Source organism: Neolamprologus brichardi, chromosome 9 (assembly GCF_056152115.1).
Source record: "Neolamprologus brichardi isolate AB-2024 chromosome 9, ASM5615211v1, whole genome shotgun sequence".
In the NCBI taxonomy this organism is placed as follows: domain Eukaryota; kingdom Metazoa; phylum Chordata; class Actinopteri; order Cichliformes; family Cichlidae; genus Neolamprologus; species Neolamprologus brichardi.
This window is the reverse complement of record NC_142112.1, coordinates 6,831,034-6,903,122: the sequence shown is the minus strand read 5'-3', so window position 1 is coordinate 6,903,122 and position 72,089 is coordinate 6,831,034. Positions and strand designations below refer to the sequence as shown.

The following is a 72,089-nucleotide window of genomic DNA, read 5'->3' as shown; positions in this document are numbered from 1 at the left end:
GACCGAGCTTCAGGCCCAGAGGCCAGAGGCCAGAGGGCACCCCACCCCCCGGAAGGGGCCCAGCCGGGCCACAGGCGCCAGGCCCCGCCAATCAGCCACCAGGAGTGAGCCGGTACATACATGAGCGCCCAGCCCCAGTCGACAAGAACCACCAACACACCAACGTCTGAGGGCATCAGCCACCGGCAGGGAGTGTGGTGAGGAAAGATAGGCCTCCGTACTTTGGAGGGCCTGAGATGTACCCAGAGAGGTTGAGTCTAAGACTCAACCTGACATATAGACACAGACGAACAGGCGCACACGGACACAAACGTGCATTCCCACCCCCATATACACAACCAAATACTCGGCACTCACCCAACGTGCAGACCAGGGGTCCCCAATCCCAGTCCACGAGGGCCGGTGTCCCTGCAGGTTTTAGATCTCATCCTGGGTCAACACACCTGAATCACACGATTAGTTCATTACCAGGCCTCTGGAGAACTTCAAGACATGTTGAGAAGGTAATTTATCCATTTAAATCAGCTGTGATGGATCAAGGACACATCTAAAAGCTGCAGGGACACCGGCCCTCGTGGACTGGGATTGGGGACCCCTGGTGTAGACAGACACAAATAGACACTATATCCCAGGTCCAGGTACCCCCGCCCCCAGAGGGGCAAGCCGCACCTAGACCCAGGAGATGTAACCCTTCTCTCTGGGGTGGAGGCAAGCGGACCACCTCCTTATCTGCAGTAGCAGGGAGGCCCCGCAACCCAGACCCCAATCTGACGGCCAGCACCTCCTCCCAGCCCCCCAACCCTGACGGCTAACAGAACCGGGGTGAGTGAAGACCCCAAACCTCCCTACGCCCGCTCATATGTAGTGTTGCTGTGTGCTGTTCTAAAGTGCATTTAAAACACAGGAGAGCATGGTTCCTGCTTCCTATCAGAGAGCAGCACGGCTCCTCCTGAAAACCCTTAGTGTCTATATGCATTTAAAATTGAGAGTAGGGCACCAGCGCCAGAAGTGGGTTGGAATACACCGACCATCCTCTGGATGCTGTAAAACGTGCCCACCCCCAAGGCCCTATATGTATGTGTTATGTGAGAGTGTGAGTAATGTGGATGTCTAGGTTGCAGAATAAAATTGAGGCACAGGCGGCCAGAAGGGGACAGAGGGGGAGTGCCTCCCCTGCACCCTGGTGACATACCTGCACCCCAAGCCCTGCGTGTGTGGGTGGGTGTGAGCGGGAATAGGGAGGCAGCTGAGGATGGGGAGGGAAGAAAGAAGGGGCAAGCGGCCCCTCCCTGGGGTCAGCGGGGGAGCTGGCCCCAGTAGGTACCCCCACACTCTGGAACCCAACATAACTTAAATTCTTAAAATACACCACTTCATTGGCTCAGTTAGCTGTCTTACAACTACTTTTTCAAGAATAACTGAACTTAATTAAAGTTTGTAGATTTGCTTATAATTAGCTAAAACAACTGGGTCAAGTGAAGTTTTTGAGTAATGGTATATTTACTGCCATCTTAAAAGCACGTGGTTCATAGTCCACTAATACAGACACATAAGTGCTTCAGGAAACATGAAGGCATCAACACCCTATAAATGGTCTTGCAACTAAAGTTTGCTCTCTCCTTATTGTGATACTCCATTTGATAAATGTAAAAAATCAAATAGTGGTAGTGGGGAGTGGTTTGGGGTTAGGTGCAGGGGAGGGGTGGAGCAGTGGGTTCAGGGATGGTCCCAGGGGAGGCTATCTGGCACAGCTGCCAGCCATCATTTAATTATGCTGCTTCTGTTTCACACAGTAGCAAGCAGGGACTGGTATGTTTGTCTCTGAAAAAGACTGAAACTGCCAGCTGGAAGCCTGTAGCATGTGTGATCGAGAAGGCCATGCAACATTTGTGTGAATCACAGGAAACAGTGTAAAGCTGTCAAACAGAATAAAAACCAAGAAGAAAACTGTAATAACTGTGTGGGCTGTCCAAGTGTTGGGGAACCCTTGGATGACTTGCTAAACTGGCACCCAGCTCTTCCCAACGTGTGTAGCATGACGGCCCACTGCCTATACAACCGTGCGAATGTTGATGCAGGTAACGGTGGAATTGGCTCGAGCAGCTAAAGCAACTGCGGCAGGCTCAAGTAGAAGCTCAGTGTTGGAAACCCTGGTTCCTCGGTCTAAGTCTCTGCTAACTCACTGACTTTGTCCATCACATTGCACAAAATGGGGGAAGCTTGAGATCGAGACATTTAAATGGATGGAGGCTGAATGGGCAGTGTGTCTGCTTCCCCTGCTATCTTGGGAGACTCCAACAGTAGCATTGCAGGGCTTTGTGCGTGTCTGCCAAGCTGTGTTAGATCATATAGAACCATGAGAACAGCCATCACTGCTTATGGGGTTCTTTTCCGGAGGCACGCACTGACCATTTGACTATCCCCAGAAACTAAAAAAAAAAAAAAAGGGGGGGGGGGGGGGGCAAGTAATTGTAGCTAGGATCGTTAAAGGGAGACATCCACAATGCTGAAGCTGGTGGTCCTTGTACAAATAACTGGAAGCCAAAGGAAAGCCATCCAGTCCAAGCATTAAAGAAAAGGCATCTCACTCCCAAGGAGATACACACTGGGTTATGGTGGAGTTGAGCTGTACATAGGCCCTGGTCTGTGATATTCTGGTTCAACGTGAGGTATTGTTGGAGGCAGAATGACTGGAGATTAGGTGTGTACATTTTGATGTTTACGAATGTCGAAGTGATGTCAGATAAAATTGAACATAAAGGTAAAACACATCGAGTTAGCTTCCACCTTGCACACCCCTTAATTTGGGGGATAGATAGGTCCTTGATTCACTTTGCAGAAGATTTTCAACTGGAGCAGTCTCACTGTGACACCAGACTCAGCCTTGTGATAAAAGTAGATGGTCAAATTATGCCCCAACACAGTGCAGTCAAACCCCAATTTTGATAGTTAGGGACAAATTATTTGTAGTGAGACATGACAATCGCACTGGAGACAAACACCTATTTCTTGGTGCCCAAAAGCCATCTGGAATTAAGCTTCTAGCCAGCTCATTATAACCCAATGGCTGGTCACATGGGGTATTCTAAAAATCTGGATTGAATTATGGGCCGATTTTAATGGCCAAGCATCCTGGGGGATGTTTGCTGGTGGTGTGCATATTGCGCAGAGTTCCAATTAGTGTACCAGTTCCCATTTCAAATGCACCTTTGTGCCCATTAACATTAATAGAGATCCTGTGCAAGTGCAGTAGTGTGGACCTCATTGGACCATTTCCCCAGAGTGCACAGGGATATCATCTTATTAGATTCTGCAACATGATTTCCCAAAGTAGTGCTGCTGCGCAGAATTTCCAAAAAGAGTGCGGGGCATAGACACTGTTTCAGGTAACGTCCCGAGTTAGTGTCACAAAAGAGACAGTGACTGACCAGAGTGCCTCACACTTTAGAAGAGTTGTATCAATTGCTGAACAGGTGTATACCACCCTGAGACTGATGGGCCGGTGAAATGCCTGAATAAGACTTTGCAGTCCATGATTCATCAATTTATTCATGAGGATGAACACAAATGCTATCACTGATTAGACCTTCTGTTGTCTGCAATCCAGGAAATGGCCCAGGCCACTGGATTTTTTTTCCCTTTGAGCTTTTGTTTGGCTTATGTAAATATTGGACCAACATAAGGAAAACTGGGAGGAGGGTCCAAGTCCGAGTAAAAACAAAACTCAGTATGTCCTGGACTTCATACACTGGAAAGGTTATCGTGGGAAAATTGCTCCAGGAATGTCAACACTGCCTGTACAACACAGGAACTAGAATCAATTAGGCAATTTACACTGGGAGATAAAATATTTGCTTTCTTCACCAAGCTCAAAGTTAGTAAAAGTAACTGGTAAGTAGTGAGTGGGAGATATTGATTATAGAGATATTGATTATATGATATTGAAGTGGTGGGTTCAGACAAGGGTGGAGCCACATTACCTTAACCTCCTTTACGATGGTAAAGGACAGAGATAAGCTGGGGCATGATGCGCCACATTCAACCATTCCTATCTCACTCCTTTGTAATCACGATCACATGCCAGACAGTGGCAAATGTTGCTACACTGCAACAGCAGTTTGCAGATGTGTTCTCAAATTGTTCACAAATTGTTCAGAATGGATTGGCTGTGATGCAGAAGGTGGGAGTAATAGATGAACGGTGCATGGTGTAGCACTATAGTTCCTATGGTGAAGAAAGATGGGTCTATACGGTTCTGTGTAGACTACCACAAGGTGAATAAGGTGTCATTTTGATGCTTTAATGTATAATATGTTTAAACTGCAGTATATCTCAGTTCAGCCATACAGCTCTGAGAAGAGGCAGAACAACTCTGCATGGATTATTTGGGTGCAAGGGCAGAATTTAGAAGGAATGCACTGCATCAGATGGAAGTACTGTATTCCCTCGTTTATCACGGGTGTTACGTTCTAAATATAACCCACAATTTTTTACAAATATTATAGATGTTTTAAGGCTGTAAAACCCCTCATTACACACTTTATACACTTTTCTCGGACAGGCATCAACATTTTCACACGTTTCCCTCTTGTTTAAACACTCTCAAAGTTCAAACCTTCATAGAAAAATAAGTCCAGTATTATAGAATCAAACCAAAGCTCAAACCCTGTTTTCAGGTCCAGAACATGGGAATAGAGCAGCTGCGAGAGAATTCAGCATTAATGAATCAATGGTAGGGAAGTAGAGGAAGCAAGAAGAATGAGTTGAGCAAAGTTTGACTGTTTGGTTTTACTTAATGTGCCTTATAATCCTTTGACGTCGACACTGTTGTGTTGGTTTTATTCTGCTAGCTCCTTGTAATCAGAAGGTTGCCGGTTCGAGCCCCGGCTTGGACAGTCTCGGTTGTTGTGTCCTTGGGCAAGACACTTCACCTACCGCCTACTGGTGTTGGCCAGAAGGGCCGATGGCGCGATATGGCAGCCTCGCTTCTGTCAGTCTGCCCCAGGGCAGCTGTGGCTACAACTGTAGCTTGCCTCCACCAGTGTGTGAATGTGTGTGTGAATGGGTGGATGACTGGGTGTGTAAAGCGCTTTGGGGTCCCTAGGGGGGACTAGTAAAAGCGCTATACAAATACAGGCCATTTACCATTTAATGTTATTTTACTAATATGTTAATATAGGACAAGGTTCAGTTAGCTCTGCACAGAAACAGCTGGTAAAAAATGTCCTCCAAAGAGCTCATTTTTACTTTCGTACTTTGTGTACATTTCAGCACCTGTACCTTTTTACTTTTACTTGAGTAAAGAAGTTGAATTAGTACTTCAACTTTTCCCAGTGTATCTGTACTTGCTCTTAGCTTAAGAATGTCTGTACTTTCTAAAAGAACCCAACATTAATATTGATAGTAGGGTTAGTAGTCAAGAGCATTTGAGTTAAGGTGCACAAGTGTGAGCAGTTTTAGGTCTGACTAGATGAGATGACAGTGCCAGCACTGTCATCTCACTGGAAGGCCACTCTAGTGTTAAAGTAAAAACAAACAAACAGACAAATAATACTCCAGCTGATTAATATCAGAATCTCAGGTGCTTACTTGTCCCTGGCTACAGCCAGCCTGCAAACAAAACTACTACAAAAGGCTCTCTCTTTCCACACTCTGGGAACCAGTGGAGGTTTTAGTGCCCAAAACAGTAACTTGTATACGAGCAGCATTGTATAAGGAGCAGAAGGACCTCCATTACTTCTTTTTCCATCATATTTCCCACCAGTAACTATACAGAAATTCCCCTTATATGGGCCCAAAGATGAGTGCAAAAGAAATAAACAAACCCTGATTTGTTTCTCATAGAGTAAGTCCAACTAAATGTGTCAAATGGGACAAGTAACGCAGTTTCTCTTTCTCTCTCTCACATGCACAAACATATACACACAGTGACCAGATGGAGGGCATAGGAAAGCATGTTAGCCATGAGATAAGCCTCCTTTGTTAGCTGGTTGACACTTAGACGCCATTAATTAGACTGGGCCCAAGGAAACAGGCCATTGACTTAACTAATAGCTGGTTCTTTTGTATCTCTTTGTGTGTTTGTGTGGTACAATCTCCTATTTCTCTAAATAACTCCAACTTGTAATTTTACTTTAGACATGGCATTGTCTTCTTATCAGCTCTATCATCTATATATTTAACAGATATAGTGCTTTATTCCTTAAAATACATTAACAATTGGCATGTTACACTAATCAAACTTTATCCTTTAAGCTAGTTTTTTCCCCACTGGAAAAACCTCCCAGTCCAGTCAATAACAATTTCAAACCTATAAAACCAAAATTAACAAGACTGTGCGTAAAACATGTTAGTAAATGTAGTAACATACACTACCGGTCAAAAGTTTTAGAACAATTATTCCATTTATTTATTGCAATTCAAGTCATTCAGATCCAATGAATAGCCTGAAATGGTACAAAGGTAAGTGGTAAACTGCCACAGGTTAAAAAAAAAGGTAGGGTTACCCAAAACTGAAAAATCATGAAAAAGGTCTTTTTCATGGAACACAACATAGGTTAGACTAAGGAGCTTGGAAAGAAAAGTGTCTGGGCTTCTTTGAGTTGCTTGAAGATGTTTCACCTCTCATCCGAGAAGCTTCTTCAGTTCTAAGGGTCAATTGGTGGGGAGTCCCAGATTTAAACCCAGTGGGAGTTTCCCCCCAAGGAGGGACAAAGGACCCCCTGATGATCCTCTACCTAATCACATGAGCCAAGGAGTGAAAGCAGGTGGGGGTCCTAATCAGCCAGGGTTTCGGGTGAGCTCATTGTGAAACCTGGCCCCACCCTATCATGTGATTTCCTGAGGTCGGATGGCCCAGGATGTGAGTGGGCATTAAGGCGTCTGGGAAGGGATCTCAAAACTGGATTATAGATGGCAGACAGTTGGTGTCGTAAACCACCGCCTCTGTTCAAAGATGGTCGCTCACAGTGGACGTAAATGGCTTCTTTCACTCCTCTTTCAAACCATCTGTCCTCTCTGTCCAAAATGTGAACGTTGGCGTCCTCAAAAGAGTGTCCTTTATCCTTAAGATGCAGATGGACAGCTGAGTCTTGTCCTGTGGAGGTGGCTCTTCTATGTTGTGCCATGCGCTTGTGAAAGTGGCTGTTTGGTCTCTCCGATGTACAGGTCTGGGCATTCCTCGCTGCCCATATACAGCATACACCACATTGTTAAGTTTGTGTTTAGGAGTTTTGTCTTTCGGGTGAACCAGTTTCTGTCTGAGTATGTTGCTGGGTCTGAAGTACACTGGGATGTTGTGCTTGGAGAAAACTCTCCTGAGTTTCTCTGATACACCGGCTACATAGGGGATGACAATGTTGTTGCGTCTGTCTTTCTTATCCTCCCTCGCTGGTGTCTGATCTTCTTTTCTGTGCATCTTTGCTGACTTTAAGAATGCCCATTTAGGATAGCCGCACATTTTGAGTGCTTCCTTTACATGTGTGTGTTCCTTCTTTTTCCCTTCAGGCTTAGAGGGAACATGTTCTGCCCGGTGGTGAAATCCTTCACTGCGCACATTAACGCCGTGGATAAAAACATCAAGTTCACCAGGGAACTGGAGAACTTGATGTTTTTGTCAAGTTCTCCAAAAATTGGGGTGTTCTAAAACTTTTGATTGGTAGTCTACATCCCAAGATACTAACTATTATGTTTGGAATTTTATATAAAATATTCAAATCCTTTGAAGAGTCATCCTACAAAGTCTGTCTATGATCAATCCAAGAAAATTACATAAACTTCTTCAAAATGACATTGCAGTCGTGGTGAAATTTGGGCTGGTTCCAGGCACTGAGCAAGAACTGGAAGACACAAGAACATCATTGATGAAGAAGTAATTGTTGTTGACAGACTCATTTTGTTACTTATGAAAGGTGAGGGATTGGGCAGATGCTGGCCGATATGTAGAAATAACTCAGTTGTTTGGTGGTGGCTGTGGCGGAGCTACCATAAAGGCCAGCAGGTGGATGAGGGAAAGGGGAGGCAGGAGGAGGAGAGACCCGAGGTGGCTGCCGGTCCAAGTACCAGGTGAACTGAACTGAAGTTATGACCTGCAGTCTATCTGGGTCAGATATAAACCAAGTTTAGGTGTAGTTTATTTTCGTTGTGCTGACTTTTTACCGTCAGTTACAATAACTCATACTGCGTACTAGCTAGCATGACGGAGTTTCTATACAGCTGGGTGGGTGCTATGATGTTACTATTAGTGAACTTTATTTTATTCATAAGGTTAGTTAGTAGAGTTGCCAACTGTCCCGTAAAAAATGGAATTGTCCCGTATTTAGAGAAAATATTACACATTTCGCATTGAGGTGAAAAGGAACACAGTTTGTTCCGTACTTCAGCTAGAATGGTAAAAGATACAAAGGTGGAGTTATTCTGCGTCTTTACGCTGTCAGCTGCCTCTTCTTCTCTCATTCTCTCCCCTCCCTCTCCTGTTGCTACTTCAATCATGAAACTGATCAATGATCAGCTGATCGGCTTTTCTGATGCAAGTCCCGTCTCTCTTGTTTGTTTATCGCCCACTTTGCGCTAGAAAGAGGAAACCAGCGGATGTCATGCTAAACAACAGCAGCACATTTAAGATTGAGAAGTTGTTGTTAGAATTTATTTAATATTAATTTGTAGTATCAGTTGATGTTTGCTGGAGCCACAGCCGTAAAGCTGCTGGTCATGATATCGGTTTGGATATATGGTGAGAGGGAAACATGAAGATGAAACCAGGAGATGTCCTTACTGAATCATCAGAGCTGAACAGGTGATGGAGAAACAGGTTTACCTTTTAGGTCACATGAATGAGTTGAAGGGAAGTTATGAACTGTTTCTGAGAGACAAATAACAACAGGATCCTTTTCTAAGTAGCTGACAGCTGGTAACTGTGCAGGGGCGGGTCTAGGAAAGTTTTGCCAGGGGGGCAGGTAGGGTATTAACAGGGAAAGGGGGGCACAAAGAAATACTTTTCTTTTCATATTCTCATTTAAAATGTCTCGCTTTTAATAAATAATTATCTGAATCTTACAACCAAAGTTTTTAGTATGATGTAAAATGTATAGAAATCTTACATATGAGGTAAGACATATGAGGTACATATACATATGAGGTATGTACAAGACAGTGTACATCACTGTCACCACAGCATTTGTTTGCATTCAAAGGCTTTATGGCTTTAATACCTGGTGGGCTGGTCTCTAGTCAAAATGCCTGGGCCGATTTTTTTGTCCCAGTCCAGCTCTGGGCACGACACGCAGGGAATTAATCTGAGAAGGTGCATTAAAAAATAAAAGACCGGGCCAGCGGTGCACATCGCAAATTAGCTCGCATAGACACATTCGTTGTGCCGCTTCTTAATGACAGTATCTTCAAATACCGTCAAAGTTTGCAGAACTACAAACGTAGCTGGAATCCATAGCTGTGCGTGTTCATGGAGCTTGCATTTTCACCTGCTGGACATCACTACTTAACACTTAACACTACAATTAACTGTCTTCAGAACATTGCAAAGGTCTTATTGACAGTATTTGGCTCTGCATATCTGTGTGAGCAGATTTTCTCTTACATGAAGAGTGTCCTCATTAACATGTGTATCTCTGTATTAACAAACATGCCATATTGGCCCAGTTTATTTGTCTTATCATTGTTGTGAGGAGACCATAAATAGCATTTGCATTTACTGTTGTACAGTTCATTTGCTGTTATGGATAAAAAGTGTCTTTTTTTTGTTTCAAAATAGCTGATAACTATTCGCTGATAGCTGCCCACATCTGCAAACAAATATAATTGTATAAAGTTGTTCTATATAGTGTGTAACTGTTAATATAGAGCGTTATTAAATTTATTGCTAATGCAATCATATGGCACATTGACTTCTGAGGAAATTTTAGATGTCACACATCATCAGAAAGTTTGCCGACCCTTGGGTTAGACACTGATGTTGGACGAGAAAGTGTGGCTTGCAGTCTCCACTTTAATTGATTCCAAAGTTGTTCTGTCAGGTGGAGTTCAGGACTGTGCAGTCAAGTTCTTCCACACTAAACTCTCGTCCATGTCTTTATGAACTTTGCTCTGTACATTGGTGTGCATCCATGATAGAACAGGAAGTGCCATCCCCAAAATGTTCCCACAAAGTTGGGAGCATAAAATTGTTCAAAATGTGTTGCTATGCTGAAGCATTTAGAGTTCCTTTTACTGGACTTAAGGGACTGAGTCCAACTCCTGAAAAACAATCCCACATCTTAATCCCCCCACCACCAAACATTACAATTTGCACAGTGCAATTAGACAGGTCCCATTCTCCTGACAACTACTGTCAGAGTTTTACCCCTGATACTGCTGGAAAAACAGAAACTCACTCAGGAACGAGGTCACACAGAGCTCAAGTTTTCACTCGTGAGAGGGAAGCAGTTGTCTCCAACCCACTTCAACTTGCTTTCCCCCTGCAGGTTGTTTTTATTGGTTACACACATGAATATTCATAAAGTTTGTTGCTGTATTACCTATGAGAAATTACTATATCTGGTTACAAAGTGTAATGGTGCAAGCATGGTTATACAATATGTGGTTACATGATGGGAGTGCAGTTCTCCCAGGATGTTGTCGGTATCTCGTCCCAGCCAGGTGGCTTCCTTCATTGAGTAGAATCTGTTCTTCTCAGGGCTGCTTGTTCCCCTTATCGAGGTCGTGCACGTACTCATATGCGTGGGTTACATAGAGAGCAAACAGAAGCATTCTAGCTTTTTAAATGGAAACCTACAACACATACATTAAACCTAACAACTACCACACCCAGACTCATCCATTGGATAACCAGACAAGGAAGCGTGATCCATCACTACACTGCTCTAGAGTACGGTGTTGCCATGCTTCACGCCATGCAGCCGATGCTTTGCATTTTATTGGGTAAGAATTAGATGCAGCTTCATGGCCATGGAAACCCATTCCATGAAGTTTTCAGTGCACTGTTCTATAACTAATCTGAAGGCCATATAAAGTTTGGAGGTCTGTTATGATTTGCTGTAAGAAAATTAGCCAGCACCTTAGCATCCCGCTCTGTGATTTTAACAAACCTACCACTTCATGGCTGAGTTCCTGTTGTTCGCAGTTGCTTCCAGTTTGCTATAATACCACTAACAATTGACTGAAATGTTTTGTAGCAAAGAAGTTTTACGACTGGACTTATGTTGCTGGTGGCATCTTATCACGAAACAACTCATGAATTCACTGAGCTCCTGAGAGCGATCCATTCTTTCAAAGATGATTGTAGAAGCAGTCTACATGCCTAGGTGCTTGATTTTATGCACCTGTGGCCATGTAAGTGATTAGAACATCTGAATTCAATGATTTGTATGGGTGAGGAATAGTGATGTGTTGGTCTCGAACAAAATGGCTCTTAGAGCCGGATCTTTGACGTGAACGACGCGAGCCGGCTCCTTATTGGGAGCCGTGGGGTGTTTTTTCTTTCTCTCGCCCTCTCTCTCGGACTTTTGTTCCGCTTCACTCCATACGCAATCCCTGTGCTTTGCGCTGGGAAGAGGGGGGAGGGGCGGTAGTTACACTCAGTAGCACAGGAACAGAGAAAGAGCCAGGGACAACAACGTCACATTAGAAAGGTATAGTAATCATCCACAACTATTTTCAGTTGCGGATGATAAAGGATTCAGAAAGTTTATTCATGCAGGCCCGTATGACAGAGAATGTGCATCTTCTTTTTGTTTTCATATTTTATATTTCATTGTGTTGTGGTTTGCAGTGTTTTGTGTTGTTTCACTTTAAATTTGTAAAAGGAAAAAGCTGAAAATTTAAATAGTTAAAATTTGAAATGTGAATAGTTGGTTTTTGTATTATATGATTTCTTTATTACATTTTATGTGGAGTGAATAAATAAAAGTATATTTATGATGGCCCCTAGAGGCAGAGTACATACAAACTCCAAAACACGTACCAACTCGGAAGCACGTACAAACCCCGAAGCACGTACAAAACACAACAGAAGTCCTCCAGGATGCTAGGGGCAGTGTTGAGCTTTTGTTACCTAGTGGCTACACAAGCCAGGAAGTACCAACGACTGGATTTGGTGTGTAGTAATAACAGGTAAATGAACATTTGTTTTTAATTATTTGAATATATATGAGTGCTTGTGTATAAATACACAAACAATACACATATGCTTTCAATTGTGTAATTTAAGTGATTTAGGTAGCTCTGTTTTGGAAGTTCAGTTAAGGCTAGAAATTTGTTTTGGAGTTTGTACGTGCTTTTTGGAGTTTGCATGTGCTTTGTCTCTAGGGGCCACCGCATATATTTATATATAAACATATATAAATAAAACCACTTTTTTTACATTAGTAATTCCTTTTGTGCATAATGTATTTATAAATTTATATTATTGTTAATAATAAATTAATTGAAGCAACAAAACAACCTGAAGAGCCGGTTCAGAGCCGAAAGAGCCGGTTCTTTTCAGTGAGCCGAGCTGAAAGAGCCGGTTCTCTAAAAAGAGCCGAAAATCCCATCACTAGTGAGGAAATACTTTTGGCAATATAGTGTACTTGCAGTCCTCCAAACGAGGCCCCATTTTCTCTCACATAATGGGCAGTTGACCCTTTCCTGCTCTTGGACATGAAGGTGCTAGTTCCCATCTCAGACACTTTGCACTCTGCTGCAAACCTCCCCAGTGCAAGCTGGCGGTCATAGCTCAGTGATGCCATTAGGACCGCATTATCCATGAAAACCAGACTTAAATGTGTGTATCTTTAGCAATATTATGTCTGGATAAACAAATGTAGTCAAGTCATCAGGGAAACATTTGCTATTATGATGCTGTTTGTTCCATTATGAGACTTGTAGGGTAGACAAGAGAAACTTGTTTGAATAGCTCCAGGCACTCACAGATATTCTGGCTTCCTATTTTAAAACCTTTACCACAGTTAGAGAAGAAGTTATCCATATGCTGTTTTCTCTCCCCGTGTCTTTCGAGCCCTCAGTAAAATAAACAGTAAATCCTTGGCTTACTATTGACCTCCTGGTGAAGCAGTTAGTAGTGCAGTGTTACACATATGCACACAGTACATCCAAACATTAAGAGCTCAGACCCCCCACATAGAGTAGATCACGGTTGTATGCACTGACAACCAATCTCTCTTTCCCTCTGAGTGTGTGTATTCATCCTCATCAGTGTTTGTGTGTGTTCCCTAATTGGAATGCTATGCTCTTTTTTCATGTAATCACAGACGCCTGTGGAATTTGAGCTGATATGAAAGTAATTGTTTCACTTTGGCTGGGTCAGAAATTGTAACAAACTGTTTTGTTTTTTTCCCACAGTCAGAAATGGAACATTATATGCTCCTGTGTTTTTACTGTGACTCTTAGAAGCTGCTGGAAGGAATAAGTTGTAAGAATCAGTTTTTTTCTGACCTAGATGCACTACACTTTAACTTGCAGCTAAAGTTTTTGTTTGTGTCAGCCACAGTCTCTATTATTGCAGGACAAGTGTGTTATCTGTACATGGAACTGTTTATGTGTGTTTGTGGCTGGAGCCGTAAATCCTAATTGGCTCTTCAATGTAAACATCCTTCACTAACTCGTCAACAGATTAATACTAGGCAGAGCAGTCAAGGAGATTTTTATTTGTGCTATCTAAAACCTACTTTGAGTCTTGAAAACATCTTAAATCATAAACCATTGAAACTATATAATAAGTCTGAAATTTTCCTCTGAAATGTCTTGTGCTTATCTGAAAAGATGTTTTCAACATTAATGTGACAAAAATTCACATTAATGTCATGTTCATATTATTGTGAATGTCACATTAATATCACATTCTTACACAAGAGACAGATGTTGAAATGTTGCAAATAAAAAAAAAAAAGTCTGCCTCATTAGTCTAATGTCTTTAAAGTCTGGAATGTAAATGTAGGGTAGGGTACATTATTTCCATTGTGACATTTACTCTACCCAGAATGTTTTTTTGTTTGTCTTTTTAAAACCTTAGAATACTTCGATATACTAGATTTTTACCTAACAAAACAAACAAACAAAATAAAATGTTTCAGTCTAGTCACCATCAACCTATACAAGTCTTTGTTACGTGCAGGCTGTGTGCAGGCAGGAGTGGTAGCAGGAGGACCCGATGTGCAGACATTCGGAGGCGAAACGTGAACTCAAAAGGGCAACAAAACTAGGAATACAAAATACACTTACGCAGACAGAACACACAGCTAGACCAGGGTAGATCACGACACCGACAAACTGAAACACAGGGCTTAAATACATAGCGGGAGCAATCAGGGAATGAGTAACAGGAGGAAAACACAGCTGGGGCAAATCAGGCCTAACGAAACAGGGGAAGCAAAACCAGATACATTAACATCAGACATGGACCTTCAAAATAAAACAGGAAACAACACAGACTGAACTAAAGACACAGATTCACACGCAAGCACTGCAACAGAAGGAACCGAGACGTAAACCATAAGACAGAACACAGACAAAGAAACCAAAGACTAGAAATGATAAATAATATAATAAACTCAAACCTCTGGGTCAACGACCCAGGTATCCTAACAGTCTTAACATCAAGATGAGTTTTTGAACCAGAAGATTTGAACTACACTTTTTAGCAATCTGTGAACACCATAGTCAGCCTGTCAGTCAGCCTGTCAGTCAGCCTGTCAGTCAGCCTGTCAGTCAGCCTGTCAGTCAGCCTGTCAGTCAGCCTGTCAGTCAGCCTGTCAGTCAGCCTGTCAGTCAGCCTGTCAGTCAGCCTGTCAGTCAGCCTGTCAGTCAGCCTGTCAGTCAGTGACTGGTTCCCAGAAGATTCATTTTGATAGGTTTTGTTTTGTTACTAATCCTCTTACTCAGTTGGTAGAAAGAGTCACCATGTAACAACAGAGTTGATTGTGCAAGTCAAAATATGGATGCAACCACTCTGATGTTACCTGCTGGTTTTTCGACTTGTGTTATGACCATGACTTTTGTAAAAGTATTCTGGAGCCAGAAGTGATATTATTTGAATGGGAAGGCAGAGTGCTAAGTTTTCAGCTACGCAGGCAAGCTTGGTTAAGAGGACTCTTTCATAAATTGTATAAGTGCAACACAAAGACACATGCTAAAATGTGCTAATAATAATAAGTTCTTTAACTTCACTTACAATAACTGAAGCATGTCTAGACCTCCATACTAAATAATGCCACTAAAAACGGTATGAAGATACAGACAGATTATGGACACAAATCAGGAAAGATGTTGCATGCTGTATGAGTGCATATAGGTATGGGGCTGTGCAAAAGTCTCAACACGTACCTTATTTATTTATATTTTTATTCAGTTCAGTTTACTCAGAAAGTAGAGTAAACTGAACTGAAGTACAAAAATGGTGAGAAAAAGGCAATTAACAGTGGAAGAGAGACAGACCATCATAACACTTATAAATGTTAGTCTGTTCTACAGAGAAATTACAAAGAAAGTCAAGGTGTCAGTGTGTACAATGTTCTTCACCATCAAAAGGCACTCAGAAACAAACTCTGACAGGAAGAGGTCTGCAAGACTCAAAACCACAACTGAATCAGAGGACAAGTTTCTGAGAGTTAACGGCTTTGTGTGATTGGCGGCTCACAGGACAACAGCTTCAAGCACAGCTTAATAGTGGTCGTAGTAAGCAAGTCTCAGTTTCAACTGTGAAGAGAAGACTTCAAGCTGCAGGAAGGATGAGTTGCAGCAAGAATGCCATTGCGAAGGCATCAGAATAAGACAAAAAGGCTGGTCTGGGCCATGACACACCACCATCGGACTACTGAAGACTGGAAGAAGGTATTATGGACTGATTAATCAAAATTTGAAATCTTCGGTTCATCATGCAGGATCTTTGTACGCTGTCGAGTAGGTGAAAGGATGGTTCCACAGTGTGTGGCATCAACTGTCAAACATGCAGGAGGAAGTGTGATGGTGTGGGGCTGTTTTGCTGGATCCATGTTTGGTGACTTGGACAGAGTGAGGCACCCTGAACCAAATAGCTACCACAGCATTCTGCAGCACCATGCAGTACCCTCTGGTATGTGTCTAGTTGGCCAGGGGTTCATCATACAGATATGGGAAGAGGCTTCTGAAAAATATTTGATTTCTATTGTAAAAAGAATGTCACAAGTGTGTTCAGCTATTACAGTGGCTTGCAAAAGTATTCAGCCCCCTTGAACCTTTCCACATTTTGTCACATTACAGCCACAAACATGAATCAATTTTATTGGAATTCCACGTGAAAGACCAACACAAAGTGGTGAACACGTGAGAAGTGGAATGAAAATCATACATGATTCCAAACATTTTTTACAAATAAATAACTGAAAAGTGGGGTGTGCATATGTCACGGTCCTGGGTCAGTGACCCAGTGTTTTGAGTTTCTTGTGTCTCTGAGTTTTTGTATTATGACCTTAGTTCTCTTTGTTGCCCCAGTTTATTCTATAGTCTAGCGTCTTAGTTTGGCTTTCTTGTATTCTGTTTAGTTTTCTGAGTATTTAGTAGCTGCCCTCTGTGTCTCTTTGTTGTTGTTCTGTGTTTCTTAGCTGCTCTGTCTCCCCTAGTCAAGTCTGCGTCTGTGCTACTTCCTGTTTTACCTTAAAGATCTGTGTCTCATGTGAGTGTTTCCCCCAGCTGTGCTCTCCTTCTGCGTCTCATTCCCCTCGTTATTTCCCAGTGTATTTAAGCCCTGTGTTTCTCTGTGTCAGTGTCGTGATCTCCCTCATGCTGTGTGTTTCTCCCTGTGTGTGTTTTGTTAGAGTCTTCTCAGTTTAGGTTTTGTAGACGTCCTTTGTTCAGCAATAAAAGCTGCCATTTTGAGTTCAATCCCATTTCTAGTGAGTTTGCGTTTGGGTCCAATTCCTGCCTGCACACAGCCGAAACATGACAGCATAATTATTCAGCCCCCTGAGTCAATACTTTGTAGAACCACCTTTTGCTGCAACTACAGCTGCCAGTCTATTAGGGTCTGTCTCTAACAGCTTTGCACATCTAGAGACTGAAATCTTTGCCCACTCTTTGCAAAACAGCTCCAGCTCACTCAGATTAGATGGACAGTGTTTGTAAACAGCAGTTTTCAAATCTTGCCACAGATTCTCGATTGGATTTAGATCTGGACTTTGACTGGGCCATTCTAACACGTGGATATGTTTTGTTTTAAACCATTCCATTGTTGCCCTGGCTTTATGTTTAGGGTCGTTGTCCTGCTGGAAGCTGAACCTCCGCCCCAGTCTCAAGTCTTTTACAGACTCCAAGAGGTTTTCTTCCAAGATTGCCCTGTATTTGGCTTCATCCATCTTCCCATCAACTCTGACCAGCTTCCCTGTCCCTGCTGAAGAGAAGCACCCCCAGAGCATGATGCTGCCATCACCATATTTGACAGTGGGGATGGTGTGTTCAGAGTGATGTGCAGTGTTAGTTTTCCACCACACATAATGTTTTGCATTTCGGCCAAAAAGTTCCATTTTGGTCTCATCTGACCAGAGCAGCTTCTTCCACATGTTTGCTGTGTCCCTGCAAACCGCAAACGGGACTTCTTATGGTTTTCTGTTAACAATGGCTTTCTTCTTGCCAGTCTTCTATAAAGGCCAACTTTGTGCAGTGTACTAATAGTTGTCCTATGGACAGATTCCCCCACCTGAGCTGTAGATCTCTGCAGCTCGTCCAGAGTCACCATGGGCCTCTTGGCTGCATTTCTGATCAGCGCTCTCCTTGTTCGGCCTGTGAGTTTAGGTGGACGGCCTTGTCTTGGTAGGTTTACAGTTGTGCCATACCCCTTCCATTTCTGAATGATCGCTTGAACAGTGCTCCGTGGGATGTTCAAGGCTTGGGAAATCTTTTTGTAGCCTAAGCCTGCTTTAAATTTCTCAATAACTTTATCCCTGACCTGTCTGGTGTGTTCTTTGGACTTCATGGTGTTGTTGCTCCCAATATTCTCTTAGACAACCTCTGAGGCCGTCACAGAGCAGCTGTATTTGTACTGACATTAGATTACACACAGATGCACTCTATTTAGTCATTAGCACTCATCAGGCAATGGTCGTGTCCAAATTCATGGGCTGCATCCTCCTGAGGACCCGGCCTTCGCGGTCTACGTGGTACGCCGTTTATTCAGCTGTGTAAAAACCAAGGAGGAACCCACCCGGGGGATTAATAAAGTTTTATTTTATCTAATCTAATAACTTTAATCTCAGCCAAACCGATTTACTCATGAACAAACAAAACACTGAAAAAAGCCCAACAATAACATTTTTAGGTTGTCTAAGTGACTTATATATTACGTTTAACCCGAGTCGAGAAACTCCGCGGTGATCTGAAAATGATGTGCTGGGAGTTGTGCCGTTCTCGGGCGCATCAGTGACCCTCGAGCTCCCGGCTAGTTATTGAACTGGTGGGTAGCAGACGTCTCCGGAAATGTCGAAGCACTTTTGCAAATATGCGATATCTTGATGAACCGAGCAGATATTTGATGTTTACACAGCTACTTTCTCGCCTGAAAATATGTTAAAAGTTTATTTTGTGACCCAGAAAGATTAGTATGAGTAATTTTAAAACTTAATAGCGGCCGCCATTGTTGGAAACTGGAGTTTGGCTGGGCCGCGCTATGAATTCTGGGATATGGTGGGAAACGAAGGACACACCCGACCCATCCTTCAAATTCGGGGAAAAGGAGGACGCATTTGTCGGCTGCATTCGGGGGAGTCTACGAATTTGGACAGCCTTCGGCGCGTCGCTGTGACGTAATCGGTCTACAAATGCGGCCTCAGGAGGAGGCAGCCCATGAATTTGGACACGACCAATGTCTATGGGCAACTGACTGCACTCAGACCAAAGGGGGCTGAATAACTATGCACACCCCACTTTGCAGTTATTTATTTGTAAAAAATGTTTGGGATCATGTATGATTTTCGTTCCACTTCTCAAGTGTACACCACTTTGTGTTGGTCTTTCACGTGAAATTCCTATTAAATTGATTCATGTTTGTGGCTGTAATGTGACAAAATGTGGAAAAGTTCAAGGGGGCTGAATACTTTCGCAAGCCACTGTATATCTGAAAAAAGTGGCTACTGTAGCAATCAGAATTATTGTCTGAAGGCCAAGAAAAATGCCCAACAGATTTATTTTTCCAAATTTTTTTTTTATTCATTTATTTATTTATTTTTAACTTTTAAGTTATTACAATCGGAACAGACATGTCTGGGGGATAGGAAGGGGAAAGATGTAGACAAGAGAAGTTCAAGAAAAAAAGAGGTAAAGAAGAGGAAAAGAAAAACAGAGAAGAGGGAAAGAGAGAAAAAATGCTGAAAATCAGCTGGATCACCTGCTGGAATGAAAAAGAAGAAAAAAAGCAAAAAGAGAACAACACAGTAGGGAGACCACAGCAACAACCTAGATAAGTATAATTAACAGTAAATAATAAATATTAAATGTTACCTACCACCACGTAAGACTGACAATACACGGTATGCTTTGAGGCAGCAGCCAAGGAAGATAGTGTGTGTCTGTGAACACCTCTGTGTATGAGCGCACTATTCAAAAGGTTTCTCCATGTAACTATCTGATGGTGGGTGTGGGGAGCCGCAGCCCTTCCCCCAAGGACATGAAGCAGGCATGGAGGAGATCCAGGCCGCAGACATCTAAAGGCCCCCTGGAGCACGTGAGCCCAAGGACAGGGCTTTCGGAGAAGAAGCCACACCACCCTTCTGGAAAGAGCTGAGGAGACCCCTGACAGGGGGTCACCCAGTAGCCACAGTGTAGAAGACACAGAGGGCTGCAGTGACGTGCCTGCAGGCTCCACCAGCAGCCAGTTGTGCCAGGGCAGACTGAGCCCCAGGCCCAAAGGCCCAAGGTCCGAGGACCCCGCACCCCCCGGAAGGGGTCTGACCAAGCCACGGGCGCCAGCCCCGCCAAGCAGCCACTGGGAGTGAGCCAGTACAACCGGAGTTGATAGTGGACTTCCGGAGGTGCAGAGAAGTACACACACCCATCACCATCAACGACGCTGCTCTGGAGAGAGTGAGCAGCTTCTGGTTCCTTGGTGTACATTTTGCGGAGGATCTTACGTGGTCAGGACACATAAACAAAACAGTGAAAAAGGCGCAGCAGCGCCTCTTCTTTCTCAGGAGACTGAAAAGATTTGGCATGAGCCCCCGCATCCTCAGGACCTTCTATCGCTGTGCCATTGAGAGCATCCTCACTGGATGCATCACCACCTGGTATGGCAACAGCACCGCTTACAACCGCAAAGCTCTCCAGAGAGTAGTGCGGTGTTCTGAACGGATAATTGGAGGTGAGCTTCCCTCCCTCCAGGACATCTACAGGAAGCGGTGCCTGAGGAAAGCGGGGAGGATCATCAAGGACTCCAATCCCCCCAGCCATCAACTGTTCAGACTACTTCCATCAGGAAGGAGGTTCTGCAGTATCTGGTCCCGAACCAGCAGACTGAGAGACAGCTTTTTCCATCAGGCCATCAGACTGCTGAACACTTCATAGACACCTCACCTTCACTTACCAGAACTTCAACATTATGCACTCCATAGTGTATATAAATGCCACTTGTTTTCCACATGTCCAACTGCCAAACTCTGTATATTTTATTTTATTGTTTATTCTATTTAATTTAAAATATATATATATATATATATACACACACACACGTAGATATATATAGCTGAATTCTCACTGCAGAAAAGTAATTCTCACCACTCTTCTTGCAGTTTTCAAAACAGTTAAAGAATTTTCAGATCACAGAGTCATCTGTGAAAGAGACACTACAGCAATTAAAGTCTTTTTCACATTTAAAACATGAGTAGTTAGTCAGTCGCTTCATCTCTGTGCTGAATGAGTAAAAACCTATCACCACCCTTTAAAGACTTAGTCATCAATATGTTTATTTTCTTTTCAAAACCTTACTGACTTTGGAAAGAATTTTACAAAAACGTAGGCCTATTGTAATCATTTTTCAGAAACAAAAAATAAATATGAAGGATTTTTGTGAAACTTTACAAAATTGCTGAAATGGAGAAAAGCCAAATACTAGTGAAATTACACGAATCAGGAAAAGACAAAGAAAATACATACAGTCTGAGAACATAGCACCAACTACTGTATAGTCCAGTAAAGTCACGCAGCATACCTTCAGCAACCACTTTATTAGGTACACTTGTTCCACTGCAATGCAATGCTGGACAGTATTCAAGAAAGTGAGCGATTTAGAGCTGTGCCTGACAAAAGTACAAACTTTTCTGACTTTTCTGCTGTGAGCCAGTTGAGCCAAAGCGACATTACATGCTAAAAACAAAAGCACTGACTGAGGTGACAAGCTTCTCTGTGTTGCTAATAATAAAGTATGACCTACAAGAGTTCTATTCCTATTTCTCTCAAACAATGTCTAAATGACCTTGATAGCCTGCATTCATTTTATTTTTGTACATTCCGCCTTTGTTGTGCAGTGTGCATGTAGAATTGACTGAGCAATTGTCATTTAGTGGGAACTGTGTTCAAGGTTTTCTTTGACTGCACAGATGAATTTTTATTTCAGTTATGATGTGTGCCAACTGTATTGTCCTGTGACACAATGGGAATAATTGTTTACGCAGTGTTATTATAGGAAATATCATAGGACGCAGAGGTCGTATAAGACATATTGATGTTTCATTTCCCATCCACTTGGATTCAGACACAAGCACAATTCTGGTGAGGTGAGTCATGTATAGAGCCAACAATACCAGCTCAAGATGGTGGTTGTAGCTCAGGCGGTAGAGCAGGTCATCTACTGATCGGAAGGTTGGCTTCCCCTACTGTGCATGCCAAATATCCTTGGGCAAGATACTAACCCCAAATTGCTCTTTGATGCATCCATCGGAGTATGAATGTGTGTGTGAATGTTAGTTAGAAAGCACTAAGAAAATGTGCTTGTGCGAATAGGGGTGAATGCACAAAGAGTGCTCAGAAGAGTAGAAAAGCGCTATATAAGAACCAGTCCATTTCCCAAATATATTCATGTACACCTAGAAATGTGTGTAAAGTCAAAGGTAGTCCTTTTTTGAGATATTTGAAACTTGGCATTCAGGAAGGTGCAAGGTTCTTTATTTGCCATTTGTGCATAAAACCAGCAGTCAAGGCACATTGGAATTCGTCTGCAGAGCTCCCTCAGTCATAGTAAGCATGTTAGAAAAATATAAAAAAATAAAGAAGACAAGACAATACTAATATAAATGGTAAATCATAAATTACACCCCCCTTTACAAGAGGGGGCTCCGGAGGAGCTAGATGGAGTGAGTCCAGCAAACATCTCCCTATTTTATGCTGTATTTAAATTTCCCTGCTGCCAAGGAATGCTTTGGAAAAGAACAAAAGCTTTTAACACAGTTCTTGGACCACGAGATTTGCTTAATCACAAAGTATCTTGTACTGACACTCTACACCTCATCAGTGAGTCATGTTGGCTGCCCTCCTTGTCAAATGATTTCAGAGTTTGACAGAAAAGTGTAGCTGTAGTTGTAACATGTCGGTGTTTTTTTAAAAAAAATAAAGTAAATATGGAAAAACAAATATCATATATAAGTTAAAGCATTTAATTTTGGTAAGAGGCTTAAAGCCTCTCTTAAATGTAATGTATTTTGTTTTGATAGCTCAGTCACATTAAAGAGTGTTGTAGTGCCACCCAGTGGTCTTACCTGTACTTACACCCTGTGCCAACTTCCTTTGTGCAGCTTACTGTGTGTTCATCAAGAGATATTTTTTATATTCTCAGTGCTTTGCTGATGTTTTAGTATTAAAAACATAATAATAGTTGCAAAAAAAAGAACAGAATTATCTCCTAACCTTATTTTACTAAAACAAGCAAACAAACAATGATGACAAAAGCCACAAGAGCTACAGTTCTCAAAACAAAAACAAGTATCCATTAAAGTCGTCACATAAGAGATTGAAAATGTGACGTAATTCAAGGGTAAAACCGCAAAGAATTCTGGGAACTCGTGGCAAGAGGTACTAGCGCACGCAGGCTTTCAATTGAAATCAGTTACACAGCGATAAAAAGAAACACAAAAAACTGTCAAGAAGCTGTTGTATTATTAACTGCAATAGCCGGTCGCATGACAGCCACGGGAAGCCGACGGGTAAAGAGATCGTTTTTTTATCGGATTACGTCGTTGAAGAGAAATTGTTCGAGCCATGTTTCCGAAGTAAAAAGAGGCGACGGATGGCCTGGATTACAGCCATTCAAAGACCAAATATAACGTCCCAGAACACTCCAGCTCACAGGTTAGTTTGCTCCAAACATTTCCACAAAGGTCAGTCTTCTGTTGTAGTTAATACGTCATTTTTTATAACATAATTAATGATATAGGTTACAAGCAAGTCTGGCGCTGAACAGAAATTGTGGCGCTATGCTCATTTGTTTATTGTGCATAAATAGTGAATTGTCCTGACACAATATTGCGTTTCGCTTCTGTTATTACCATGGTACATTGACAAAAACATATACTTTTATTCACAGGATAAAACAGGTTTTTTTTTGTATCACTAATTGCCCAGTACGATTACAGCATACAGTATTATTGTCACTGCTACATTTCTGTAATGCGAACCAGAAATTATTTCCACTACTAATTAATTACCGTTGAGCTCAAAGGTCCTATTAATAAACGGTTAACGAATGTGTATTTATGAAGACGATTTGTGAGACTGGTAAACTTATGATGCGTACGATGGTCTTTCGTTCTACACGGTGCATTTCAAGCTCCTGTACCCATCCGTCGGTAAACTGTACCGGGGCTTGTTGCAGTGACCTGAAGTTACTGAACTTCATGAGTGTATGCATTCACTCCAAGAACCGTATGATTATAAATATGAGCGTGGTGAAAGTTGGGCAGCACGCTAACGTATTTTGTCCAGTCTGTGTGCTCATAAGGGTATAAACCTTTCACTCCTTTGATTTTTTTCCTCGTATCTTTTCTTTGACTTTTCATCAAGTCTGTCTTTGTACAGACCGGCATTGTTCTCCTTCGTTTTGTACATAACTTTTTTGGGGGGCAAAGAAAAAGCAAGAAGGTATTGGAACCGGAGAATGAACGTTTTGCGGTGCTGCAAATGCTTGCATTTGATGCGGTACTTGGATTTTTTGTCACGAGTTACCGGCATGCAATGCGCGAAAGTCACGTGGTCTGTCAATCTCTATACACATCAATATATCAACAATTATGATAGCCAGTTTTATCATTTACATGACTCTGCACTGTGAGTATTTGTGCTTATGCATATTAGATTTTAAAGCTTTTATACTGTGAGACCATTTAGAGCCAACCTGACTTCTGCTTTTTACTTTAGAATTTAAATTGTAGTTTAATACAAAACCCCCAGCAAAATACAACCCCACGTGTTACACACGAACATGTGGCTGTAGCTGGTCAAATTCAAACATAACCAGCGGATGTAGCAATTCTAATCTTCAAAATAAAATAGACGAATACTTAAGACCACATTCTCAACTTATTTAAACCTAACTATACAGTACAAATAAGGATACAATTCATACCATATCCATTTTTATGACGGCATTCTTAATGGAACTATTATTACAGCAATGGAACAATAAAATAGCATTTTATAAAATGTTATCCCAAAGCTAGGTTATCAAATGGGATAAAATGGGGAACGTTTGAATGCCTTAAACCTAAATCGCTAAGAGCCCCACAAGACTTATTCAATACCCCTGCTTTTTGTATTTACCTTTGAGAAGTTTGCACTAATTTACATCCGTATGACTTCTCATTGTGTTCCAGTTCGTCGCAATGCTTTTAAACTGAAGGTACGTAACGGATACAGTGTCGCTCATTTCCCTGAAGTTAGCTTGCGTGGTTCTCCGGGAGACTTTTTGCAACGTGGTTCTGGAGCTCCACAAGTAATCAGGTAGTAATATCATTAAACTACTCGGTCCACTTTTTATAATCTTTGTGTCGAATTTGCTGTGGGAAGTTTCCGTTCTTCATACTGGTTTTTGACTGTAGTACCTCTGTGGGAGTTTAACGGGGCTAACGAATAGCACGTTAGCTATGTTTAGCTTCTGCATGTAAACAGTACACGTGTTTACATAAACAATACACTTATTTACGTGTGCAAACGTGTGTTTGGCTTGGTGTGGCCTGGAGGTTACTTTTGACCGTTGGTCACCTTTGTACTCCTGAAACTGACCAGATGCTGGTGTAATGGTTGACTTTGAATCCAGCGATCCGAGTTCACATCTCCTGAGACCTCGGCCTCCATAATGCCGTTGTACATGTGCAATGACAATAAAGGGCTGTGTTATATAAGTGGACGTAGTTTTGCAGATAGTTGTTGTTATTATTATGGGGTTTTTTTTATAATTATCTGGGCAAACTAGTCACCTCATAGTGTGTCCGACTAGTTTTGCATTTGGCTAGGGTCAGTGTCAGTACTGGTAGCAGCAGGCAGTACTTGGAACCCAAACAGGTTTCACAGTCCAAGTCCTCCATCATGGAACATCAATATGTGTCTTTGCTGTGTCCCCCGGTAACGTCTCAAGAGCATGGAGGAAACTCCAGGAGACAGAGCTAGACAGGGCCGTAGAAGGTCCCTAACTAGTATCTGCTCCTTTGAGGAATGACGAATAATATGAGCACTGCCAGAGCAATGACCTCCAGCAGGCCACTGGTGTGAATGTCTCTGACAAGACTGTCAGAAACCAACCTCAAGAGGGTGGCCTCAGGGCCTGACATCCTCAAGTGAGTCCTGTGCTCAGTGTTTAGCACTGTGGAGCCCAGTTGGCATTTGCCATAGAATACAAAATTAAGAATTTGCAGGTCCACTACTGTCACCCTGTGCTTTACCCCAAGCACACGTGACAGACATGAAAGGCTTTGGAGTAGTGATGTACGATACCACTGATTTCCTTTCCGATCCGATACCAAGTTATATTCAGGGTGGTATCGACGATACTGATCCGATACCGATACTTTATACAAAAACGTATTTTATTTATTGTCTCAAATTATAGCGTCATAATGATTGCAGGACATCAGATTACTTGTTCTTATCATTTAATAATGCTGAGTTCATCATATAGAAATAAAAAAACTGAAGTTGTACCCTATTTGAACTCCTTGCCTGCCTGCAGCACTAAAGGACTCTGTGAGAGATGTCTGTCTCGCCCTAGCAGCACCTGTCCCTCTCCTCCTCTTCAGTTCGGCTCAACATACGCGCCTCATATTCTGTGATGTGATTTACTTTGAGGTGTTTGACAAGGTTAGTGATGTTGCCACAACCATACATGCCAACCCTCCCGATTTTTCCGGGAGAATCCCGGAGCCACCATTCTCCCGAATTTCCACCTGGACAACAAAATTAAAAAACCATATCGTAGAATTCAAAGCACGGCCCAGCCAATTCCAGTTTCCAACAATGGCGGCAGCTACTTAGTTTTAATATTACTCTTATTTCTCTTTCTGGGTCCCAAAAAAAACGTTTAACATATTTTCAGGTGAGAATGTAGCTGTGTAAACTTCAAATATCTGAGCCGACCGACACATCGTTTTCAAACCCCCGCGGTCTTTCACTACTCGGGTTAAACATGATATATAAGTCACTTTGATAACTTAAAAATGTTATTGTTTGGCTTTTTCAGTGTTTTATTTGTTCGTGAGTAAATCGGTTTGGCTGAGATTAAAGTTATTAGATTAGATTAAATTAAATGTAACTTTATTAATCCCTTGGGCGGGTTCTTCCGGGGTTTTCACACAGCTCAATAAACGTCAAACAGAAAACTAATTAAACAGAAGTGTGAGACGGTCGAGAGTTTACGCCAGCGCCCGGTTATATTTTAGATAGCAAGGAGCAGACGGCAGAGTTTCACTCCACCGAGGGAGCTCGTGACGTACTACCCGGCTTTCTTTAGACCGCCAAGGCTGGGTCCTCAGGTGGAAGCAGCCTCTGAATTTGGACACCCCCGCTGTTTCCGGGCCAGCTAATAATAACGGTGACATTTAACGTATTTTATTCGATAAATAAACACTGTAAAATGTATTTATCACCCCCCCCCCCAACAGCCCTTTTGAATGTCTCCCTAATTCTGAGGTCTCAAGGTTGGAAAAGTATGGCCACAACACCTCACTTTTTTGCCATATGTATCGCAAACCACGTCTCAGCTGTTTGTGGAGGTAAAATATGTCCGCACAATTATGCTCAGCCATTGTTGTGAGTGCGCACGCCAATGGGCTGCGAGACATTTATACAGCCGTATTTCGCACATGACTATGAAAGGCGGTAGAGGAAGTAGTTCCTTTGAATGTAGGCAATCCGAATGTTATAGTTTCTTTCCACCGTGTTCCTGTTAATGATAAACTACAAATTTACCCTAAATTACTAAAATATCGCTATTTTAATGTGAGAATTGATTCTAGAACATGATGACTGGTATTGGAGGAATCGATATTTCAGGATCGATCCGCACATCACTACTTTGGAGAAACCGTCAAGAACGTTATGGTGAGGAGGCCAATCCATGAAGGAACACACGGACCTCTGCAGGCTAGGGTTAGGGGAATATGGGGTTATTTTTGTGCCACAATTCTGAGCGCACGTAAAAAAAAAAATTGCAGGTGCAAGAGTTGCATTTTGAGGAGAAATTAATTTTGAGCGAAGAAAAGCTAAATTTGAGTGAACAAAATTCATTGCTGCGTGCAACTCTTGCACCTGCAAAAAAATTTTTTTAACGTGCACTCAGAATAGTGGCACAAAAATAACCCCATAAGGCAATGGCATGCTGACTGTTGTGGTCAGTGGTATCATTGTGAATTATACAAGTTAGTCAAACTTTCAGTTGAGCCACAGTAGTCATACACAGTGAGGATGTAACACTATTACAGGGTTCGTACGGGTGCTTGAAATCCTTGAAAATGCTTGAATTTTAATGTTGTGTTTTCAAGGTTTGAAAAGTGCTTGAATTTCAGATGTGGTGCTTAAAAGTGCTTGAAAGTGTAACTGTATTTCATTCACCACAAATAACTATCTGATTGAATAGTTTTCTTATCAGATAGAGAAATAAAATGAGTCGCAAAATGTAGAGGCAAAATTTCCCCGCCTGGGCTGCCTTGCGCCTCAGTCTGTTTCAACGTGTGACCCCGCCCCTCCCTCGGACAGTCGGGGATGAGTGCGCTAACATACCTGTAGGTCGCTGTTTTAATGAGTGTTTGATGGAAAACAACAATGGGGGAGTTTGCGCTCTCCAGTCGCATGATAGGTGAGTCCTAGTAAATAATTTTCCAGTACGTGTACTGTCAATAGAAAATTGTACTTAGTAGTCAGTATAATCTTTTAATAATATAAGTCTGCAAATGATAGAATACTGCATGATGACCTTTTTATGATTCAGACTGTTGTTATAGTTAACTGTGACCTGTTATGCAGGGAAGGAGCAGTACCTGCTAGATAAGAGCTTAACGAGCAGTTTCACTTCGTGCCAGGTAGAGAGGCATCTCCTGGCACACAGTGCACACACACACACACACACACACACACACACACACACACACACACACACACACACACACACACACACACACACACACACACACACACACACACACACACACACATCCACATTCCAATGTAATAAACGAATGCACCTACTGTTGTATATAAATAAAGACCAGGGCAGTGGCAGAGCGCGAGTCCCGGAGCCCTCACTCTTGTGCGAGTGCTCTGTGACTGCCCTTGCATGCAAGTAAAACTGTGTGTCTCCACTCTCTGACTCTCAGCTGAAGAAGTGTTTAAGAATATATCTCATGACATGTACGTTACACATGCTATTTTTAAAAAATATGATTATTATTTTGCTAGCTATCAAACCCGCTGGAGAAATGTTTGAAATGCACTGAGTGTGATGCAGTATGGCAGCGCTATTATGGAATATGCTGTGAACTTAGCTAACATTACTTAGCAGTGATATGAGTTACTTTGCTCAAGTGAAAGCTTTAAACATTAGCCTGATACATCACTAGCTAACTTGAGGCTTTCTGATTAACCCTCTGGGGTCGACGGACCCAGAGTCAACTTGGGTCGAACGTGCAGACTTCAAACTATATACCAGTGTTTAAATTGTGTTGATAGGCCACGTAAAACCGATGTTTTTTGTTTTTAATAAAACAGTGGCGTTTACTCTGGGAAGAAACTGTAAAAACTGTGTTTTCTAAGGAGAGCGCAAGCAAACACGCTTTGCTTGTGAGTGAAAAACGACAGTCATTGGTGAAAAAAGAAAAAAACACTCCTTCCCTACTGGTGGAAAAATCGACCAATCAAAAAAATGATATGGCAACATGTGGCATTTGGTTGTTTGGGAAGAGAGGGAACTTTGAGGAGTGAGCAAAAGAGAGAGAGAGAGACAGTTTTGATACATGAGAAATTTGTGAGATTTACCGTGTTTGGAGTCTCAAGTTAGTGTGTTGTCTTGTGTAGTTAGTTTGTAGTGTAGTCGTTGTTTTGTTTTGTGTGTCAGTTCTTAAAGTTTTAAAGTATATAGAGGACAAATGAAAGTAGTCAAAAACGGCCAATTATATCCTGGACCCAAGCTTTTTGGAGTATTTGAAATAATGGTAATATGAGTGATCCATATGGTCACAAAGAATAGCCACTTGTTTCTGTGCTACCAAAGTTCCCCGGCTTTCATTCAAAATGTGTTTATCTTCAGCACCTGCACATTAAACTACTTAAAACTCATAAATGTCTTCAAGCTCACACTGAGGCCTGTGGGGCACAATCAGCCACTGAGACAGTACACACATTTATATATGTATTTGTATATGAATATTTCATACTTTAAGGCTGCCTGTTTATTTAAGGGAGATACAAAATACATTGGAATTGTACATCATAATATCACAGATGATAATTTAAATAGATTTTAAGTAGATGCTTGTGCATTCTTAAAGTCGTATATGTTGAATTGAACTATGTTATCTGTTCAAAGCCTCCCAGTCAGTGCTGTTCTCCATGCCTGTCTGACTGTACATGATGTTATTAGCACAAACACTTTAAAGGTGATCATTTAGGACTTCAGAACTGTTATCTGTGACTCTGATCTAGGATCTGGCGCACTGATTCCTGACGCCGTGGGAAGCCAGCACCGAAGTCTGTCGACAGCCCTCTTAGACGAGGACAAAAGCCCCGGGACGTGAATTCGGGTCCGGGCCGGTGTTTATAGTCTGGTCCACGGCAGTGGGATTCAGTCTGACGATCCGAACCACCAGTGAGACATCTGAGGGTGAGAAACAGTATTTTGCTATATAAAACTGCCGCAAAGGTTTAATAAAACGCGTAAAATAGGTTAGAAGTAGCCGCAATTACTTTGTAACAAATTATAAATTGCGCAAATGTCTATGTGTGTGTATGTGTCTGGAAGTAAGTTGATTTTACAGCACAATACGCTGCTGAACTACTTCTATTTTTGTTTTCTTTGCTTGAGGCTCATGTACTGGTGACAAAGGAGGACGGTTGAGTTTCATGTCATAAAACTGATACCGCGTCACTTTTAAGGTGAAGTCGAAGGCCGTATCAGTAAACCACTTTGAAGTCAAGCGTGCCAGTGACGGCCCAGCAAAATCTTTGACATGGGGAATAAGCAAGCAAAATTAACACCTGATGAGGAATGGTTAGAGAAGCAGCAAGCCACATGGCAACATGTGGCATTTGGTTGTTTGGGAAGAGAGGGAAGTTTTAGGAGTGAGCGAGAGAAAGAGAGAGAGTGAGTTTTGATACATGAGAAATTTGTGAGGTTTACCGTGTTTGGAGTCTCAAGTTAGTGTGTTGTCTTGTGTAGTTAGTTTGTAGTGTAGTCGCTGTTTTGTTTTGTGTGTCAGTTCTACTAGTGAATGTCACAGTTGCTGCAAAAAAGCCACCAAAGGCAGATTGCAGTGTAAACATGCTTGTGGTTTTTACAGTCAAATATCACTTTCTACTCGTATTTTAAATTTTGTCTGAATTTAGATAAATTGTGCTGATACAGTTTGTCAAAATGAGAAAATAACAGATTGGCAAGATAAACAGTTTTTAAAGTTGAAATATAGAGGCCAAATGAAAGTAGTCAAAAACGGCCAATTATATCCTGGACCCAAGCTTTTTGGAGTATTTGAAATAATGGTAATATGAGTGATCCATATGGTCACAAAGAATAGCCACTTGTTTCTGTGCTACCAAAGTTCCCCGGCTTTCATTCAAAATGTGTTTATCTTCAGCACCTGCACATTAAACTACTTAAAACTCATAAATGTCTTCAAGCTCACACTGAGGCCTGTGGGGCACAATCAGCCACTGAGACAGTACACACATTTATATATGTATTTGTATATGAATATTTCATACTTTAAGGCTGCCTGTTTATTTAAGGGAGATACAAAATACATTGGAATTGTACATAATAATATCACAGATGATAATTTAAATAGATTTTAAGTAGATGCTTGTGCATTCTTAAAGTCGTATATGTTGAATTAAACTATGTTATCTGTTCAAAGCCTCCCAGTCAGTGCTGTTCTCCATGCCTGTCTGACTGTACATGATGTTATTAGCACAAACACTTTAAAGGTGATCATTTAGGACTTCAACAATAATACAGACAGCAATGTAGTTAGCAATAGAACAGTTTTATTGGGAATTAACTTAAAAAACAAACAAACAAACATCTGTCTCCTATTTTTTGTCACGCAGGAAAGAAGCATGAGAGCTGATGAGAAGACTTTTTTATTTCTTTTTGGGGGGGGGGGGGGGGTTCAACAGGAGAAGAATATCTCTAACAAGTTGATTTGTTCACATTGTCACATCTTAATTTTTAAGTGAAATGTGCATTTTGAGTTTATACACTATGTATATAAGGCAACCGTTTCCTTTTGCAGTATTTTTGTGTGGTGCGTTTTTCTATTTCTTAACAAAAGGTGAACAAAGGTGTTTAAGTTCCCCTAGGATGATTTGTTTTAATTTTCACATGGTCTTACCGAGGTGATGCGAATTGACAAATGCATTCTTTTTTTGGGGGGGGGGGCATGTGCTGGAAAAGCTTGAAAAGGGACCTTGTAGGTGCTTAAAAAGTGCTTGAATTTGACCCTGAAAAAGGCATATGAACCCTGCTATTAACAAAATATTTCTATATCAGTAAAGTTTTAGTAGCCAGTTATTATCCTAACCCCCAATTCGTTATTATCAGGTTGTATTTAAAACTTCTTGAAAAATCTTCAGCTGATCCAAAATGCTGCAGCGTACTGGCAGGGATTAGAAAGAGAGAGCGTACTGACTCCTCCTAATTATATCCCTGTTAAATCCAACGTCAAATGTAAAATCCTGCTCCTCGCGTACATTGTCTTGAATGATCAGTCCCTGTCTTATTTTAAAGACCCTATAGTACCTTATCACCCCAATAGATAGTGATTTATCGTACCCAAACAAAGTGTCTTGAGGCAACAGTTGTTGTAGTTTGGGGCTGTATAAATAAAATGACATTTAAAGTAACAGATTTTGAAACACATTTCAAGATAATGTTACAGATCGATGAGAACCTAACAGAGGGAAATGGACCGGCAGAAGCTGTAAAAGACGAGGATATGGAGGTTACAGTAACATCTCAACTAGAAGATGTCCTGGTGACCTCTGACAATGCTGAGATGGTGTCAAACACACAAACACCTTTAGAAGAAGAAAGGGCAGATGCACAAAGGCACTCAATAGCAGCAACCGTGTCTTTAGACACGCATAAGAGCGGCGAGGATTCTGAGGACTCGGACAGGTATGAAAACGCACAGCTGTCAGCGTGGTAAAACAAAGACGGGTGTCGCTAATGCTCTTTTCCTGTCCTCAGTGACAGCTCTTCCTCATCATCTTCATCCTTCTCTTCTCCCTCTGCACCTGCGGCTGAGGAAGAAGATGATGATGAAGGTTTCAGCCAACCAGCACCCATCAAAACGCGAGATGAGATTCTGCTCGAGGTCAGTCTGCAATCGTGTGTATGTGTGTTCTTGTTAAAACAGCGGTCCCTCTTTTACCGCGGGAGTTACGTTCTAAAAATAACCCACGATAGGTGAAATCTGCGAAGTAGCCAACTTTATTTTTCACAATTATTATAGATGTTTTACGGCTGTAAAACCCCACACTATACACTTTATACACTTTTCTCAGACAGGCATGAAATTTTTCACACTTCGCTCTCAAACCTTCGTAGAAAAATAAGTTCAGTGTTATAGAATGAAACCAAAGGAACCAGCAGATGACGACGTTTCGTCGACATTCGTGTGTTTGTTGGGGATAAAACTTAAAAAAACGTACAGTACAGCACTTCAGAGTCACACTGCTAGCAATCAAAGATTTATGTAAATTTGGCAAGCTGCACACATTCTGTACTGTACAGGAGACATGGCACGACATTGATTGACAATGGTCTACAGCCAATCCGGATGCAGAACACAATGTGCTGTTTTTTTTAAACAAAAAAAAAAAGCATGCAAAATTGCACCAAAAAAAATCTGCGAAAGGTGAACCGCATTATAGCGAGGGACCACTGTAGTCTAATATTAATTATAACACTGAAGGGACTGTAATGGTTTGTGTTAGGGCTGGGCGATGTGAAGAAAATCTAATAATAATAATAACTTTGGCTATATAACAATATACCATATAGTGCCTACTGATTCAAATTAACCATTCAACATGTTTTTTTTGAATGATATGGTTGAAAATAACATTTGTTTCTGGAGGTTATTTAAATATAGATAAATCAAAAGACTTAACCTTTAAGTTTCAAAATGTACCTCAACAAAGTAAGAATTAAAGACAGCTAAGAGGGTACATTCGTTTGTACTTCACAGTGCAAATGGATAATGACCCAAAACACATCGCAACAGCAGCTCAGGTCTGTTTTTCAGTGGCAGGACAGAGCATGTTTTTCAGTTATTAAATGCAAAACTGAATCCAGAGAGACCCTCAAACGACAGAAACTGAACATAGGTGAAGTCGAGCCAGTCAAGGGGCAAAACACAGCATTGGGTCGTGCCCATGGGTTCTAGACTTACAAAGCACTTAAAAAGATTTTACTTGTTTGGATAAAATCCCTGCATTTATGATCAGTAATTACAATAAGAGGTAAATCTTTCATCATTTGCCTCACACGGTACACTTATCACGGGGAACTAGAGCTACATTAACCTCCCAAGCAGAGATGGCCTGTGTTATTGAAAATCTCAGAGGGAGCAACAGGATAATGAGTGACTCTTACTAAGTCTGATACCAACATTTTGGCAGAAATGCTTAATAAGAATTAAATGAATAAAAATTACTCATGGGAAGTAATAAAATGTCTAGATTTTATATGTGATTGTTCCTGTAATGATGACATGTGATGTGAAGTAAAAATACCAACAGCATTAATGCCACACTGAGCATTGTTAGTTATTACATTCCAACCAACAAGAACCACTATTGGGGGGGGGGGGTCCTGAATTCTGAACGCTGTTCAGCCTTATGTCTAAATGTCATGTTGTTTGTGTGCAGGAACTTCCGGCAGTGGAGGAAGTATGTATTACCTTACCAGAAGACGCAGAATTGCAGCCACTGGGCACCGTGTCGAATATTATACAGCAGCTTGGTAAATATAGGCACAGATTGTTTTAAGGCTACATTAGTGTCTACCAGAGGAAGAGCAGGAACAGTTTTGGCTTGTTTTTCAACTTTCTTTTACCACTGCTTCTGTCACTGCAGTTATTATCCAGTCCCTGAAAGACACACCCCCTCTTCATGATGGCAGCATTATCTTCAAGTCTGATCGGGAGGCTGCGGCCAAGGTAAGCATGCCAACAGAAGCTTCTCTTTTGTAGAATGCAATAAGTTGCCTGTGTGGTTTTAAGGCCTTTACACACTGGACGAGTAAAATGCGTGCAAACATTTTGTGCATTTAAAAATATTTTTCAGACTCAACTATTCTTAATGCAGCCGTTCACACCAAACACATAATTACACATGACGAATTTGCAGCAAGGCAGCACGGTGGTTAGCACTGTTGCAGCAAGAAGGTCCTGAGTTCAATTCCACCATCAGGCCGGGGTCTTTCTGTGTGGAGTTTGCATGTTCTCCCCGTGTTTGCGTGGGTTCCCTCCGGGTACTCTGGCTTCCTCCCACCATCCAAAGATGTGCAGCTTGTGGGAATAGGTTAATTGGATAATCCAAATTGTCACTAGGTGTAAATGTGCGAATGAATGTGAGTGTGAATGGTTGTCTGTCCCTGTGTGTTGGCCCCGCGACAGACTGGCGACCTGTCCAGGGAGTACCCTGCCTCTCGCCCTATGACATCTGGGATAGGCTCCAGCGCCCCCCGCGACCCTGAAAAGGATAAGCGGAAGTGAATGGATGGATGGAATTTGCAGCATTTATTTTTACATCAGGTTTAATTTTTACGGCGCTTCAGGTGCATATAAACACATATACATATACACACACTCACAACTTTGTCCAGTGCTGATGCAATCAAAGTGTTCAGTATGACGGAACATTTGATTGTTGTGTAAAGAACGGCTCATAATCTGCTCTCGGCTACCTCAGGTATGGTCCCGTCTCTGCTAACGAGCTCAAACTGCCTCACTGACATCCTGAAATATGTACAAAAGCGGCCGTGATACAGCTTCAACTCCTTGATCAAACCGTGAAATTATCCCTGCTTGAAAATGGGTTGAACCCAGAAACTTTTTTTTTATTTTGTAGAATTAATTTTCTGCAAAAGCTCAGTGTGTATGTACACTACCAGTTAAAACTTTTAGTACACCCCAATTTTTTTTTCTTTTTTTTCATTTTTTTTTTTTTTTAAATGAAAATTTGTAGATGATGTTAGCTTCATCAGGTGGTGACCCAGCTTGCATTGGAGCAGTTTGTGGTCAAGTATGAAGCAGCGGGAGTTGGAATTAGCACCTTCAAGTTTGAGACCATGGCTCTCAGCCGGAAAAGGGTGGAATGCCTATTGCCCCAAGTGGAGGAGTTGATACATTACAGGTCAAAAGTTGCATGTAGAAAACCTCAATTTTTCTTTTTTCTTTTTTTTTTTTTTAAGTTAAAATTATGCAGTTTAATGCCTCATTGCACTCTGAAATGAAAGCATAGTACAAATAAGAAGAAATCATGGCATCAATTAATAGACCAAAATGTATTCTAAACTTTTGACTCATCAAAGTAGTCATCTTGGGCAGATAGAAAAGCTGAACACACCCGTGGCATTCTTTCTACAATAGGAATCAAATATTCTTCAGAAAGTCGTTCCCATATCTGTTGCAGAAGTTCCCATAAATGTGGACCTTGTAGGTTGCTTTGCTTTCACTCTTCTGTCCAGTTCATCTCAAACCAGCTCGATGGGTTTAAGTCTGGAGACTGTGCTGTCACTCCATGTTTTCAAGCTTAACATCTTGTTCTTTTTTCCTGAGGTAGGTCTGGTATAGCTTGGACTAGGGCTGTTCGATATAACGATATATATCGGATGACGATATAAAAACGGCTATCGTTTTATTTTACGCTATCGTTTGTTTCATGGTGTCGCAAAATAAACTGTTTACAGCAATATTTTCTCATCGTTTTGATGGCCACTGTAGTGGCTATATTAATTTCTTAAAGTTCTCTCTTTCTCTTATATTTAATATGACCACACTACAGACGGACAAGCGCCTATGTTTATGCGTTGTCGTTAGCAACAACGACGGTAAAACCATTGTGTGTCCGCTTGTTTATTTTCCACATAAACCTTTCACAATAAAGCTCAAGATCCTGTTGAGACTTTTCAAAATAAACTGAATCACGTAAAAGAGTATGCAGAGAGTTTATGGATGAGAAGCAAAAAAGAGCCGCCAGGTGCTAAAAAATAAACCTTAGACTCAAACGTTAGAACAGGCTTTTCCCCGCAGCACGCCGTGTAATAAATACAAAGAAAACGGCGGCCGTTACAACTTGTCTAAAAATGTATCGTTTCATGCATCGGTTAAAACACTCGACTCAAGGTACACAACGCCCAGCTGGAAACACTTCACGCAAGTTGAGCTGCCCGAGATTCACAGAATTTACAGAAAATGTTAAATGTTTGTGATTTATATTGTTATCGGGACGATAGATGTCTTATATCGGGATATGAGATTTTGGTCATATCGCACGGCCCTAGCTTATGTTTTGGGTGATTATCTTGCTGTAGGATGAACCCCTGACCAACTAGACACATACCAGAGGGTACTGCATGATGCTGCTGAATGCTGTGGTAGCTGTTTTGGTTCTGGGTGCCTCAATCTGGTCACCGAACCTGGATCCAGCAAAACAGCCCCAGACCATCACACTTCCTCCTGCATGTCTGACAGTCGATGCCACACACGGTGGAACCATCCTTTCACCTACCCGACAGCGTACAAAAATCCTGCATGATGAACCGAAGATTTCAAATGTTGATTCATCAGTCCATAATACCTTCTTCCAGTCTTCAGTAGTCCAGTGGTGGTGTGTCATTGCCCAGACAAGCCTCTTTGTCTTATTCTGATGCCTTCGCATTGGCTTTCTTGCTTCAACTCATCCTCCCTGCAGCTTGAAGTCTTGTCTTCACAGTTGAAACTGAGACTTGCTTACTACGACCACTATTAAGCTGTGCTTGAAGCTGTTGTCCTGTGAGCCGCCAATCACACAAAGCCGTTAACTCTCAGAAACTTGTCCTCTGATTCAGTTGTGGTTTTGAGTCTTGCAGACCTCTTCCTGTCAGAGTTTGTTTCTGAGTGCCTTTTGATGGTGAAGAAAATTGTACACACTGACACCTTGACTTTCTTTGCAGTTTCTCTGTAGGACAAACCAACATTTATAAGTGACATGATGGTGTGTCTTTCTTCCATTGTTAATTGTCTTTTTCTCACAGTTTGTGTAACAACACTACTTTCTGCAGTACAATACAGTTCAACTGATGCTCGGGAGGGTTGGTACCACAGTGTGCTCCAGCACTGCTTTTATGCAGACAGAAGGGGTTGGAAGTAATCCAGAAAAATAGGAATAGCTGTAGAAGCTTGATCAACCTCCATTGCTGCAGAACAACAAAATTGTTAACTGATTTTGTGTTTCCTGAAAAAGGCCTCTTTGTATAATCTGAAATGTACTTAATGTTTCAGTTTTGTAAAGGCCTTTACACACAATGATATGACAGTGTTGCACTGTTTCTTTGTTTCAGGTGTTTGAGGTATTTGGCCCGGTGTCCAGCCCGCTGTATGTTTTACGTTTTAATTCTGTGGACCAGATTATCAGTAAAGGGCTGAAAGAGGGTACTACCCTTTATTATGCACCAGCCATCAAGGAGTACACGGGATACATCCTCACACAGCAGCTAAGACTGTAAGTACACCATTAGCACCATAAGTGTTGGTCTCAGTACACTACTGATGTGGTTCTGTTGGTTCATAATCATGTCTTCTAATATGCACTGGAGAGTATGAAACGGCTGGTGTGAGAGTCGGCACCTGCAATATGGTTCTTGCCAGAAGACCGCTCCCTCTGTGTTTGACAAGAGAGGCTGTCGCTCACCTACAGTGTCTCACTTTGTGAACCAAAATGGTCACAATATCAGCAGATGAGGTGATGAATGATAGAAATAAGTCATCAGGAGATGTAGCTCTGATGTTCATGAGCTCATCTCTGGTCTGAGAAGTTCTGGTTGTATGGCAGTTTATCAGAGTGCACTGAAACACAGAGCTGGCTGTCTCCGGCACCATCACGAAGGTCAAAATCGGCAATACAGTCACATTTGGATTCCTTTGCTTCCAATCCATTTCAGTGGTGTACAGGGGCATATAGATATTTAGTTTTCTGTGTTGACCGTGTGTAAGCTACTTTTGATTCGGTGAATGGAATCTGTTAGGCTAAGCTCATGTCTGTGTGTTTGTTTGTTATGTTCAAATGAAAATATTTGTGTGCAGATTACAGGGATCAGATGCATCCTGGAAAAATGACCAAGAACCGCCAGAAGAGGTATGTATCCAACAACGTCCATTGTTCATTCAGAGTCACATTCACACAGATGTTTTGGGTTTGCTGAGTGGATACTAGTGCTACTTGCTGCCCTACTCTTTGTGGACTTCTTTTTAAATTTGTTTTATCACTTTATTCTTGGCTTTGGTTGTTATACTCCATCATTGCATACCACAGTTTTGTTGAGGAGAAGGCCCCCCTTCTTAAAGATGGGAACCACCACCCCCGTCTGCCAGTCCAGAAATACTGCCCCTTATCTTCTCGCAGCATTGTAGAGGTTTGTCAACCAAGACAGCCCCACAACATCAAGAGCCTTCAGAAACTTCATCCACCCCAGGGGCCCTGCCACCAAGGAGTTGTTTAACTGCCCCAGTGTTGTCCCCCTCATCCCCAGAGTTGCTTCCTCTATGGAAGACATGTCAGTGGGATTAAGGAAGTATTCCTTCCACCGGCTGACAATATCCTCAGTCGCCCAAACTATACACTGTGCATGTAGAGCACTTTTCCCCTCCCAAGTTGCTCCCACACTCGAGTTTTTGGTTCAGCCACTGCCCGAGCTGCTTTCCGCTTGGTCTGTCCATACCCATCGGCTGCCTCCGAAGTCCCACAGACTAACCAATCCCGATAGGACTCCTCTTTCAGGATTCCTTCTTTATGACTTCTGTCACAGATTTTTATAATTAATATATTTTTCCTCTCTCTCCACCTATTAGGCTCTAGACTATAGTGATGATGAGAAAGAGCAGGAAGCAAAGAGGAAACTGAAAAATGCCAAAAGGAAGGACACTAGCCACACAGGTACTCCCATAAAAACACATCTCCAGTTCTTCTATGTGATGTATAGCATGGATAATGATATCAGCTGAAATTAGAATACTGTAGAACAGGGGTCGGTAACCTGCGGCTCCGGAGCCGCATGCGGCTCTTTAGTCCTTATAGTGCGGCTCCGCGTGGTTTGGGAAAATAAATTAGAAGTATTTAGCTGAAGTGTATTTTATTTATGTTAGTTATTTTTTTAACTTGTAGTTCTAAATTGGAAGATTGTTGTGACATTGTAATATAAAAATAAAATTATATTTTATTATTTTTTCATCACTCAAAATAAACGTCACACTCGCGGAAGCCGGTGTACCCGCCAAAACGCCGTGCATTTATCGAGACTTTCAACCCCAGGTAGGCCAGTTATGGATCTTCGGATCCACATTGTCAGCAGCTGTTCTCCACCGTGAACTATGTTAAAAACAAACACTGCTCACGCCTCACAGATGGCAGCTTACAGTCCTGCGTAAAGATGAAAGTACAGCCCCATTGTAAACATATCACGGCAGACCCTACGATGTTTCCATGAACACGCTTTTCAGCATCTCTTTATTGACCACTTTTCACACACTGTTGCTGTACGCATACAGCCAGCTGTAGCTTTTCAGCTCACAGCCCGACATATACCAACAACGGCATAGATAGCACAGACGTTAAGGCGGCGAGGCGTGATTGCGGGTGCCGCTCAGGTGCGTCCGCCTCCCCTGCAGCGGTGCTGCAGACCGCACCCGGCCACACACATTAACCAGGTAAAATACATATTTAGACAGACTTTTGCAAATATCTATTTTTCATTTTTTTGCAGCATAGTGCTTTTTTTTCCAATTATTTTTTTAAAAGTCAGGTCGAGGCTCCAAAAGCTCAAAGGCAATATAACAGTTTTTGTTTGCTACATGGATCATTTTAGTTCAGCGTCTTTCCTTTTGTTATATTTCTTTAAGAGTTCAAAATGTGTTAATTACATAAATAAAATGTAATTTTCTCTGTAGCAGTTCATGGATTTCATAAGCAACACACCTTAGTTGTCCACACAAAGCATAAAAGTGAAAAACAATATATACAGTATTATCTTAATTTTAGATGTGAAAAAGTATTTGCAGCTCCCAGTGTTTTCTTTTGCGTGGAAACCGAGTCCAAATGGCTCTTTGGGTCTTAAAGGTTGCTGACCCCTGCTATAGAAGCACAAGTTTATATGCAGGTTTTGAAGACTAAAGTGTTACAAATAGAAGGTGATACCATCCATCTTTAAATACCATTTCTTGTTTTCCCCCTCTTCTCTAGACAATCGTACTCAGAACCCTTCGCAGCGGCAACATAAGCATGATGGAAGGGGCTTCCCACCAATACATACAAGGCCTTCTTTCCACCACCAGTACTCATTTAGACAGACAGAGCCACCACCAGGACACACAAATTTCCCCCCTATGTTCATCCATACTCCCTGTCCTTATCCTCCACCTCCTCACCATTTTCCTCCCTCTAACTTCCCTCTCTATCCCCCCCCTCCCCCTCCTCCTCCTCCATCTTTCTTCAATCCTGCTTTCTCCACTCCTTTCTGGCTGCCAAACTCTGCCCCCTTTTCTGACTTTCCCCGCCCTCCCCCTCCTCCTCCACCTCCTCCACCTCAGTGACAACTTGCAAAAACTATCAGCAGTGTCTTGTCTCTGATTGTAAAATAAAACATACTTAATGTAGGTGATAGAGTTGTGTACTTTGCCACTTTTATGTCTGTTATTTGTGACACAACCACATGCATTGTGTTTACCATCCTGTAAGATCATGAAAGATCACATCACATGAAAATGATATTTTTATATTCTAAAAAAAATCTGCCATTAATTTTCAAGCAGGGGCCAAAAAGCAAACTGGTATACTCTGAAACGCAGCATGTTTTCATCATCAGCAACTTTCTTTAGTCTTTCCATGTTGTTAGACAGATGGTGGACTAAACTGGAAATTAACTGACTACCTGCAGCTCGTTTTAGTGTCAAAGAGCTGCGTAAAGCTGCATGTACACTGAAATTGCTCAGATTAAGCACTTTATTTCAGGACTTTTTTTAAAAGCTTGTATTTTTAATGCAAACCTCATTTTACTTGAAATGGAAAAATGAACATTTTATTATTAGAGTGCGATCAGCTCAGTGTGATGATGATTATTAATAAACATTGCAAAAATACTGTCGAATTGTGCTTTGGTCATTTTATTTTCCAGCCTATTGTTGACTATATAAAGACACTGATACTGCTGTTATAGTGCTTCCACGCATACCACATTTAACAACAGTGGATGTATAACTTTATAGTATTTCGAACCTTTGTTTGGGGAAGTTTTGTTGAACTAGACCTGAAAATTTAATTCAATACCCCAGCTTTAGTGGATGTGTGAGAAGACATTAACATGACTTAAATTCTGTGATGTGTGCACTATTCCTGGTACATGCATTATATGAAGCCACAGGAAAAATTGCATATGTTTTTAGATTCTGAACAAAAAAGAACTAAACACAAACCTCTGCAGAAAAAGAGAAAAGTAACTTCACATATCTATGTCTATAGTTTTTTTTATTGTTCCTTATGTGTACTCTGTTCCATCAAACCCCACCTAAAGCAATTTTGTCAGTTAGTGGAAAAACCTAAGCCAGTATAGTAGGAATAAGCCAGTGCAAGTGGCAGTAGCCGTTTTCAAGACTCTTTCATTTCTGGGGAGCTGGCAAGCCATCTTTATATACACTTTACTGTTCAGACTGAAACACAGGTTAAACCTCACTACTGTCTGTTTTTGTTCTAGATACAAGATGTAATCATAACCTTTACGGACTACACCCATTCATCAAAAAAATTCAAAGTTGTTCTACCGTGTTATGTTGCCATTGTGCCTTAGTAAAGCTGGTTCATTAAAGCACGTTGTTGGATTGAGCAGAGTGAGCGCGTATGCTGTGCGCTTCACTCCATGGCCTGTGGTGAAATGTGCTGTGCTCATTGAGGAGGCTGGAGGTCTCAACACTGAAGTTTACTCACACTATCCTGTGGAACACAAACTTGGGGTGATCAGGATCCTGCAACACCAGGCAGAAAATGTTTCCTAGAAGTCTGAAAGGAAAGAAAAGGAACACATATGAATAAAACTCTTAAAACACATGGTTATCACAACTGAGCCTTCGTCAAGTCAAGTGAAGGTGCACGGTTAGAAACCAACTGCAACAGAAGGACAGGATCAGCAGGAAAGAGAAAGAGCAGGAAGCAAAGAGGAAACTGAAAAATGCCAAAAAGAAGGACAATAGCCACACAGGTACTCCCATAAAAACACATCTCCAGTTCTTCTATGTGATGTATAGCATGGATATGTCTGTGAAGCTTCTTCAGTTCAGGAACTGAAGAAGCTTCTCGGATGAGAGGTGAAACGTCTTCAAGCAACTTAAAGAAGTCCAGACGCTTTTCTTTGCAAGCTCCTTTGACTATAGCATGGATAATGATATCAGCTGGTCAGCAACCTCTGATCAGAAGATTGGAGGTTTGAATCCAGTGAATGGCTACCCTGTGGTACTCGTGAGCACTTGTGGTACTTGGATGAACCTTGGATACTTCGGATGAAAAATCAACATCAATTCAATGTCGTCTTGCTATCTGGGTACACACTACTCCTGGGGTGCTGGATTGGTGGCTGCCCACTGTTTCACTGGGTTAAATGCAGAGGGTAATTTCCCTATGGGACTTAATAAAGTATACAGAACAACATTGTCATCTCTTATCCATCAGGTTTATTGAGATAATTTTCTCCAAGCACGACATCCCAGTTCACTTCAGACCCAGACAAAACTCACAAACGCAAACATAAACTCAGCACATGCTGTGTACTGCAGCAAGGAGTGCCCAGCCCACTACTCTGCAATGAAATAACAATAAATCTTGTGTACCCTTTTTTAAGTGCGATTGTGGTGTTTTTCTACTGGTCACTATTAGAAGTAGTTTCTTTCTTGCACTGAAGCAATTTTGTTGCCCACTTTCTGACATATTAAGTAAACTGTGACAAAAACAGAATTTTAAAGAGAAGGAAAGTATTCCTATGTAGCTGAAATAAAAGGGGATTTTGTTAAAATAAATGCTTACGTGAGAATGTGCTAAAGACATATTTCACTAGCTGGGCCTACATTCTCAGTTACGATTGATGGTGGTGGATGAAGAAACGTGAACAGATGCTGCAATTTGGGGTGGGTCTCCAAGGGGACTGGCAGTGGCTCCCAGGCCAGGCAGATCCCCATGTACTAATGGGAAGTAAATAAAAAGTGGGTGCGGGGGATGAAATTGAGAACAGGTATTAGTGCAGGAGGCATATATTCACTGAAAACCGGAAGGGGCGGGCATGAGGTGTGGTCCCACTCCTGATATTCAGATATAATGAATGAAACATGCTGTGTTTATATAGGACCGAATGTTCATATATGTTGTTCATACAGTGGCTTGTGTAGCCGGATGGGCTACTCGCCCTTCTTTTTCTCTCTTTCTCGCTCGCTCTACTACCCTCGCTCTCTTTCCGCTGCACTCGCTCCTTGTATCGTGTGATTGGGTTAATTAGGAACCCACCTGTACGCTTCGAGGGTTCCTTTGTTCTTGCCGTTGCCTCGGTGCTTGACTCAGACTTTCGCTCTGTAGTTGCTTTTTAGCATAGTACTACAAAAAATTGTAAATCTGTGATATATGATTGATAAACGTAAAGGTAACTGTATAAATGTGTTCAATGACTTTGTTACTTTTAATGATTGGAGAGCACCCGCTTCGATTCGCACTCATTTCAAACTTTACGTTGCACGCTCACCTAACTTTACATTGCACGCTCACCTACCTTGCGTTTGCACCTTTTGTCCACACGTAAACTGCGTTGTATTATTTATTTATTAGTTTTTCGCCTCTCACTGCTTAAGCCATTAATCTTTCTAGAATTGTTTTTTTAAACAGATGCGACCTCACAAAAGATATTAACTATGCTGTCAGACCTGACGAGAGCTGTTAACGAACTCCGTGAGGAGGTACCATCCGCCATCCCTGCTGCAATGAATCGGTAGATGCTGGGGTACTGCCTCTGGATTTGCCCTTGCACAACATTGAGGAGCTAAACAATGCAGAGGCAGCTCTTCAATCACAAGAGGCAAATAAGGCAATGGTAAGTATATAAAGGTATGTACACTTTGTAACTATAAAGTGTAATAGCTGTCAGATGTGATTTAAATACATAACAACGGCCTGTTGATTAAACACACAAGCACTTGCATACACATTTAAGACATGAGACACGCTAATTCCATCTCTTAAAATGTGTCTATAGGTGAGACGCTTTGCCTTGATTGGAGGGACCACACTGGAGGTGCGAGTCCGCCGTGTAATGGCTTATGCCATTACAAATGAGCTGGCCTCGGTACTCAACTGGGCAGGGAAAAAAACCAAGGACCAGACAAAGCAAAAAATGGCATTTAAAGATACAGCGCTCTGCAAATGCATATTTGGTAAGTTTTACCGTTTTTTTTGCTATATTACTTTGTCTTTCTTAATAACAAGACTTTCATGTCCGGTTAATCTGGAGATGGAGTCGTTGGTCTTTGGCTTGTTTAGTCCTCGGGTTGTAGTTTGTACAGCCCGAGGACCCCATGTTTATTTTGTTTTAAAGGATACACGGCACACCATGCTAAGACTTATCACTTTTTCCGCTCATAGCTCTTTGGGAATCAAATGCGGCAGCTTGCAGATTTACGCCTGGTGACTTTCATGTTTATCAGCCTAGGAGTTTACATACTTTCTCCCCGCTGAACACAGTTAACAAGAGCTTATTCATGTGCTCTAATTCACTTTTTTTGTGTGTGTGTGTGTGTGTGTGTGTGTGTGTGTGTGTGTGTGTGTGTGTGTGTGTGTATTTCTGCCCTGACGCAGCAGTTAGGGGCAAACTCTATGTCCGAGTTTGTCTTTGCACAAGCAGTGCAGAAATGGCTTCGATACGCCCCAGATCGTTTGGGTGGCGCAGGACGCACGTCATGCATCCCCATCCCGGAGTAAAAAATTACAAACTTCTGTGAAATGTAAATAGGAAACTGTCTTTTAATAAAGTATTTAGCAAACGAAACATGCCTATTGACCTTTTTTGTTTATTTTTTCTCTCTGTTACATCACATGCAATGCTTTCTTATTTTAGGATATTAATATTGACATGATACATTGTGAGACGTTTGTTGTTTTTTATAAAGGGTGTCCAATTTGAGGAATAAGTACAATTATGTGTTTAGGTGGTTTAAGTATTGATGGAAACATGCAGTAGTTTAGTATTGGTTAAAATACCTATAAAGAAAGGTAGATTTCCAGTCATGATTTAACTGTTTTAATAAAAAGCAACTGTGCGAAAGAGGTGGAAAATCAACACCATAGCTCAACAGTGTTTCAATATCAGAATCTGACATTGTTTCAATGTCAACAGTATTAGAAAATATAACGTTGAATCAATGTCAGGTTTCAATATTGATTCAACATCAAAACCTGACGTTGTTTCAACATTAAAAAAGGGTGCAAGAGTGACGTTAGGTCAACGTCACACTTCAACGTTGATTCAATGACATGGCCTGATATTGACTCAACATTGTTTCAATGTTTCCTTGCTAACTGGGTATTGATTACAGGGTGGTGTTTACCTGTATAAAGGGAAGCCGGGTTTTTGTTGGATCATTCCTCCCGAGCTTCTGGTGCGGTACAGCAGTAAATGCTGGCCTATTGGTTAATTTACCGATACGATCGGATTGTGTGACTGCTACAGCACGGCTGTTTCTCTTTTCTTTACTCCAGCCGTGGTGGAGAGACGTGTGAGTTGTGTCCCGGTGGACGCAACTTCACGCAGCTTCACCAGTCTTGGGGGTTTGATTGCTGCCGCACCCTCTCAGGGACCAACTGCCTGATTTTAAGCAAAGAGTTGAGACGCCTGCCTAGCTGCTGTCTTGTCTTGCCCTGTTTTATCTTGTGTTCCGACCTGTTGGCCGTCCAGTTTTGTTCCTGTTGCTGGCCTCGCCTCGCCCCTGGGGCTTTGGGTCTCACGCTAAGCCCCTTTTTGGACTATCGTTTCACTCCAGCTTTCGCGGCTGGTTGGGGCGATCTTCAGCTGCATATTGGGCTGGTGTTACAAAAACTGGTACTGCCTCTCCCTTTCCCTCTCCCAGTTGTGGAGAGCTGTGCGAGACTGAGTAGGGCTACGGACAATCGGAACCAGCACCAGCTGTGGGCTGGCTCACAGAGTACGAGTATTTCCAATCTGTGCTCTGTGGTGTGTATGTGGGTGTGTTTTATTGCAGATCTCTGTTTTTCTTTTAATTTCTTTTTTTAGTATATAGAGAGCCTTTTTATGTCCCATATGTTTTTATCCTTTTTAATGTGTATATCTTGTGCTTTTATTTCAGCGAACTGAGGATCTACCAGTGGCCGTGGGACCTTAGGTGGCGGGTTGTTTTCCACTTCTTTTGTTGTACAGCACCAGGTGAATAGACTATAGTGGGTTTTGTGTGGTTTTCTTTTGGTCCACCGCTGCTGGTAAGTCCCAGTTGTATGTTTATTTTTTTTTTGGTAATTTGGGACACCATTTTAGACATTTAGTGCGTTGTCCTTGTTGCTTTGTTTTGATTTTTTTAATAAATAAAATTGTGTTAATATTTGAGCCGGACTCAGTGTGCATCCCTGAACCTGTGCAAACGTTGTTTTAATTACATTTCATATCTAAAGTTCATATTTCCTGGGGGCTAGAATTCCCCCCCAGGTGGCGTTGTCATTTTATTATTTCTTTTATAACCCCGCCGACCACTTGGTCACACTTGCAAAAGCATTTGGCCCCCTTGAACTTTTCCACATTTTCTCACATTACAGCCACAAACATGAATCAATTTTATTGGAATTCCACATGAAAGACCAACACAAAGTAGTGTACACTTGAGAAGTGGAACGAAAATCATACATGATTCCAAACATTTTTTACAAATAAATAACTGAAAAGAGGGGTGTGCATAATTATTGAGCCCCCTGAGTCAATACTTTGTAGAACCACCTTTTGCTGCAATTACAGCTGCCAGTCTTTTAGGGTATATCTCTACCAGCTTTGCACATCTAGAGACTGAAATCCTTGCCCATTCTTCTTTGCAAAACAGCTCCATCTCAGCCAGATTAGATGGACAGCATTTGTGAACAGTAGTTTTCAGATCTTCCCAGAGATTCTCGATTGGATTTAGATCTGGACTCTGACTGGGCCATTCTAACACATGGATATGTTTTGTTTTAAACCATTCCATTGTTGCCCTGGCTTTATGTTTAGGGTCGTTGTCCTGCTGGAAGGTGAACCTCCGCCCCAGTCTTAAGTCTTTTGCAGACTCCAAGAGGTTTTTTTCCAAGATTGCCCTGTATTTGGCTCCATCCATCTTGAAATGTTTTAGTGATTGGTTGACATACCTCTACAATTCTTCCCAGTCAAAGAACACTGCTCTTCACCCTTGCGAGGATATTTGAGGGTACATGGAAGTTTCCCCAACCAGTAAACATGTGTTTTGTGGACTTAGAGAAGGCATTTAACCGTGTCACTTTGAGTTTCAGGATGTTGGGGTATCTTTCCCATTGTTAAGAGGCATTCGGACCTTATACAACCCATTGCAAGAGCTTGGTTGGCTTATTGCTTATTGGCACAATAAGTGGGTGCTGGACACTGCCACGGCTTCCCAATTCTATTCATAATGGTTTTGGACAGAATTTCTAGGCGTAACCAAGTCGTTATCCAAATGGTCTGCTTTTTGCAGACAATGTGATTCTGTTGGTTTCATCATGTGGTTGCCACCAGCGGGCCTGGGAGGAGTTCGCAGCCATGTGAAGTGGCGGGTATGAGAATCAGCACCTCGAAGTCTGTGGCCATGGTCTTCAGTGGAAAATGTGGAAGAAAACGGATGAATGGATGAACAATGATAGTACAGCAAAAACACACAGCTTATAAAACACATTGAAATCTGTGATTAGACTCCTTCCATTCTAACTAAATACCTTTCTCTCTTAAATGTCAACCCTGCCTCCTCTGATAAGAAAAAATGGAGTCCAAAGCCAATTTGGACTAGTTTTCAGGTGATGGTGGGTCCTCTGGCGTTACTTGCTGGAGTTTCTAACTGTGGGCCCCCAGGATTTAATCTCCTTTGTTTTTAGCACATTCTCACATGACCATTCATTTTAACATACTCCATTTTTAATTCAAATACAGATTAATATTTTCTATTACTTTTTCTCTGTGTTTGCCAATCACAGTTTACTCAATCCAATGTCTTTTTATGAAATTGTAAATTTTTAAAAGTCTTTGCTTGATTTCATGTGGTGGAGCTACTGCAGTGGGGTGTAGTTTGAATACAGGATGAATGAGTGACCATGAATGTAATAACGAAGAAAGTTGTCTACTGACAACAGTATAAAACAAAAACTATGCACAATATTTGAATTTATTTTTGAGATATATTTTTTCCTATATGAAGTCATTCTTTTTTTAACAAAACTCAAAACACAGCCTAATGAATCTTTCAGTCATTTCAAGTACTGGCCACTTCACCACTTGATTCTATAAATTGACACTTTGTGCTGGGGCCAGTAGCTTATGGCCATGCCACCCTGAGCACGCCTCATCTGATCTCCAGAAGCTAAGTAGGGTTGCCCTTGGTTAGTACTTGAATAGGAGACTGCCTGGCAATACCAACTGCTCCAAGCTTTTGCTTTTCATGTCATTGAACTGCTTTTGATACAGAGAAGGGTGTTGAAAGGCCAAAAGCAGCTGCCGATTAATGAGTGCACATTAACGACATTCCTTTGGCTAAGTTTACAGCAATGGCTTGTGCTTCCGGGTGAGGCAATTCCCACCACACCAGGGCCTGTACTGCTGGCTAAGGCCATCTAAAACACACCAGGGCCTGTGCTGCCTGCTGAGGCCATTTACAACACACCAGGGCTTGTGCTGCTTACTTTTTCCATGTACAACACACCAGGGCTTGTACTGCTAGGAAAAAACAATTGAGCCACACCAGGCATTCTACTCCTGGCATAGGCCAACTACAACACACCAGGGCTTTTGCTTCTGGCGGGTGCCAACTAGAACACACCAGGGCCTGTGCTGATGGCTGAGGCCATCTACAACACACCAGGGCCTGTGCTGGTGGCTAAGGCCATCTACATTACACCAGGTCTAGCCACAATAAATGGCTTATGCCCATCTACATTTCGCCACCACAGGCCCTGGTGAAATGTAGATGGCCTTAGCCAGCAACATACACCCTGGTGAAATGTAGTTGGCCTCAGCCAGTAACACAGGTTCTGGTGAAATGTAGTTGGCCTCAGACTGCTGTACAGGCCTTGGTGTGGTGAAGATGGCCTCACAGGGAGCACAGGCTCTGGTGAAATGTAGATGGCATCAGCCGGCAACATACGCACTGGTGAAATGTAGCACAGGCCCTTTGGATGGGCTAATAGAACAACACTGGACATGGTGAAATACGGATGGTATTGGTAAGCACCACAGGCACTGGTGTAATGTGAATGTCCTCAGCCAACACCACAGGCCCTGGTGTAATGTGCCCTGTGCTGGTGCCTGAGGCCATCTTCAAAAATCCAGAGCATGTGCTGCTGGTTAAATGCTTATCTGAGTCTTTGGGTTAGGGTATTAGGCAAGCATGCAGGTACCGTTAACTCTGTAGTTCAATTGTAGGGTTGTGTTCGGATCTTCAGGTACTGGCCACAACACCAGGGTGTTGCTAGCAAAAACCAATTGGGCCAAACCAGGCATTCTGATACTGGCATAGGCCAACTACAACACACCAGAGCCTTTGCTTCTGGCTAATGCAAACTACAACATAACAGGAACTGTGCTGGTGGCCAAGGCCATCTACAACACATCAGAGCCTGTGCTGCTGGTGGCTAAGGCCATCTACACCACACCAGGGCCTGTGCTGCCTGCTGAGGCCATCTACAACACACCAGGGCCTGTGCTGCTTGATTTTTCCATGTACAACACACCAGGGCTTGTGCTACCTTCTGTGGCCATCTCCACCACACCAGGACCTGAGCTGGTGGCTGAGGCCATCTACAACACACCAGGGCTTTTGCTTCTGGCTGATGCCAACTAGAACACACTAGGGCCTGTGCTGACTGCTGACGCCATCTCCACCACACCAGGGCTTGTACTGCTAGGAAAAACCAATTGAGCCACACCAGGCATTGTGCTCCTGGCATAGGCCAACTACAACACACCAGGGCTTTTGCTTCTGGCGGGTGCCAACTAGAACACACCAGGGCCTGTGCTGGTGGCTGAGGCCATCTACAACACACCAGGGCCTATGCTGGTGGCTAAGGCCATCTACATTAAACCAGGTCTAGCCACAATAAATGGCTTATGCCCATCTACATTTCACCACCACAGGCCCTGGTGAAATGTAGTTGGCCTCAGCCAGTAACACAGGTTCTGGTGAAATGTAGTTGGCCTCAGACTGCTGTACAGGCCCTGGTGTGTTCTGAGGCCATCTATAACACACCATGGCTTTTGCTGCTTGCTTTTTCCATGTAAAACACACCAGGGCTTGTGCTACCTTCCTAGGCCATCTCCACCACACCAGGGCTTATAGTGCTAGCAAAAACCTATTGAGCCACAGCAGTCATTCTGCTCCTGGCATAGGCAAACTAGAACACACCAGGACCTGTGCTGGTGGCTGAGGCCATCTACAACAGACCAGGGCTTGTGCTAGTTGCTTTTCCATGTACAACACACCAGGGCTTGTGCTACCTTCTGTGGCCATGTCCACCACACCAGGGCTTGTACTGCTAGGAAAAACCAATTGAGCCACACCAGGCATTCTGCTCCTGGCATAGGCCAAATACAACACACCAGGGTTTTGTCTTCTGGCGGGTGCCAACTAGAACACACCAGGGCCTGTGCTGTTGGCTGAGGCCATCTACAACACACCAGGTCTAGCCACAATAAATGGCTTATGCCCATCTACATTTCACCACCACAGGCCCTGGTGAAATATAGATGGCCTTAGCCAGAAACATACACCCTGGTAAAATGTAGTTGGCCTCAGCCAGTAACACAGGTTCTGGTGAAATGTAGTTGGGCTCAGACAGCTGAGGCCATCTCCATCACACCAGGGCTTGTACTGCTAGCAAAAACCAATTGAGCCACACCAGGCCTTCTGCTCCTGACATAGGCCAACTACAACAAACCAGGGCTTTTGATTCTGGCTGATGCCAACGAGAACACACCAGGACATGTGCTGGTGGCTGAGGCCGTCTACAACAGACCAGGGCTTGTGCTGCTTGCTTTTTCCATGTACAACACACCAGGGCTTATGCTACCTTCTGTGGCCATCTCCACCACACCAGGGCTTGTACTGCTAGGAAAAACCTATTGAGCCACACCAGTCATTCTGCTCCTGGCTTAGGCCAACTAGAACACACCAGGACCTGTGCTGGTGGCTGAGGCCATCTACAACAGACCAGGGCTTGTGCTAGTTGCTTTTCCATGTACAACACACCAGGGCTTGCGCTACCTTCTGTGGCCATCTCCACCACACCAGGGCTTGTACTGCTAGGAAAAACCAATTGAGCCACACCAGGCATTCTGCTCCTGGCATAGGCCAAATACAACACACCAGGGCTTTGTCTTCTGGCGGGTGCCAACTAGAACACACCAGGGCCTGTGCTGTTGGCTGAGGCCATCTACAACACACCAGGTCTAGCCACAATAAATGGCTTATGCCCATCTACATTTCACCACCACAGGCCCTGGTGAAATGTAGATGGCCTTAGCCAGAAACATACACCCTGGTAAAATGTAGTTGGTCTCAGCCAGTAACACAGGTTCTGGTGAAATGTAGTTGGCCTCAGACTGCTGTAAAGGCCCTGGTGTGTTCTGAGGCAATCTACAACACATCAGGGCTTGTGCTGCTTGCTTTTTCCATGTAAAACACACCAGGGCTTGTGCTACCTTCCTAGGCCATCTCCACCACACCAGGGCTTGTACTGCTAGGAAAAACCTATTGAGCCACACCAGGCCTTCTGCTCCTGACATCGGCAAACTACAACAAACCAGGGCCTGTGCTGGTGACTGAAGCCATCTATAACACACCAGGGCCGGTGCTGACTGCTGACGCCATCTCCACCACAAATGGACTTGTACTGCTAGGAAAAACCAATTGAGCCACACCAGGCATTCTGCTCTTGGCATAGGCCAACTACAACACACCAGCGCTTTGTCTTCTGGCGGGTGCCAACTAGAACACACCAGGGCCTGTGCTGGTGGTTGAGGCCATCTACATTACACCAGGTCTAGCCACAATAAATGGCTTATGCCCATCTACATTTCACCACCACAGGCCCTGGTGAAATGTAGTTGGCGTCAGATTGCTGTACAGGCCCTGGTGTGTCCTGAGGCCATCTACAACACACCAGGGCTTGTGCTGCTTGCTTTTTCCATGTAAAACACACCAGGGCTTGTGCTACCTTTCTAGGCCATCTCCACCACACCAGGGCTTGTACTGCTAGGAAAAACCAATTGAGCCACACCAGGCATTCTGCTCCTGGCATAGGCCAACTACAACACACCAGGGATTTTGCTTCTGGCGGGTGCCAACTAGAACACACCAGGGCCTGTGCTGGTGGATGAGGTCATCTACAACACACCAGGTCTAGCCACAATAAATGGCTTATGCCCATCTACATTTCACCACCACAGGCCCTGGTGAAATGTAGATGGCTTTAGCCAGCAACATACATCCTGGTAAAATGTAGTTGGCCTCAGCCAGTCCCACAGGTTCTGGTGAAATGTAGTTGGCCTCAGAAAGCTGAGGAAATCTCCACCACACCAGGGTTTGTACTGCTAGGAAAAACCTATTGAGCCACACCAGGCATTCTACTCCTGGAATATGACAACTGGCATAGACCAACTACAACAAACCAGGGCTTTTGATAGAAGACTCACACACATATTTATGGCTTTATCCTATAGAATTCAACATTCCCGTGTTGGACAAACATGTTTTGCAGCTGTTTGAGCTAAGATTTTCAAGTTATTCACATAATGAAAACCTATACTTTGTTTCGGGCGAGAACTCCAATCAAATGCACACTGTCTTGGCAAAATAAAGCCTTTTTGTACAACTTCATATAAATAGCTGTAACTTTTGACAGAAGGCTCAGACAACATTTATTCATGTCTTACAGAATATCTTGTAGAATTCAATATTCCCGTGTTGGACAAACAGGTTTTGCAGCTGTTTGAACTATGATTTTCAAGTTATTCACATAATGAAAACCTATACTTTGTTTCGGGCGAGTTCCCCATTCAAATGCATGTAATAGTCAGAAATGCACTGTCTTGACGAAATAAAGCCTTTTTGTACAACTTCATATAAATAGCTGTAAGTTTTGATAGAAGACTCACGCACATATTTATGTCTTACAGAATATCTTGTAGAATTCAATATTCCCGTGTTGGACAAACATGTTTTGCAGCTGTTTGAGCTAAGATTTTCAAGTTATTCACATAATGAAAACCTATACTTTGTTTCGGGCGAGAACTCCAATCAAATGCATGTAATCGTAAGAAACGCACTGTCTTGGCGAAATAAAGCCTTTTTGTACAACTTCATATAAATAGCTGTAAGTTTTGACAGAAGGCTCAGACACATATATTTATGGCTTTATCCTATAGAATTCAATATTCCCGTGTTGGACAAACAGGTTTTTCCCCCATTCAAATGCATGTAATAGCGAGAAACGCACTAACGTGGTGAAATAAAGCGTTTTTCATCAACTTCATAGAGATAGCTGTAACATTTCATAGAAGACTCAGACACGCATAAATATGGCTTTGCCTTATAGAATTCAGCATCTCCATGCTGGTAAAAAGGTTTTGCAGCTGTTTGAGCTAAGATGTTCAAGTTATTCACAAATTAAAACCTATACTTTGTGTCGGCCGAATTCCTCCATTCAAATGCATGTAACAGTGAGAAATGCACTAACATGGTGAAATAAAGCGTTTTTCAACTTTATTTCTAAGCCTTATAGAATTCGTCATCTCCATGCTGGGAAAAAAGGCTTTGCAGCTGTTTGAGCTAAGATTTTCAAGTTATTCACAAATGAAAACCTATACTTTGTGTCGGGCGAGAACTCCAATCAAATGCATGTAAATCGTAAGAAACGCACTAACGTGGTGAAATAAAGCGTTTTTCAGCAACTTCATAGAGATAGCTGTAACATTTGATAGAAGACTCAGACACACATAAATATGGCTAAGCCTTATAGAATTCTGCATGTTCGTGTTGGGGAAATGGGTTTTGCAGCTCTTTGAGCTAAGATGTTCAAGTTATTCACAAATGAAAACCTATACTTTGTGTCGGGCGAGAACTCCATTAAAATGCATGTAATAGCGAGAAACGCACTAACGTGGTGAAATAAAGCGTTTTTCAACTTTATGGCTAAGCCTTATAGAATTCGTCATCTCCATGTTGGGAAAAAAGGCTTTGCAGCTTTTTGAGGTAAGATTTTCAAGTTATTCACAAATGAAAACCTATACTTTGTGTCGGGCGAGAACTCCATTCAAATGCATGTAATTGCGAGAAAAGAAGTTTTTTTCATCAACCTCATAGAGATAGCTGTAACATTTGATAGAAGACTCAGACACACATAAATATGGCTAAGCCTTATAGAATTCTGCATCTTCGTGCTGGGGAAATGGGTTTTGCAGCTGTTTGAGCTAAGATGTTCAAGTTATTCACAAATGAAAACCTATACTTTGTGTCGGGCGAGAACTCCATCCAAATGCATGTAACAGTGAGAAACGCACTAACATGGTGAGATAAAGCGTTTTTACACTTTATGGCTAAGCCTTATAGAATTCGTCATCTCCATTCTGGGAAAAAAGGTTTTGAAGCTGTTTGAGCTAAGATGTTCAAGTTATTCACAAATGAAAACCTATACTTTGTGTCGGGCGAGAACTCCATTCAAATGCATGTAGGGGAGACCGGGGATAGTTATAACGTGGGTCAGTTGTAACACTTCCAATTTCTCCAATCAGGGCTAAGTTTCAAATGATGTGACTCATTCTATGCATACGGTGTACATTTTAGGACATCGTCAGGTTTCAGGAAAAAAGTTGTCAGGTATCAGTCTCACACGAAAAAATGTCAGGTCTCAGACTCACATGAAAAAATGTCAGGTCTCAGACTCACATGAAAAAATGTCAGGTATCAGTCTCACATGAAAAAATGTCAGGTATCAGTCTCACATGAAAAATGTCAGGTATGAGTCTCACATGAAAAATGTCAGGTCTCAGACTCACATGAAAAAATGTCAGGTCTCAGAACACGAGCTATCAGACAGAGAGAAAATAGTCCTGCAGATGGCGCTGTTGTCACGTCCCACCAATGACTGTAGTGACAGCTGCAGTCACGGAGAAACTTGCGCATCTCTGTTCGGAAATAGCAGATAGAGCGCAGGCTCTGAGAGGACGCCCAGCGTTTACGCTTCGAAAACACGACCGAGTGTTTTAACCTGACAGCCTGAGGTGTTCTTCAGTAAACTGGACTACCCGACAGAAGGACCCGAGGCCCCGCTGCACTGTTTCGGTAAGTTAAATGTGTTTGTAAGCTACTCCGTAACTACCGTCCTTAGCTAGCTCCTGAGACCTAGCTAGCTAAGATGTCAGGGTTCGTTTAGCTAATCTGTGCAGGTGAATGCATTTACTAAAGAAATCAAGAGAAACGCCCCGGGCTGCTCAGTCACTAATTACTGTTACTGTACTTTTATTACAAGTATTATACTATAAAAGCAACAGGCTGCACCCTGCTGCAGCTCCTGTGCAGAGCTGAATATTAAAGATGTGCAAACAACATGTTTTCAGTCTCTTGCCACATCTGTAAAGACAGTAACATTTTTTTTAAAAGCTTGTATTTCAGTAACTCCTCATTAATCAGGAACTATGGATTAAAGTACTGTAGTGTACTGTAATACTGAAAAAAATGTAAGAGAAGAACTTCAGATCCTGAGTGTGTGAGGACAGAAGAATCAGCTTTATTTCAACATTGAGGGATAAAATTTATATTTGAGTTTGATGGTTCTGTTGTCTTTGTGATTACAGGAGCTGCCCTCAGATTCAGACCTCAGCACCACCCAGTGACAGCAGACAGATCATCCAACATGTTCACATGTTAACTGCAAAATGAACTGATGAAAACAGTACAAAGGTTAAATAAAGCACCACACATGCTGTAGTGAAAGCTGCAGCTGTTTTATTGATAAAGTTAAAGACAAAAAACAAAAGTTTTAATCACTCATGTAACTGTGTCACTATACATCAGCATTAACAGGACCTCAGTTTTGTGTTTCACAAAGCTGCTGATCTCAGACCTGCACTGCTTCTGTTTTAAACACTTGATGTACTCAGCTGCATGAAGAGCATATGAGATTTTGTCTAACACAATTAAATAAAACCTGATGAAGGTCAAAGGTCGTCACTTGTATGTTTAACTATAAACGTGTCATCTGGAATTCTTTCACAGTTTTTTGCAGATAGTGTTATTTACCATGAAGTGATTCAGAGTTATTCATACCAGAGTAACCAGAGAGGATCATATATTTTTAAATATATAACTTTCTACAGGACTGAATATAATATCTTTATGTAAAAGTCCGGAGCCTCTGGGGAGTATCCGAGTATTTATAACATTACACAAACCAAAGGTCTCATCACAGTGTTGATGAAATGCTGGGTTTATCCATCTCCTGGGGCGGGCCTACGGAGGAGTGCTGAAGATTTCCCTGTGAGGGAGCTGCTGGTGAAGATCATGAGTCCTGCTTGATCAATGCCATGAGCTTCAGTGTTCCTGGTGTTTCTTAAATGATGCCTCTTACAGTGGGTCAACAGAACTTCTGGCACAGGACAGCTGTGATGAAAGAAAGGGAAGAAGTTTCTCCAAACCTCTGGACCCAGGAAACCCAGCTTGGTCCTGATGGTCTCCATCACTAGTTTCTCTCCAGGGTGAATGTAGCTGTTGATATAATATGGACTCTATTATTAAATGAAAAGAACAAATTAGACTACACTACTGAAACGTTCTGCTGATGTTTTTAAAGTCTCCATGTTACTAGGCTGTAGAGGGCTCTGAAGATTTAAACAGTTTTAGATCCATTACACTCAGTCTTATGTTAAAATCTCAAAGGACAGCATTATATTTTTGATATTAACAGTAACTCTGGGCCTCTGTAGAGTGTGCAGATGATCTCATCGCTGTCTAAAAATGTATAACAAAATCTAAGGAGTGCTGAATGCTTCAATAGAGATTGAAAATGTGACGTCATTCAAGGGTAAAACCGCAAAGAATTCTGGGAACTCGTGGCAAGAGGTACTAGCGCACGCAGGCTTTCAATTGAAATCAGTTACACAGCGATAAAAAGAAACACAAAAAACTGTCAAGAAGCTGTTGTATTATTAACTGCAATAGCCGGTCGCATGACAACCATGGGAAGCCGACGGGTAAAGAGATCGTTTTTTTATCGGATTACGTCGTTGAAGAGAAATTATTCGAGCCATGTTTCTGAAGTAAAAAGAGGCGACAGATGGCCTAGATTGCAGCCATTCAAAGACCAAATATAACGTCCCAGTACACTCCAGCTCACAGGTTAGTCTGCTCCAAGCATTTCCACAAAGGTCAGTGTTTTGTAGTAGTTAATACGTCATTTTTCATAACATAATTGGTGATATAGGTTACAAGCAAGTCTGGTGCTGAACAGAAATTGTGGCGCTATGCTATCACTAATTGCCCAGTACGATTACAGCATACAATATTATTGTCACTGCTACATTTCTGAAATGCGAACCAGAAATTATTTCCACTACTAATTAATTACCGTTGAGCTCAAAGGTCCTATTAATAAACGGTTAACGAATGTGTATTATGAAGACGATTTGTGAGACTGGTAAACTTATGATAGGTACGATGGTCTTTCGTTCTACATGGTGCATTTCATGGTCCTGTACCCATCCGTCGGTAAACTGTTCCTGGGCTTGTTGCAGTGACCTGAAGTTACTGAACTTCATGAGTGTATGCACTCACTCCAAGAACCGTATAATTATAAATATGAGCGTGGTGAAAGTTGGGCAGCACGTCTTTTGTCCCTCTGTGTGCTCGTAAGGGTCTAACCCTTTCACTCGTTTGATTTTTTCCTCGTATCTTTTCTTTGCCTTTTCATCAAGTCTGTCTTTGTACGGTCCGGCATTGTTCTCCTTCGTTTTGTACATAACTTTTTTGGGGGGCAAAGAAAAAGCAAGAAGGTACTGTAACCAGAGAATGAACGTTTTCCGGTGCTGCAAATGCTTGCATTTGATGCGGTACTTTGATTGTTTTGCCACGAGTTACCGGCATGCAATGCGCGAAAGTCACGTGGTCTGTCAATCTCTATAGGGCTTTGAAGTTGACGTCACGCCGCAATGCATTGTGGGAGCGCGGCGCCATGTTCGGGGTCTACGAATCAAAACAAACACACTGTGGTGGAACAACGATTACAAGATGCTTAAAAGCAGCTCCAAAGAAACGGACGGTATAGAGACCGATTGCGTCCAGAGGCGAAGCGGCGGTACTTGCAGAAAATAGCGTGCATTGGAAATGTGGACCCGTATGAAATACGGCCGTGGAGTAGAAACCCTGAAGACCAACCGCTACTGACGTAGCCTGACATATTTTCGTACCTTGTCTGTGGAGTCAGCGCGTACAAATCGTCATTCAAACAAAGGTAAGTCAGCGTGAGTACTGCGTGTGAAATGCGTTTTATTTCCCTGCAAACATTCAGATTAGTGCAGCATAAATTCATTCATGAGGGGAAATTACAGTGAGAACATGTGGAGGCTGTTAGAGGGATAACATAGTGAGTTCAGTGCATTGATGAGACATTGTCCTGAAGGATTTAGTTATTCTCTATGGTTAAAGAAATTGCAATGATTTATTCATATTTATTATAAATAATTCTAATTATACATCTTGCTTCCATATTTGTATCCTGTGTCACTAAAAATACATTTTATTTTAACTTTATACATTGATTAATGACCTGCAGAATCTCCTTATCATATTAAGTGATTCATAATTGTCACTTTATGCTTTCTCCATCTCTAAAGTGATGACATCCATGCATTACATACTTTAGGTTAATTTTCTGCAGGCAGGTTTCTGACAGAGAACAGGCAGATTTACACTATAACATGCAGCGTCCTATAGATGGACACATAAAGAAATGAAAAATTACATGTATGTGCTAACTTTCTAAACACTTTGTTACATTTATGATAAAGTAGATTAAACACATTTATGTCGGCCTTGGCTCATAGTTCTTGTCTTTAAATTAACTTTGTCTGTGTGTGTTTCAGGTCCTGCACTCTCAAAGACTGAATGAACCAGCATTGCAGCCATGGGTCACTGTGAGCATCACAGGGAAGGTTGAAGCCGCCCACTGCACCTGTAAGGCCGGAGTCGCAAAGACCTGCACCCATGTCACTGCTCTTCTGTTTAAAGTAGAAGCAACAGTGTGGATCATGGCACAAGGACTGTTACAGATGAACCTGCATGCTGGGTTTTGCTGGGTAATGTGACCAAGATACAGTCAGTGGTTGGCCATAAGATAGACTTCTCCTCTTCAGCTGCCCAAAAAAGGCTCTTGATCAAAACATAAACAGACCATCTATATTGAAAGGCAAAAGGAGCCGTCCTCTAAAAAGAAAAATCCACCTGCTACTGTGGAGGAGTTGTCACTGCTATAATGCCATAATGTTTTATCTAGGGGTCTAGATTTATGCCTGTACTGCACTGCCGTGTAAATAATTTGCATTTACTGAATATGTACTAACTGAGTCCCACTGTTCAAAAATTGAATAAAGAAACAAACTAATGTTTGCCTTTTTTTTTTTTATTAAAACCACTTTATACAACATCACATCCGTTACAATGTAGAATCCAGTCATTTATAGTTTACAAGTGAAAATGTTTACATAAAATCATGACAGTGTTTACATGATATCACCCACTACTAATATTACTTTAATTACTGTATCTTTTGAAAAAATACAGCTATTTATACAGCAAAAGACTTAGGAATGTTTAACAGGAGCAGGTTTCATTTTTCCCTGGTTTTATTATCACACTGTTCACCAAACCTTCACCATCTTATCCAGAAGGGTCACCTCTTCACCCTCACATGGAAGAAGTAATCTGATTGGCATGGTGGTATGTTTGAAGCAGGTCCCTTGTGTAGCGCTGGAACTCAGTCATGATGTTTCATCCATTTCATTGGCTGGTTTGCTGCAATAATGCCAAATAATTAGCAACTCTATAAATAGAAGGTAGTTATGCAAAATCACTCAGTAGGATGTTTGTTCTAATTTGCTATGAGCTCAGAGCGCATCGAAAATAAAACTAATAGGCTATAAAGAGTGATATGAACATATTTAGAACTTACCGGGATGAAAATATCTGGAGCACCAACAGATATTTGGAGATGGAAGAGAACTGGATATCGGCTCGTCTCACAGCTGCTATCCAGACTAGACGCCTTCGTTTGGTAACATCGATACATGAGCTGCCTCATGTTGCTTCCAGGTTGAGAAAGAATGAAAAGATAAACCATTTTCAAGCTTATTCTCTTGCCGGTGTTCCAGATCTACTGGCGTTTAGATCAACTGGCGTTGGTCGAACAGATGTGTGGCAGTCTTGCGTTTTAGGAGCTGCTACCGACAAATCAGCAAAAACACGCCAAATGTGTCATCTGTGACACTTGTGAGGTTATCTCAAACACACTCCGTCAGTCTTGATGCTGTTGAACAACAAAATGTTTAAAAATGTGGCGAACAATTAACACCACGCCGATGTTGTTCACAGGACAGCAACAGTAAACGATCGGGAGACTCTTGTCGTCGTTATCGTTCCCCTCGCACGTTTTATTTCTCCGGTTTCAGCGTTTTTGCCTCACAACTAAAGCGAGCAGTTTACTTTGTGTCACTAACATGGACTCGAATCAACCAGCGCCACCTGTGGCCAAGTGCCACAGCCTACAGCCAGATCAACTTGTGGCACACATCTGCACCACGTTTGAATTTGTTTCATGCACAACACATTTGTACCTTTCAATTGTGTCCGTTTGTGCGTCATGCAAATAAACCTTTAACAAGAATGAAATGATATATTCCTTATTGGCCTACATTTGTACAAAATTCCAAATTATATACACAAAGTCATAGAAATCACCACCCCTGTTCATCATGATTTTAATATTCTCTTTTTCCATAACAATGAAATACGCCTTGGACAAATATGACACATCAATATTTCATTAGTGTTGTCACATCGCATCCTGTAAGCAGAGTCTGTCTGTCTTTTCTGTGGAAATGAATATTTCCAGCCAATATAGGCAATCCATCAATGTGGCTGGAGAGTTGGTAGTTATATACAGTCTGTATAAGTGTGGTTAATCTAATGAACATTTGTAAGGAGATGGCTGTGAATCCACAGCAGTTACACAGTGATTAGTAATGAACAGCCAGTGAGAGTGAGTGGATTTAAGAAAGTCAGTGACTCAGGTGTGTCGATTGGTTTGTCATCTGTTTTTGAGTCTGGAGGAGACGTAGAAATCTTTTGTTTTAAATCTTAGTTAGGAAGATTCCTGTTTTAAAACAAGCACTTTTTGTGAGAAATGCAAGAAGTACATCTACAGAAAGCACATAGTTACATTCTGTCCATCATGTGTACAAAACTGAAAATGTTGAACATTGAAAAACTGAGAACGTTGGGCCCGTTCAAAAGAAATGTGTTTGTAACAACGAAAAACCAAATTGTTCCTACAATAGCTATGGAAAGTCAAACTGTTGTATGTCTGTGTTCTACATGTTTATCTCATGGGAAATAAAGTTGCTATTGTTTCAGTGCAGTTTTTTGACAGTTCTGAGTGGATTTACACAGTACGGGTCAAAATGACCTGCAACAAAATCAATGTCATTTTTTTGTTTTTCAACATAATACAAGGGTTAATTTCCAACACTTGCATATGATCTTCAATTTGTAGCAGATCCACTATCACATAGCAGCTGGAGCAGTCTCCAATGGAGGTCAGTCCACTGCTGCCACCTGTGGCCAAATACCACAGCCTACTACTAGATTAACTTGTGACACATCTGCACCTGCTGCTATGATCACATTGAGTAAAAGCTGAGTGGCTGCACTTACCCCTGGTACATCTAAATCTACCTACAAACATGTTGAAAGATGGAATGCCAGCAATGTGGATTGTCAACACTAAAAACAATCAGTAAGCAAAGACCACAGGAATCAATTTTCTCTGTTTATTTAGCACCCACAACATTTGTAGTCGCCTTCTGCAGAGGGGAAGTCCACACACACTGTGTGGTACCACTTCCCACAGAAGGTGCATTCAATCTGCAAGATTGAATGATATTGTCAGGGTCATTGTCTGACTGTTTATTACTAATCACCTGCTGTACATTCACAGTAACTGCCATCTCCTTACAAATGTTTATTAGATTAACCATACTTATACAGACTGTATATAACAACCAACTCTAAAATGTTTGTTCGCAGAGAAAAGACACAGACAGACTACGCTAACGACATGTGATGTTACAACACTAGTGAAATATTAGTGTCATTTCATTCTTGTCAAAGGTTTATTTGCATGACGCACAAACAGACACAATTAAAAGGTACAAATGTGTTGTGCATGAAACGAATTCAAACGTGCTGCAGATGTGTGTCACAAGTTGATCTGGCTGTAGGCTGTGGCACTTGGCCAGAGGTGGCGCTGGTTGATTCGAGTCCATGTTAGTGACACAAAGTAAACTGCTCGCTTTAGTTGTAAAGCAAAAACGCTGAAACCGGAGAAATAAAACGTGCGAGGGGAACGATAACGACGACAAGAGTCTCCCGCTCGTTTACTGTTGCTGTCCTGTGAACAACATCGGCGTGGTGTTAATTGTTTGCTGTTTTCGCGATCGCGTCGCGCATGAGGATATCACCAGGTAAACTCGCCACATTTTTAAACATTTTGTTGTTCAACAGCATCAAGACTGACGGAGTGTGTTTGAGATAACCTCACAAGTGTCACAAATGACACATTTGGCGTGTTTTTGCTGATTTGTCGGTAGCAGCTCCTGAAACGCAAGACTGCCACACATCTGTTCGACCAACGCCAGTTGATCTAAACGCCAGTAGATCTGGAACACCGGTCGTGCGATGTAACATTGCAGACGACCACACAGCAAATACGAACCGTGCCTTCGCTCCTTCATCGCTTGCGCTTAGACCCCGAACATGGCGGACCAGGCCAAAATCCTTTCCACGCCCACCCCCGTGACATCACGCTCCAAAGCCCTATTAGAGTTGCAGGTGTGTAGCATCGCTAACTAGCTAGCAACAAGCCTCCAACACAGTGCGTATGCTAGCGGCTAATCTAGCAAACGAATTAACAACAGAGTGATTTTAGAACTATAAGATGATAAGCTGTGTGTCTTTTTATAACAGTGACATGGGGGTGGCTGTAGCTCAGGTGGTAGAGCAGGTCATCTACTGATTGGAAGGTTGGTGGTTCGATTCCTGGCTTCCCCTAGTCTGCATGCCAAATATCCTTGGGCAAGATACTAACCCCAAATTGCTCTCCGATGCATCCATCGGAGTATGAATGTGTGTGAATGTTAGCTATAAAGCACTTAGAAAGATGTGCTTGTGCGAATGGGTCTGAATGGGTGAATGCACAAGTTGTGTAAAGCGCTTTGAGTGCTCAGATGAGTAGAAAAGCGCTATATAAGAACCAGTCCATTTACCATTTACCATTTACATGGTTGTATTTACCTTAATTAAACGAGTAGTCAGTCGCGGTAAACCAGCAAAAAAACTCAGCAGCCGGGCTAGTAAAAAGTGTAGGGGGGCGTGTTTGCGGTCACGTCCAGCGGGTGTGTGGGCGGGAGCGTTACACAGTCGCTCCACCTCAAGTCACTACTCCAAATTTGCAAGATGGCAGCCTCCATCTGAGACTGAGACCTGAAATTTTTTCGTGTGAGTCTGAGACCTGACATTTTTTCATGTGAGACTGATACCTGACATTTTTTCATGTGAGACTGATACCTGACATTTTTTCATGTGAGTCTGAGACCTGACATTTTTTCATGTGAGACTGATACCTGACATTTTTTCATGTGAGACTGATACCTGACAACTTTTTTCCTGAGACCTGACGATGTCCTAAAATGTACACCGTATGTGCATGCCCAACTCAGTTCTGCTATCACATGTAAAAAATCAGCACATTTTGTCAAACACTGACAATTTAACACGAAAAAAAGTAATTTGTATGCCAAAAGTTTTTCTACTTTATTTCAATTTCTAATAGCATTATCTGCTTTGCAGTTAAACTCATCAAACTTAAATTATGTTATTTGTATGTCTATGGGGATATATTCTGTGTAGGTCTTTAGTGCTAATGTTTTAGCCGTTGGCTGTAATGTTAGCTAGTTCATGGCTATAGGAGTCTAGGTCAGTTGTAACAGCAACAGTCTGGGTTAGTTGTAACAATAATACAGATGTTACAACTTACCACACTATTACTTTAACTTATATTAAACAAGTTGGGGCAACGACATCAGCAGAGAGAGGTTCACTGGTCACCTTTGTATATGCGGTGAATGCCATTGGCAACACAATTCCACCACTGTTTGTGTTCCCACACATACATTATGCAGGCCACTGTGTCAGAGATGGACCAGTAGGAAGTATTGGTAGTGGAAATAAATCAGGATGGGTGCAAGAAACAGATTTCCTCATCTTTCTGAAGCACTTTGCAAACCACACCAAGGACAGCCATGATAAAAAGTAATGGAATTGCGATGCTGGTGAACAACTACATTTTTTCAGCTTCATTGTTATGTTCAAAATTGGTGCAAGAGTTGTAGGTTATAATGCCCACTGAGGCAATGAGGCCAAACTCAAGGAAGACCAACCAAAATTAATGAAATATTCAGTTGCAGAAAATTCCATAATTTGTCTTTTTTGGGGGGTTGGAATATGTTCAAAAGCTAGATTTCTGCATTCTGTCACACACACACACACACACACACACATAGCTACATCACCTTGAATCACCTTGCTGTTGAATTGTGCTATACAAATAAACTTGCCTTGCCTTGCCTTGTCTACATAAATGGCTCTAAGTACATTCATGTGTTGAATAAACAAAGATTACATGTTAATGTTTTGTTAGTACCCTTATTTCATTGTGTTACATTTCATCCCAGGATATGTTACAACTAACCCAGACTATGGGGTTAATTGTAACATTTCACTCTTTGTGTTTGAGGCCATATCATGCAATGGGTAATTGTGCTGCAGAAAAAATAGCTGCACTATTTAATAGACGAGGCATATAAATACTTTGCATTACATTTTGAATCCACTACCTTAAAAGAGCTCTAATTTACAGACAGAAATGTCAAAAATGTTACAACTATCCCCGTCTCCCCTAATAGCGAGAAACGCACTAACGTGGTGAAATAAAGCGTTTTTCATCAACTTCATAGAGATAGCTGTAACATTTGATAGAAGACTCAGACACACATAAATATGGCTTTGCCTTATAGAATTCTGCATCTTCGTGCGGGGGAAATAGGTTTTGCAGCTCTTTGAGCTAAGATGTTCAAGTTATTCACAAATGAAAACCTATACTTTGTGTCGGGCGAGAACTCCATTCAAATGCATGTACCAGTGAGAAACGCACTAACGTGGTGAGATAAAGTGTTTTTCAACTTTATGGCTAAGCCTTATAGAATTCAGCATCTCCATGCTGGGGAAAAAGGTTTTGCAGCTTTTTGAGTTAAGATGTTCAAGTTATTCACAAATGAAAACCTATACTTTGTGTCGGGCGAGAACTCCATTCAAATGCATGTAATAGCGAGAAACGCACTAACGTGGTGAAATAAAGCGTTTTTCAGCAAATTCATAGAGATAGCTGTAACATTTGATAGCAGACTCAGACACACATATTTATGGCGTTATCTTTTAGAATTCAATATCCCCGTGCTGGGCAAACAGGTTTTGAAGCTGTTTGAGCTAAGATTTTCAAGTTATTCACTTAATGAAAACCTATACTTTGTTTCGGGCGAATTCTCCCATTCAAATGCATGTAATCGTAGGAAACGCACTGTCTTGACGAAATAAAGCGTTTTTGTAAAACTTCATATAAATAGCTGTAAGTCTTGATAGCAGAAGAATACACACATATTTACGGCGTTATCTTTTAGAATTCAATATCCATCCCCGTGCTGGGCAAACAGGTTTTGAAGCTGTTTGAGCTAAGATTTTCAAGTTATTCACATAATGAAAACCTATACTTTGTTTCGGGCGAATTGCCCCATTCAAATGCATGTAATCGTAGGAAACGCACTGTCTTGACGAAATAAAGCGTTTTTGTACAAATTCATATAAATAGCTGCAAGTTTTGATAAAAGACTTAGACACACATATTTACGGCGTTATGTTTTAGAATTCAATATCCATCCCCGTGCTGGGCAAACAGGTTTTGAAGCTGTTTGAGCTAAGATTTTCAAGTTATTCACATAATGAAAACCTATACTTTGTTTCGGGCGAATTCCCCCATTCAAATGCATGTAATCGTAGGAAACGCACTGTCTTGACGAAATAAAGCGTTTTTGTACAACTTCATATAAATAGCTGTAAGTCTTGATAGAAGAAGCATACACACATATTTGTGGCTTGCTCTTATACAATTCAACATCCACGTGCTGGGCAAACAGGTTTTGAAGCTGTTTGAGCTAAGATTTTCAAGTTATTCACATAATGAAAACCTATATTTTGTTTCGGGCGAATTCCCCCATTCAAATGCATGTAATCGTAGGAAACGCACTGTCTTGACGAAATAAAGCGTTTTTGTACAACTTCATATAAATAGCTGTAAGTTTTGATAGAAGAAGCATACACACATATTTGTGGCTTTCTCTTATACAATTCAAGATCCCCGTGCTGGGCAAACAGGTTTTGAAGCTGTTTGTGCTAAGATTTTAAAGTTATTCACATAATGAAAACCTATACTTTGTTTCAGGCGAATTCCCCCATTCAAATGCATGTAATCGTAGGAAACGCACTGTCTTGACGAAATAAAGCGTTTTTGTACAACTTCACATAAATAGCTGTAAGTCTTGATAGAAGAAGCATACTCACATATTTACGGCGTTATCTTTTAGAATTCAATATCCATCCCTGTGCTGGGCAAACAGGTTTTGAAGCTGTTTGAGCTAAGATTTTCAAGTTATTCACATAATGAAAACCTATACTTTGTTTCCGGCGATTTGCCCCATTCAAATGCATGTAATCGTAGGAAACGCACTGTCTTGACGAAATAAAGCGTTTTTGTACAAATTCATATAAATAGCTGTAAGTTTTGATAAAAGACTCAGACACACATATTTACGGCGTTATTTTATACAATTCAAGATCCCCGTGCTGGGCAAATATTTTTTGAAGCTGTTTGAGCTAAGATTTTCAAGTTATTCACATAATGAAAACCTATACTTTGTTTCGGCCGAATTCCCCCATTCAAATGCATGTAATCGTAGGAAACGCACTGTCTTGACGAAATAAAGCGCTTTTGTACAGCTTCATATAAATAGCTGTAAGTCTTGATAGAAGAAGCATACACACATATTTGTGGCTTTCTCTTATACAGTTCAAGATCCCCGTGCTGGGCAAACAGGTTTTGAAGCTGTTTGAGCTAAGATTTTCAAGTTATTCACATAATGAAAACCTATACTTTGTTTCGGGCGAATTCCCCCATTCAAATGCATGTAATCGTAGGAAACGCACTGTCTTGACGATATAAAGCGTTTTTGTACAACTTCATATAAATAGCTGTAAGTTTTGATAGACGATTAAGACACACATATTTACGGCGTTATCTTTTGGAATTCAATATCCATCCCCGTGCTGGGCAAACAGGTTTTGAAGCTGTTTGAGCTAAGATTTTCAAGTTATTCACATAATGAAAACCTATACATTGTTTCGGCCGAATTACCCCATTCAAATGCATGTAATCGTAGGAAACGCACTGTCTTGACGAAATAAAGCGTTTTTGTACAACTTCATATAAATACTTGTAAGCCTTGATAGAAGAAGCATACACACATATTTACGGCGTTTTTTAATACAATTCAAGATCCCTGTGCTGGGCAAATATTTTTTGAAGCTGTTTGAGCTTAGATTTTCAAGTTATTCACATAATGAAAACCTATACTTTTTTTCGGTCGAATTCCCCCATTCAAATGCATGTAATCGTAGGAAACGCACTGTCTTGACAAAATGAAGCCTTTTTGTACAACTTCATATAAATAGCTGTAAGTCTTGATAGAAGAAGCATACACACATATTTATGGCGTTATCTTATACAGTTCAAGATCCCCGTGCTGGGCAAACAGGTTTTGAAGCTGTTTGAGCTAAGATTTTCAAGTTATTCACATAATGAAAACCTATACTTTGTTTCGGGCGAATTCCCCCATTCAAATGCATGTAATCGTAGGAAACGCACTGTCTTGACGAAATAAAGCGTTTTTGTACAACTTCATATAAATAGCTGTAAGTCTTGATAGAAGAAGCATACACACATATTTGTGGCTTGCTCTTATACAATTCAACATCCACGTGCTGGGCAAACAGGTTTTGAAGCTGTTTGAGCTAAGATTTTCAAGTTATTCACATAATGAAAACCTATATTTTGTTTCGGGCGAATTCCCCCATTCAAATGCATGTAATCGTAGGAAACGCACTTTCTTGACGAAATAAAGCGTTTTTGTACAACTTCATATAAATAGCTGTAAGTTTTGATAGAAGAAGCATACACACATATTTGTGGCTTTCTCTTATACAATTCAAGATCCCCGTGCTGGGCAAACAGGTTTTGAAGCCGTTTGTGCTAAGATTTTAAAGTTATTCACATAATGAAAACCTATACTTTGTTTCAGGCGAATTCCCCCATTCAAATGCATGTAATCGTAGGAAACGCACTGTCTTGACGAAATAAAGCGTTTTTGTACAACTTCACATAAATAGCTGTAAGTCTTGATAGAAGAAGCATACTCACATATTTACGGCGTTATCTTTTAGAATTCAATATCCATCCCTGTGCTGGGCAAACAGGTTTTGAAGCTGTTTGAGCTAAGATTTTCAAGTTATTCACATAATGAAAACCTATACTTTGTTTCCGGCGATTTGCCCCATTCAAATGCATGTAATCGTAGGAAACGCACTGTCTTGACGAAATAAAGCGTTTTTGTACAAATTCATATAAATAGCTGTAAGTTTTGATAAAAGACTCAGACACACATATTTACGGCGTTATTTTATACAATTCAAGATCCCCGTGCTGGGCAAATATTTTTTGAAGCTGTTTGAGCTAAGATTTTCAAGTTATTCACATAATGAAAACCTATACTTTGTTTCGGCCGAATTCCCCCATTCAAATGCATGTAATCGTAGGAAACGCACTGTCTTGACGAAATAAAGCGTTTTTGTACAACTTCATATAAATACTTGTAAGCCTTGATAGAAGAAGCATACACACATATTTACGGCGTGTTTTAATACAATTCAAGATCCCCGTGCTGGGCAAATATTTGTTGAAGCTGTTTGAGCTAAGATTTTCCAGTTATTCACATAATGAAAACCTATACTTTGTTTCGGGCGAATTCCCCCATTCAAATGCATGTAATCGTAGGAAACGCACTGTCTTGACGATATAAAGCGTTTTTGTAGAACTTCATATAAATAGCTGTAAGTCTTGATAGAAGAAGCATACACACATATTTACGGCGTTATCTTTTAGAATTCAATATCCATCCCTGTGCTGGGCAAACAGGTTTTGAAGCTGTTTGAGCTAAGATTTTCAAGTTATTCACATAATGAAAACCTATACTTTGTTTCGGGCGAATTCCCCCATTCAAATGCATGTAATCGTAGGAAACGCACTGTCTTGACGAAATAAAGCCTTTTTGTACAACTTCATATAAATAGCTGTAAGTCTTGATAGAAGACTCAGACACACATATTCGTGGCTTTGTCTTATACAGTTCAAGATCCCCGTGCTGGGCAAACAGGTTTTGAAGCTGTTTGAGCTAAGATTTTCAAGTTATTCACATAATGAAAACCTATACTTTGTTTCGGGCGAATTTCCCCATTCAAATGCATGTAATCGTAGGAAACGCACTGTCTTGACGAAATAAAGCGTTTTTGTACAACTTCATATAAATAGCTGTAAGTTTTGATAGACGATTCAGACACACATATTTACGGCGTTATCTTTTAGAATTCAATATTCATCCCCGTGCTGGGAAACAGGTTTTGAAGCTGTTTGAGCTAAGATTTTCAAGTTATTCACATAATGAAAACCTATACTTTGTTTCGGGTGAATTCCCCCATTCAAATGCATGTAATCGTAGGAAACGCACTGTCTTGACGAAATGAAGCCTTTTTGTACAACTTCATATAAATAGCTGTAAGTCTTGATAGAAGAAGCATACACACATATTTGTGGCTTGCTCTTATACAATTCAACATCCACGTGCTGGGCAAACAGGTTTTGAAGCTGTTTGAGCTAAGATTTTCAAGTTATTCACATAATGAAAACCTATATTTTGTTTCGGGCGAATTCCCCCATTCAAATGCATGTAATCGTAGGAAACGCACTTTCTTGACGAAATAAAGCGTTTTTGTACAACTTCATATAAATAGCTGTAAGTTTTGATAGAAGAAGCATACACACATATTTGTGGCTTTCTCTTATACAATTCAAGATCCCCGTGCTGGGCAAACAGGTTTTGAAGCCGTTTGTGCTAAGATTTTCAAGTTATTCACATAATGAAAACCTATACTTTGTTTCCGGCGATTTGCCCCATTCAAATGCATGTAATCGTAGGAAACGCACTGTCTTGACGAAATAAAGCGTTTTTGTACAAATTCATATAAATAGCTGTAAGTTTTGATAAAAGACTCAGACACACATATTTACGGCGTTATTTTATACAATTCAAGATCCCCGTGCTGGGCAAATATTTTTTGAAGCTGTTTGAGCTAAGATTT

General features: G+C 41.5%; 1 protein-coding gene across 5 annotated transcripts; it reads left to right on the top strand.

The window, feature by feature from the left end:
* Positions 1 to 24,660: 24,660 nt before the first annotated feature.
* naf1 (nuclear assembly factor 1 homolog (S. cerevisiae)) lies at positions 24,661 to 42,054 on the top strand. Of its 5 annotated transcripts, XM_006805638.2 has the most exons (10): positions 24,871 to 24,957; positions 30,145 to 30,322; positions 32,583 to 32,833; positions 32,906 to 33,032; positions 34,591 to 34,684; positions 34,798 to 34,880; positions 38,267 to 38,427; positions 39,009 to 39,060; positions 39,774 to 39,858; positions 41,161 to 42,054. In XM_006805638.2, the coding sequence occupies exons 3-10, from the start codon at positions 32,586 to 32,588 to the stop codon at positions 41,508 to 41,510; spliced, it is 1,200 nt and encodes a 399-aa protein (XP_006805701.2). In that variant the 5' UTR covers positions 24,871 to 24,957; positions 30,145 to 30,322; positions 32,583 to 32,585; the 3' UTR covers positions 41,511 to 42,054. The 5 variants fall into 5 exon arrangements, with proteins under 5 accessions (XP_006805699.2, XP_006805700.2, XP_006805701.2 ...); XM_006805636.2 differs by lacking the exons at positions 24,871 to 24,957; positions 30,145 to 30,322 and adding an exon at positions 24,661 to 24,856; XM_006805637.2 differs by lacking the exon at positions 30,145 to 30,322 and having other exon boundaries at positions 24,865 to 24,957.
* The last annotated feature ends 30,035 nt before the right edge of the window (positions 42,055 to 72,089 follow it).

Bases quoted from the DNA above. Each gene is read 5' to 3' on its own strand.
- naf1 (XM_006805636.2), top strand. From the start codon at position 24,809: ATGACTTCTCATTGTGTTCCAGTTCGTCGCAATGCTTTTAAACTGAAG. The intron at 24,857-32,582 runs GTACGTAACGGA...ACACATTTCAAG, and splicing joins GCAATGCTTTTAAACTGAAG to ATAATGTTACAGATCGATGA. The intron at 39,061-39,773 runs GTATGTATCCAA...TCCACCTATTAG, and splicing joins ACCAAGAACCGCCAGAAGAG to GCTCTAGACTATAGTGATGA.